The sequence below is a fragment of the Cryptomeria japonica genome, chromosome 5, assembly GCF_030272615.1.
Source record: "Cryptomeria japonica chromosome 5, Sugi_1.0, whole genome shotgun sequence".
NCBI classification, from domain to species: domain Eukaryota; kingdom Viridiplantae; phylum Streptophyta; class Pinopsida; order Cupressales; family Cupressaceae; genus Cryptomeria; species Cryptomeria japonica.
The window spans coordinates 179,705,073-179,777,161 of NC_081409.1; positions in this window are offsets into that span (position 1 = coordinate 179,705,073).

Sequence of the window (72,089 nt, forward strand, 5' to 3'; positions counted from 1 at the left end):
TTAGCTCTTGGAGTAATGGAAAAGTGATGCATGATTAATTGCGGATTAGTCCCGAGCATATCTGCATATGACCAAGCAAAGTTGATTTGATTTTCTTTAAAATTTTTTTATAAATTTTGATCTTTCTTCCTTTGTCACAGATTCTGCCAAGTGTATGTTTTTGGCTGCTTCTATAGTACCAATGTTTATTGATTGAGTGGGCTCAATCAATATGGGTGATCGCTCATGATAATGCTCAAGAAGAGTGTCAATTCTCCCATCTTTAGGTTCCTTAAAAAGGTTTTCACCCTCAGATGTGTCCTTTATTTTTACTTTTTTGTGATCCATTTCTGCCATTGACTGGTTTTCAGCAATAGATCCTTTATTTGGTTCATTTTTGCGACTGAGAGACTTGGCACTCCTTGGATTGTAGATGTCATTACTTTTTTTACTGGTAGAGTCTATTTCCAGGTTAACGGTACACAAGTAATGGATAATGGATTTGTCATTTGGGAAAATTGGTATATAATGTATTTCAGGTTCGTCCCAGTCTATGAGGTCAAGAAAGACAAGTGGTAAGGAGTCGTTTGGCGGATCAAGTTCTATTGTTGTAAGTGTCAGGATGGAGGTATCTTCAGGATTGGACTGGGTGTTAAAGAACTTAAGGATTTCGTCGAGGTCTTCAATGGTATCATCTTCCATATAGACTTGTTCATAATGACGTTGCTCATTTTCCTTAGCATCATAGATATTTTGTGGACCAAATTCAAGTGGTCTAGATTTTGTGTTGTGTGCTTCTTGAGAGATGGATGTATGACTGTCCTTTGCACAAATATCTTCAGTAGTATTAGATCAACTGCCCCATTCATATTCATTGGAATCAGTCTTAGAGGTAGTATCCTAGATTCTATCAATGTTGTGAACTGGTATGTTGTATGGTGAGAATAGGTCTTTGATGATTGATACAAGTTTGATAATTGTCTCTGACTCTATGTTAGATCCTGCTTCTACTTTTTGTATTTGTTCATATATTGTCCCTCCTTGGGGAGGAATGATGTTATAAGGAGGTGATTCTACTTTGTTGGATATTGGTTCTTGAACATGATCTACTTTTGTAGATGTTGTCTTCTTTTGAATGATGGGCTTCCCTTGATGTTGCTTCCTTTCTTGATGTTCACGTTCCTTACGAATTGTCTCTGTTGACTCAAATAGTGCCTCCTACCAGGATTCTTCTTTGTACTTCTTCTTTGCTTTCTACTGAGGTTTTTGATATTTGTGTGGTGTCCTTCTTGGTAGTAGAGTGAGTTCAAAGCCCAATCCTATTTTGTCTCTACTAAACTATGAATGAGGGTCTATGGGTTCTGTGACGCCTTCCTTACACTTTCCGATAGGTCCTTTGCCATTATATTCTATTTTTTGCATGATTAAGTAGCCTTTTCCATACAGGTGTGTTGGTATAACTACTTCCATAGCAGCTACTCTGTTATCTTCTTCTTCATCCTTGTATAACCAGCTAAGGATGTCCTTTTCCTTGGATTCATGTGCTAGAGTGTCGAGTTGGATGAATGTGCCATCAAACTTGGTGATGGGCTGAGTTACTTGATGTGTTGATGCGGTAGGTAATCCATGAGATCTAGGTGATGTTGGTAAGTTGGCCAAACATATGGGTTCCAAAGAGTATTCCCCCATGCCTTGTTCTTTGATTTTCATTTTCTGCTTGAAATCTCTAGGTAATGATTTAGACTTTTCTTGTGGAAGATTTGGTGCTGAGGAATTTTGTTTCTCTCTATTATGTGGAACCAAGTTGTCCTAGGCTGCCCCCATTGCATTACAATGTTGAAATGGATTGTGATCAGCTGATATAGAAACCTCCTACCCATTATAGGGGAATTTGACACACTAGTGATATGTAGAAGGTACTGCTTGCATTTCATGTATCCAGGGTCGACCTAATAAGATATTATATGTGAGGTCTATGTCTAAGACTTGGCACATAGTATCCTTTTGTATCGGTCCTACCTGAATCGACAACACCACTATTCCTTTCGAGGATCTTTCCTCATCATCATATGCCTTTATAGTAATCTTTTTGCATGGATCAATAGACTCCTCCGAGAAGCCTAATGCACAGATAAGTTTTAAGGTACATATATTAAGTCCAGCTCCTCCATCTATTAATACTCATTTAACTCGGTGTTTATAGACTATGACTTCAATATGGAGAGGAGTATTATGTGGATGGGCCAATGAGATATTATCATGCTCAGAAAAAGTGAGAGATTATGAGGCCTTGTCATATGAGCGACCATGCCTTGGAATTTGTCAGCATCCAGATCTTGAGGTACATTTGTTTCTAATAACGCTTGTTCCAATATGTCTTTGTGTTTTGGTGAAAGTTTCAGTAACTCCAGTATAGATATTTGAGCAGGAGTTTTGTGCAGTTGACTGACTAAATCATATTGAATTTTGGGTACGGTGTTTGTCATTGACGTATGTCCCTTCAAGATATATTTTTGAGCTCTGGTTGTTATGTTGACAGATTCATGATCATGTTGATCTCGAATTGTGATGACGCTTACTTGATTGTCTACAACTGATATATGATTGATGGTGTTATTGTAGATGTGATTGATATGAGCCCCACATGTATCATTTGAGGTTGAAGCTCCATCTTTGTTGTAGTTTGGAAGAGGATTATTAAAGGCTCCATGGTCACCATTTGTCTTGAGACCATCAACTATTAAATCACCTCTATCAATCATGTCCTGAACAATGTTTTTCAGTCTCATGCAATCATTTGTTTGATGACCTTTGTTGCGATGAAAATCACAAAAGTGCGAGTCATTCCACCAAGGTGGTTTGATTTGTGGTTCAAAGTTGCTGATTGCTCGTAAAGAGATAATTTTGTTTGACAGGAGTTCTCTGAATGCTGACTCCAGTGATTGTCCCAATGGTGTGTAGACACATTTTTGAAAATTGTTGGTGTTACCTCGTGAATTGTTATTAGGTTCTCGATTTGTGTGATTTCTTTGAGCATTGTTGGTGTTGTTGATGTTGGGTTGACCTTGATTGGTATTCGGTGCGTAAGTGTTAGTGTCTAGGTTAACACCTTTGGGATTCTTTGTAGCTTGGGTATTACCTGATAATGCGAGCATGGGCTACTTAGATTTTGGATCATTTGATTCATTGCCTCCTTCATTTCCATTGTTTTTGTTTCTGGTCCAGAATCTGGATTTGTCCAAATTGTTGTTGTTTTGATTATTGTAGTTTGATGAACTTGTTCCTTCTTTGAAGAATTTTAGCGTTCCTTTCTTGACACATGATTCTTCTACTTGAATGCCATTTTCAATTAATTTAGCAAAGATGGTATGCATTGGAGTTTGAGCCTGTAACTCATCTCACCGTTTAAGTTGTCGATGAAAATTTCCATTTTCTCCTTTTCAGGGATATCTCGAGGATATCTTGAAACCTTACACCGCCAACGTTGAAGGAATACCATGAACGTTTCATTGTTTTTCTATTTGGTGTTACAAATGTCCAGCATGGTGATAGCATGTTGAATGTTATAGGAATATTGAGTTATGAATTTGTTGACTAGTTCATCGAATGATCTGACAGGAGGTGTGATTTTGGATAACCATTCCATTGTTTGTCCTCCCAAGCTTCTTGGGAATATCCTCATCAAATAGGTATCATCATGAGCAAATTCAAGACTCATTGTGTAGAATTCTCGAACATGATCATGGGGATCGCTTTTCTCATCGTACTTGTCAAATTTGGGAACGTCTGAGTTTGGAGGAAAAGGCACCATGTTCAATCTTCTGTCAAATGGATAAGGACAAATTTCATTTAATGAATACCGTACTATTGTCCCTTGTTGCATGTCTTGCATTTGTCTTTGTAACATTTGCATTTGTTGAGTAAGGGCAATCAAAGGCGCATTATTTTGCCGAGGGAAGAATTCTTCCCTTGCATTAATTCTAGGTTGAAATGGTGTATGGAACGATATGTTTTGCTCGGGGATGTTTTGTTCTGGGATGTTTTGTTCTGGTGGATTTTGTTTAGGAATATCTTGCTCAGGGTCGCATGCTTTTTCTTCCCTTTGTCATTCTTGATATTCGTAATGTTGAGATCTTGTTCGAAAAATATCCATATCAAAGTCCTCCAGAAGTTTAAATCCTTTGCTTGTGAGCATGAGTAGGTATTTTTCTTTGTCATTTTCCATGAGCCTTTCCACAAGCCTTTGAAATGAAGCTCTTTCTTGACATTCTTGAAGAAGTTCTTCAGAAATTTCAGTGTCCTCTAGATGCCGACCTTCGAAATGATTAGATAACCTTTGATTCATGCTGGACTCAGTTTGTGCTTCGCTTTGTTTTTTTTGTTGCGAGCGAGTGACAATAGGCATTTTAGAAATATTTGGGGGTTGGTGGTGGTAACCTTGGGAAGTTATAAGTGATGCACTCGTCGAGAAAGAATGCTGCATTGATCTTTCCTCCACGATTTATTAGTTGACTGAACGCGGATTTTTGACAGAATGCTCTACTCTTCAAAGGTTCCTTGTCAAATTCGTTTGATTTTTTCTGAATATATAATCGTACATGATGAAGGAATGTTCGATGAGATTTGAAGAGTTGACGATTGATGTATAAAATTTATTTCTTTTGGCAAGTTTCAAAGAACTTGGTTGTTGTTTCTTCAACTTAGTGTTATGATAAATATTCTTTCTTCTCAGAATATGAGGATTAGTCATGCACAAGCGATCAATGGTTTCCTTTGAGTTGTTTTAGATTCAGTTTATCTTGTTTTGGAAACTCAAGTTTTACTTTATCAAAGTGAAGGTTTAGATGCCCCCTCACGACAAAGTGTGTCAAATGATATGGAATACAAGCTTTCCCGATATGGAAACTTGATTTGACAACTTGGAGTTTTAAACAAGTGTGTTTTGGGATAAAATTCGTGTGATTTAAAAGGACCTATTTGCCACTTGTGATGATGTTTCCTGATTTTGATAGGATAGATATGTTTATCGTGTGACTAGTTTCAGATTTTGGACAACTTTTATTTGATGAGAAACTTGCTTTGGAAATAGCTTTTGATACTATGTTTTTGGTATTCTGATTTGACGAAGTTCAAGCTAATGAAAGGAGGTTTCCAAAAATGTTTTCAAAATTCTCCAATTTGACCCCTATTTTGCCCCCTATTTTTTCGGTTTTGACCACGTGTTGAAACAGAGACGCTATGCGCTACAGAATGTTCTCAAAGCACTAAGGAAAAGACCCCACGTGCTATGTTGCCCCCTTCTACGTGCTAACTAGTTTGTACTAGTTAAACTTGTTTCAGCTTGGTTTCAAAAGATCATGCGCTAATATGAGCTATTGACATGCTATTGATTATACTCTACGCACTAAAGGTTGACTTCCATGCACTAAGTTGATGCTTCAATGCGCTAAACTGTTTTCAGAATGCGCTAACTGTTACTATTGATTTTAGATTTTGATGAAGCACCATTGTTAAGACTTTACATGCTAAAGATAAGGTTTGATGCACTAAAATATGGTTGCCACACTCTAAGACATTTCTCTTATGCGCTAAACTACCCTGACTTGATTGTTTTCTGCAATTTTGGAGTTTTGCCTTGAGTTTTTAATGCCGATAGATGATTTTCTGAAGTAACCAATGAAAGCATGGCACCAAAGAGAAAACCATTTTGCCTAATCTAAACAATAAGTGTATGTTCTACGAGGATGTGTTCAAATCCCCAATGTTTCAACAGGTTTATATACAATGTGCATTTCAAACAGACTCTTTATTCAAAGGTCATAAGCAATATCATAGCCCACTAGCCCATTTTTTTGCCTTTTGCCAGAAATTAACTCAAAGTGAATTGCTTCACAATTGAGTAGTTATCTTGGGAGATATATGGTGAGAGATCTTGGTGGCGGATTCTTCCCCACCCTTGCACTATGATATTACAAATGTCTGGTCACTGACTCGGCTCAAAGTTTCTATGCTAAGGTTCATAATCAAGCTTCTTGTTCGACCGTCATTGATAAACTCCCTCAGGAGGCTTCCCAACCTTTAGAACAAAGACTTTACATATCTCAAGGATACTGGGGGAAGGCTAATTGTTGCACACAACCGTTGAAAAGGACTTTCGTCACTTTCCACTTTTGATTATAGTGGGTTGGAACACTTGGCTTCAAAGTTGTTTCCCACTCAGGTCGTTCCCTTCACACCGGCCAAAAATGGCTTTAAGAGTTTTTCAACCCCTCGGGAAGGCAGGCCTGCTAAAGGATTTAAATGCAATAAACACTAAAAGTGTAATAGTGGTCTGGATTTTTGATCACCCAATTAAGGGGAGAGCATATTCCTTCCACTTTCATAGCAAAGCAAACAAGTGTTCTGGTGCAGGAGCACCTAGCTTCATTTCATCACAAGTTTGATAGCAAGTTTTATTTTTATTAGTTTTGAGTTGGAAAGTTTGTCTAAGATGTTTTTGAGTTGTTCTAGGTTGCTTGGATGAGTTTTAAACTCATTGTGTGGTCTTGGTTTCCTGTTTTCATCTTTTTGCTCAAAGTTGCCAGTTTGGAGTTACCTGGCAAAATGATGGAAAAAGTGAGTTCTCAATGTGTTTTTGTTTTGAAAGTTTTTAGACATGCTTTGTGCTTGGTTTTTAGGTGTGAGTAGTGTTCTTAGGTGATTGGGAGTCTTTGAGATCAACCTTGCATCATCTAGGCATTAAAAGTTGTCATTTTAGACATGAAAATGTCAAATTTGAGTGCTCTTGGACATGTAACTATTTGTACAGGAGGATAACTGACTTGGAGAGGTATTTATTCTCCTGATTGAACCATTGTAAGGGTTGATCATTCGGAGATATCAAGCATTTTGCAAGTTTGCACTAATTTTACCTTGTTTTTTCTATGTTTTGACTCCATGTGAGTAGCAGTTCGTACACCTGTTGTACGTGGTCATACTATTTTTCCATTTTCTAGTTCTCTTATGCTTCCTGAATCTTTTCCCTTTGGTGGCATTGAATTTCATTAAGTTTTGAGTTCTAGGCAAAATTATTTAGTTTTGACAGTTTCACTGCCTTGTCTAGGAAATTGGCAAGGATGCTTGACCAACTTGGCTTCTTGAGGCCCTAAATGTTCATGGCTTCCCAAGAACCAATTGGTCAACTTGTAAGATATGTAAATACATGTTTTGATTTCAAAAATGCAGGTGCAAGAAGTTTTGTGGCCATGGAGCCCTAGGCAAGTGTGCCATTTGGCTAGGGTCTTTGAAGAAGTTTGATGCTTTGCTCTTCTATAGAAAATGCATTCATCAGATGGACATACTTGTTTTGATGTTTAAGGTTGTATGTAAAGGCAAAGAGGATTTCTAAGCCGTGATAAGGAGGATTGCATTTTCAGTTTGTGAAAATGGTGTAAAAAAAATAGTGTGTCACTGTTTTGATGTTGGTTTCCATATAGTTGCTTACTCTCCACCATATATTGGAGGTTGTAAAGCCTTGTACCTCCTTCTATTTGTTTGAAAACAAGAACAAGGAGTGTTTTTTGACCCTACCCATGGGTTTTGAGATTGCCAAGATCAATTAATGATCCTTTAGGCAAAGTTGTAATGTCCAGTTGGCTGTCACAGTCAATTATGACTGATTTTTGCATTTTTGGTTGATTTGTTTTTGCAATATTCCTCTTCCAAATGGCAGGTATGAAGGAAAAAAAGCATCCAAAAATAGATCATTTATAAAGAACACAAATCAGACCTTTGGAAAAGAGTTTTGATAGTAGAAAGTGCAGGTCTAAAGTGAAAAAAATAGTGAAAAGGGCAAAGTGCAGTGACAATTAGTTTGACAGTGAATGACTCATTGTTTTGTAATTGCCTAATGCCTTTTTGTGTAGGGATAATGTGGTTCTTTCTTGTCACTAATGATAGACATGTTTACATGCTTTAGAATGTAATTGGTTCTCATGCAAATGATATGTTTGTAGAAAGCAAGAATGGAAAAGTTGTCAATGTTGCACACTCCCTATGAGCATCTTTTGTAAAATCTTGTTCTCTAACCCTTTGAAGGTGTAAAACTACTTCATTTTGGTCTAAATAGTATGTTACATGGTAGAACTAAGGTTTCATGGTTCCCTTTGAAGATTTCTAGCTTGCAAGTTGATTCTTGCCTCCAAAACCCTTGCAAACCCTTCCTTTTGCACCCATTTTTGGGATAGTCATGGAGGAGGCCTAGTGGACCCTAAAACTTAGAAAATCCTCAAGAACTTCCAAAAGGGTATCCAAATATCAAGTTCTTTTTTTCTGGAAGTCCATCGTTGGAGCAGGGTGAGCACAAAACCCCAAAAGGAGGGCTAATTCCTTGTAGCCCGTTTTAGGCCTAAAAATTGATTTTTTGTCAAATTGGGTACACAAGGGAAGGTTGTAAAGCCTAAAACCCATCAAATCCAGTTGAAAAAATTTGAACTTTCTTGCATCTAACACATTTGGTGAGATAGACTCCATAATTCAGTTTGTAGCACTTGAGAAGGATTACTACACTCCAAAACGTAGAAGACCAAAGACACCCATGGGGGTAAAACTTGACACAAACTTGTAATTCAACAAAAGGAGACCTTGTGTAGTCAGAGAATAGATCAAGGATAGAGGGAATGAATTCCAATTGAGAGAGTAAGGTGTTAGATTACCAAGCCAAAAACTATGGAGTTGAAGCCCTTGAGCAACCAAGAAGTGTTTGACTTAGGGAGGTGGATCAAGGAGAGTTGCTAGGTTGTCTATAAACCTTTTGCACTCTGATTTTGGTGACTACACCTTGAAACTAGCAAGGACCTATTACTTAGTGAACATACAAGCCTATTGGGCAACCCCCTTGCCCATCCTCCCTATCATGTTCTTTTTAACTCTTCATTGCAATGATTTGTTAAAATCTATATGGAGATGTTGCTCCACAAAAAAATCGTGTTTATTTTATCCCTTCAAAGCAATGATTTTCTAATCTAGGAAAAGAACCTGGTCAACAAAGCAGAACTTCGATCTTGGTGGTCAACAAAAGAAATCGATAAAAGGGGAAAGACTTCCCTCTTTAACTTGAAAACAAAAATTTGACAAATGTGGTTTCTTTTACTTTGCAAAAATTTGAATTTGATCCTTTTAAACACCAAAGGATGGTGAGGTTTTTTTTTAAAGCTTTTTGCAAAATGAAAGATTGTCTTGTTCTTTTTAATAACCCAAAAAGGAAAGTTTTTCTCCTATGAAAGCAAGAAAGATTTTGATTGTGGTTCTTTTTAGGTACCCAAACGAAATGTGAGTTCAGTTTTAAGAAAAATTAAAAGAGGTTAAAATTTTAACTAACTTAACTAAGTTAGTAAAAACTCTAAACTATCTTAATGGTCCTAAAAATGGAGCTCCTATCTGCAAGAAAATTGTTAGAACCCTACGAAATAACAAGCAAAATCGTTTGACAAATGTGGACTTCAACAAGTCTAATTTTGCACTGGGTTACAACTTTTAGTTTTTGCCTTTGTCTGTGATGTGCTACAGAACAAACTGTACGCGCTATAATATAATCTAGATGCGCTATCGGATAGGCCCAACGCGCTAAACTGTGTTTCAGATGCGCTACTCTATTTTTCTTCCGCACTGAGACCTACAGGAAAAGATTAGTGGGAATGATGCGCTAAGGTAAGGACTTCACGCGCTAGAGGATAAACCCCACGCGCTAAACAGTGTACTGGATGCGCTGAAGGATCCACCAAATGCGCTAAGGGATGTTCCCTACGTGCTAATTCCTATTTCCTGTGTACCTACAAAAGTGTTTATTTTTTAAAACTGATTTGATTAATGGGGTAGTGCCCCATGGTAGGCGCCAGAAATGTATGCGGGAAAAGCGGGTCAATGAAACTTAAAATGTGAAAAGTGAAGCTCAAAGAGACTTGTCCACACACCCATAGGACTTCTTGGTGCAAGTTATGGAGTCATGGAGGATGACTCAACTTCCCAAGGTTGGTTCCATGGTTCTCTATCTCACAAGGTCCCTCAAACCAATGCCTTTGCTCTCAGATCACTGAGCAAAGTGGTTTAGGGATGACAAATGCAAGAACGAGAGATGCTTTTGATTGATTTTAACATGACAATGCATCCTATCTATGCATGATTCTACAAATGCAATAAACTAGATTATAAGATGACAAGATTAGTAGTAATACTATCGTAACATGATATACTAGTTATATGATTTGAGCTAATGATAAAGGAAATAGTCTAAAATGTTTATTACATTAATTCCTATTACAAAGAGAGACTAGATGTGCTAAAATTGAGCATAAATGAGATACTAAAATCTTGCATGGATCTTAAAATGGAGGAAGGAGAGCTCTATTTATAGCAAAAATAGGGTAATGGATGGCCATGATTGAAAGAGTTAATCAAGGGTCCAATTTGAAAGTTGTCAATCCATGTTTACAATTTTCACCAATGAAATGGTGACAATTGTCAACATAAGGTTGGTTGAGAGGAGATGTAAGAAGCATTAAATGCTTGAGAAGACCTCATGGTTACCTTAGGAGGTAAGGGTTAAGGTTAGGTTAAGATTATCCAATGGATAAAGCTTTTACCCAAGAGGTAAACTCTTGTGCAAAGGATAAAGGAATAACTATGGTCAAACCAATAAATGCTTGATGAGACCCTTGGGTTAGATGGAGGTTAAGTTAGTCAAAAAGTCTCTAACCATGCCACTAAGGGTTAGTTAACCATTAATGGTTTAAAGACTTTGGGGACAAATTTGTAAGAGTCCTTCCAAATTTGGGGGGATTCAACAAGTTGGCTTGTTGAATGGATAAAGGATTTAATGCCTTTTGAAGACTTTACTCTAAATTTGAGAAGTGACCTTCTCAATTTTAGGGAAAATGGACAATGAATGGGTTTAGGGTTAATTGATTAGGATTAGATGGATTCTAGAAGAAATTAGGAATAGGGTTTAGTATGCAAGTGGGAGATGTAGGATTTTGCAAGTGGATGAGGGAAAATAGAATTGATTAAAATAAATTACTTTATTTCAATTTGGTTGTAATTGGGAAATTGAATAAATTAGATTTATTCAATTTGGGGTGAACTATTTAATTAAATGTAAATTTAATTAAAAGTGGAGAGAAGGGATTTAATTGAATAAAATGATTTATCCAATTAAATGATGAAAGGGGTTCTAGTGAATTTAACTAAATAAATTGAATAATTTACTTAATTAAATAGAGGAATGAACATAAAATATTCATTTAGGAATATGGTCATTTTTATATGCCTACACTTGTTAATAATTAAATTTTATTCCCCATATATAGATAGAGTGCCTAACTTTATCCTATTCAACAAGTAATCAGGGTGAGAATTAGGAGCACCATGTAGAGAATCAAAGAGGAGGTTAGGCCATTGGACTTGGGGTCCTTAGGTTATTGACCTCCTTCAAGATAATAGCCCAATTAGGGCCTCAACAATAGGCATCCTATGAGGAAGAGTCTTTCCCTTTTGATCACGGTAATCAAGATGGTAGTGTAGAATGAGAGTATTCTTAGAGCTCTATTCATTCAAGAGTGGACCATGGGAGAGCTTGAAAGTCTCCTCATAGGTGACCAGTGGTGGATTAGGACAACATTCTTACAAGGCAAATAAGAGACCTTCTTAGAACCCATCCACCCACTTTTCAAGGATCATTTGGATGTACTAAGGTAGAGACCTGGTTGATTGATTTGGATAGGTTATTTTCTATGCATCCATAGGGTAGTAATAGTAGGCTCGTTGCACTATAATGCATCTTAGGGGCTTTACTTCCACTTGGTGGTGTATGGAGGAGAAAATAATCCATCTTGACATTGCTTCAATATCTTGGGAGATATTCTTAGAGAGCTTCCAAGCATAATTTCTCTTTGATCACTATAGAGAGAGACATGTAGATGAGTTCCATGACCTGCATCAATTGGGCTTGATAGTGGATTAAAATGGACACCACTTCTTTGAGATCAAACAGTTCATGAGCTTTGGTAATGATGAGGTTGTTAATAGTTTTTTGGGGGCCTAAATGTTCAAATTAGTGGTGGTTTCTAGATTTTTGATCCCAATACCTTGGAGGTCGTCATAAAGAAGGGGAGATTGATTGAGGAGAACTTGCCCGGGGTATGGATATCAGACAAGATTTTAGATTGGGAGTGGATTTTTACAAGGATCATGTTCTCGAGGCTCTTAGTCTCAAGCCATAGGATCTTCTAGTGAACCTTCAACACCTTCTAGGTTAGGTCAACAATAACAACAATAGAGACATAAGTCTTTGTAGGCCCCTTCTATTGAAAAAGGTTTAGGTGGTCACCATTTGTGATGACATGGTGGGCAATGTCCTAGAGACATACCTTATAGGTAGGTAGCATAGAGTGGTCAACATAGTTTGACTAGAGATTGTTATCAATGTGAGTTTAGTGTTGTAATTGATGTCAACCTGATATGTGTGTTGTTGTTATTACTCCTAGATTAGATTGTGTGTGTTTGTTGCAAACACACACACACACACACACAATCTAATCTAGAAACAATAACATGAACTAATATAGATTATGAAAAATTGGTCTTTAACTGATATGTGTGGTTTGTTGTCTGATATGTAAACATCTAGAAATGAGTGTTGAAATTTTGTTATGATGTTTGGTGGTGATATTGACTATGTGGTGTTTCTAGAAGGTGATAATATTGGACATTGAAAAATGTTGAAAAGAGTATTTAATATCTTTATGGGAGAATTCTCCACATTCCTCCTCTTTTGAAGATAATGACTTGTGGTTCTAGATTTAATGTTTACATTGTGTGCATGTTGAACTATCATGTTTTCAAATCCTCAATAATTCAAGTGTTGAAGTTAGTTGTTGCAATTTGTTGACAGGGAGGTTGTTTGTTAGGACTAGTTTGGAGAATACTCTACATTGCTCCGCAATTTTTTTTAATGTGTTGCATCTTGGAGGATATGTTCATATTCTTCATGTAGTGTTCCAAATTAGCATACATGTGCTGGTTTGTAAGGAAGTTAAGTAGTGGAACAACTTCCTAAACGAACCCTGAGAGGAGGGTAATGCAAAAACTTTTACAAATCGTTACAACATCTATAGAAAATTAACAGAAATAGATATAATAGCATGCATACCACAACATAGTGATTTACATGGGGAAAACCCTTTCGGGAGAAAAAACCTACACTCCAAAAGCCGCCCAATATATTATTCAAAAATCAATAACATATTACAATATACTTGCAGAGCAAGCTCTTCATAGGAGTAACACCAACTAGAGATTTAGAGGCAATTCAATAGCTATAAGATTCTTACACACAACCTCTATCTCACGAACCTCTTATATAGGAGATACAATACATGAAACCATTAAACGGTAGTATTACAAAACCATGGGCTAAAACCACCCAACAAAGTCAAACCAACCTTATCTCCAATCTAGATGCCTTATGATGTGTCAAAACACACATCAACACATGTCTCTCCCTTTAACAACTCATTTATGTGTCCGATGCATTTTATATTTCCTATTTTAGGAGACCAAACTTCCAGAGGCCATAACTTGCGAACCGTGTGCTCGACTAATGAACCGTTTGAAGTGTCGAAAAGATTATGAAGTGCTCATACACCTTGTAACCCACTATGCTGGTTACGCCCACTTTTCAAGGCATTTTGGAGCCTCTGAAGTCCTCAAAATTAATTTAAACCTTTAATCACACCCTTCAAAAATGAAAACTTTAATATCTTCAAAACTAATTTATATGATCTTGTGATGAAAATTTAGTGGCATGCTTATCTAGCCAATCCGAAGCTTTGGGGAAAATTTTGCACCATTTGATGCTAAAAAAAACTTACTATAAATAGTAACCTCATGTGAATGCAAGGTTGAGACACCATTTTCCCAACATTCTCCCACTTGTTGAACACCTTGCAAGAGCAAAGGGAGTATCTATACAATAAATTAATTGCTAGGGGCCATGAGGCCCATGTACTTAGAACACAATCTATTGGATATTGTTGGTCATTGTTTCTGCTAGGATATATTTTTCACATTGATTTCAACATATTCCTGTGATTTGCTTCAGTGATTGCAGATTGGGAAGATTTTCTGATTCGGTTTGTAGTGTTGGTTTGTTGATCACTGTTTTGTAGAGTTCAGTATATTTCGATGTGATCAGATCTGGTGCTGAGATTTTACGATATTGCTTGGGATGGCCTTGTGTATCTTTGTTTTAGTTGGATTTTGATTTGGTGCTCTGTGAGTTATCTTTCTTCGTAACAGTTGCTAATTGGTTGTTTTCTTGAGCTTTCAGACATTGACAGATGAAGATTTGAAAAGTGGTGTTGGTGCAGCTGTTTTGGATGATTCTAAGGTTCTTGTTGTTGTTTCTTAGTCATGTCCTATTTGTTTTGGTGATCCCCATTGATCATTGTGCAATTTTTTAGTGGTTTCTATCAACCGGTAATGATTTGCGTGTTATGCGGTATTTCTGGTGATGTAGCGTGTTGCAGTTGATCTTGGCGTGATTTTCGATGGAGTTGTGCATTTGGGAATTTGATTTAGGATAATGTTATACTATGTAAACCATTATATTGGTCTGGTGGTCGATCTTTCTATCATGTGATGTAATTTTGTAATTGAGGGTTTAGCCGACCTTGTTATCAAGGTTGATGAATTGTATATATAGGTGATATAGTCATGTAATTTGGGTGTTGATGTTGTGTCTGCATTATTAGAGAGAGGTTTGTGTGTGATCAGGTGATTTATCTTTCAATGTTGAGTTTGTGGTGATATTGGTGTTGCAGGGCAGACATTTGTGCTTAACCAAAACTATAATCAGACATTTGGAGATGTTATTATTTCAGTTCAATTCTTCCGAATTGTATCTGAATCTTATTGTAAGTCAGTGAGACTTCTTTGAGGGTTGTAGCCTTCTGGACCATTTTATTTGAGCAGTGAGCTCCAGGCAGTGTGCTTGAATGCATGTGCATTCCCCATTGTAACATTTTCACATACTACTATAGATTATCATATTATTGTGGATAGGTTCCCACCGTGGTTTTTCCCTTAACCAGGTTTTCCATGTCAAAATCTTGGTTTTGTGTATTGTGATGTTATTTACTTATCTATCTTATTGCTTCAGTTTATCAGATTTGTATTTTGTGGTTCAGTTTGTTATTCCGGTGAAGACTGATTCACCCCCCCCTCCCAGTCTCTGCTAACACCAGCTAAAATTATATGTGCTCACAACCTTAGTTAAAGAATATGCAACATTCATCAAAGTTTCTACCTTAATGAGCTTCACCCTACCATCTTCGATGATATCTTTGAAAAAATGATATTGAACATCAATTGATTGGTTCGGGCATGAAATGTCGAGTTCTTAGCTAGGCAAATCACACTCCAACTATCACAATAAACTATCATTGCACCTTATTTTATTCCAATATCTGAACATAGTCTCTTAAGACAAATGGATTCTTTACAAGCATGAGTAACTGCCATATACTCTACTTCTATAGTGGACAAAGCAACCAGAACATGTTGCTTATTATCCAACTAATTGCACCACCAAACAAAGTAAACATATAAGCATTGGTGGATCTTCTACTATCAATATCACCTGCCATGTTTGAATCTACATAACCATGCATATCAAGGAAAATCACGTCTCCTACCAAATAACCATGATAACACAAATAATACTCTAAGGTACCCTTCAAATATTTGAAGACTCTTTTGATTGCATCCCAATTAGCTCTACCAGGATTAGACATATATATAGAAAGAACTCCCACTTATTGTGCAATGTTTTGTCTTGTACAAACCATAGCATACATCAATTCCAACTGCACTCTGGTAAGTCACTCTTCTCATGTCTCTCATCTTTGATGGAGATGTAGGACAATCTGAAATAGACAATTATCTTCCAATTGTAAAGGGAACGCATAATGTTGTACAATCTTGCATGTTGAACCTTCGTAAAACTAAATTATCATACTTAATTCGGCCTAGCAATATCTTTTTGTTCACTTTATCTCTTATAATTTCCATGCCAAGAATGTGTTTCACTGCACCAAGATCTTTCATTTCAAATTTAGCAACAACCTGAGACTTTAGTTCTGAAATTGTACCTTTCCCTTTACTAATGAATAGCATATCATCAATATATAATTGTAATGTACAATAAATGGTCACCATTAGATATATAATAAACACAATGATTTGATTTAGAACGTTCAAATCTCAAACTCAACACATATTTATCAAAATTCTAGTACCACATCCTAAGACTTTGTTTGAGAACATACAAAGATTTCTTTAATTTATAGACCAAATTACTTTTACCATAAAGTGCTCTGGTTGTGTCATATAAATATCCTCCTCCAAATTACCATGAAGGAAAGTAGTTTTCACATCCATTTTCTCAACCTCTAAATCATAAGCAACAACAATAGAAAACAAAAATCTAATGGATATCATTTTTGCAACAAGAGAAAATATCTCACCATAATCAGCATCCTCAACTTGAGGGTAGCCTTTCATAACTAACCTTTCTTTGTAATTCTCAATACCTCCATTTGAAGCAATATTTTTCTTGAACACCCATTTACAACCAATAGGTTTCCGTCCTTTAGGCAATGGTACAAGATCCCATGTATCATTCTTTTAAAAAGCTGTCATTTCTTCTTCCATAGAAATCTTCTAGGATTTTGCATCATTTACACTTAATGTCTCTTCTACAAATATAGCTTCATACACATTAGTGTTCAAAGCAAAAATACATCTCCAATCATTAGATGAATACCTTTCAGGTGGTTGTCTATGTCTTTGATGCAGGAGCATCCCCGATTCACAACAATCTTGCATCAACCAAAAACATTTTCCTGTCTGTTTTGTTTTCTGTTTGCAGTTTCAGTTTTCTTTTTTGTGTATCCCAGTTTTGGCCCACCAGATCCTATGAAGTTGGATTATAATTGAATACTTTATCATCTTTCTTTCTTTCAAACCGCATCGCATTTAGACCACTTTCCGGCAAGATATCGCTACCGGTTTCCATGACAGTTTCTTGTTACCAGTTGCCTGAGACCTATTCTAGTGATCTATCAGAACCCATTCCAAAGCTTGTGGATCCCTAGGAATTGATTTTGATTTTCCTTTCCATGTGTTCAACCTTCTATGTTTCATCCTTTGGACTTTCTGGAGGAATCTCTTGGTGGAGGCCGACCTTGTTATTTTCATGTTAGGTCTTGTTCTTCGGGTTTTGATCTCTTTTGGGCCAACTAGATCCTTTGGATAGATATATATTTGTAATTATGATTTAGAATGAAAAAAAGAGAGAATCAAGTAGCTAGACTGTGCATAGAAGATAGATCTTTCGATTCAATGTCCCAATTGTGACCTATTCTACTAGGCCTGTGAGCCAGTATGTTATAACCCGTTTGTTACCGGTTGGATGTAATAAAATGTAATGCAATAAAATAACCTATTCTACATTGCCTTTATCATATCTTTGTGTTTCCATTGTGTTTACTCTTGCTGACTGGTACAGATTGATCTCTTTGAGGTCCCTCCTCACTAGTGACTTCTCCAGTCTTGTAGACCTTTGAACAAGATGAGTTGGGGATTCTTCCTCCTCTTCTGAGGATATAGAGCTAGATGAGCTCTCCTCAACTTCTTTCCTATCAACTAATCTCGATTCAACTCTTTCAGGCATAGAAGGGAATTGAATCACGTCTTCTTGTTTAGTCTGTTATGGCTGCAATGTAACATAAAGAAACTTAATTTATCTAAAAGTAACACTTCTACTATGTATTACCTTTTGTGCAACAGGGTCACAAATCTTGTATCCTTTCACACCATAATTGTACCCGATGAAGATACATTTCACATCCTTGTTCTCCAATTTTGTTTGCTTCTCCTTTAGTACATGTGCATAGGCCTCGCAACCAAAAATTCTAAGATGTCTCAATGAAGGCTTGTGACTTGACCATACTTCAATAGGTGTTTTATCTACAAGAATTAATGTAGGAGACCTTTTAATTGGGTAGCAAGCAGTGGAAACAACTTCAACCCAAAAATTTTGTTCTAGACAAACACCACTCAACATACTCCTAGCCTTCTCCATCACTATCCTGTTCATTCTTTCTGCAACTCCATTATGTTGTGGAGAATACAGAGTTGTCTTCTATCTATTAATGCCACATTCTTTACAAAATCTATCAAAATTATTAGAGCAAAATTCACTGCCATTATCAGTCCTCAAAAATTTATTTTTCTTTCCAGACTGCAACTCAACCATTGCTTTAAATTCATTAAATTGATTGGAAACTTCAGATTTACTCTTTAAAAAATATACACATGTCCTACTAAAATCATCAATAAATGAAACATAATATGTGGATTTTCCAATGGAAGGAACATCTATAGGATGAAACACATTAGAATGATTAAGATCCAAAACACCACAATATTTATGGGAGCTCAAGTAAAATTGAATGCACTTTTGTTTTCCATAAATGCAATGCTCACAGAAATCAAAGTCATTATTACAATTATTCAAACCCTCAATAGGGTTTTTATTCTCCAAGGTCATTTGACCCTTTTCTCCAATGTGGTCAAGTCTTTGGTGCCATAACATAGTCTTCTCTATAGGTAACTTTGCTTCAGAAGAAAGAGAACCCTTAGGTACCCAAAACCCATGTCCATCCACTGAAGGTGAAGCCCTCAAATCTTCTGAAAAAATATCCACAGATTTACTTTTTTTAAAAGTTCTATTACACTCAACAACATGCGCCTCTAGCTTATACAAAGTGCCAAATCTGACACCTTTCGCAATCACCATAGAACCCTTAACCATTTTACATCCTACATTAGAAAAAAATACCTGCACACCCACATCTATCAGTTTTCTCACAGATAATAAATTTCGTTTTAATCCAAGGATATGCAACACACCGCTAATCCTTTTTATTCTACCATTACGAAACTTGATTCTAAATTTACCACTAGCAACAATATCTAAATATGAATAATCACCCAAGTACAACTTACCTCCATTAAATTCTTCAAACCAATCTTTATTGGAAGTCATATGAAAAGATGCACTTGAGTCAATTAACCATGCATCATTACCTGCATGAGTAGCCAAAGCTGCAATGAATGCATCACCATCTTCCTTCTTGGACTTAGAATCAAAATCAAACTTCCTCTTTTTATTCTTCTTTTCTTCTTTGCAATCCTTGTGGATGTGTCCTGATTTACCGCAATTCCAACAAATGCCTTTGGACTTTCCATAAGATTTCGATCTCCCCTTGGACTTGGATTTATTATGCTTCTCATTCTTCTTCCCTTTTTCCTTAGGTCTTCCATGGATAGTTAGGGCTTCCTTTGAACTAATGGATACCTTCCTCCACATCTCTTCACCAAGCAAAATACCCACCACATCCGATAGCCATATAAAGAGAATCCCACAAATCAGGCAAAGAACAAAGCAAGATCTAACATTTCTCCTCCTCATCCATCTTAACACCAACAAATACCAATTGATCCACCAACATATTAAATGTTTCTAAGTGGTCTATTATTCATCCACCTTCTTGTATTCTCAAGAAATATAACTTCTTCCTCAAGAAAATATGATTCAATAAAGATTTGGCTTGATACATCTCACCAAGCTTGGTCCATAACTTTTTTGTAGAGGTCTCTTCATGGACATTGATTAGAATAGAGATTGCCTAGTACAATCTGATTAGACCCTTGGCTTTACAGTCCATAACATCATATTGAGAAGCCACAATAGGATCTAAGGGTATTGAGACATTTGCATCAACAACATCCCACATATCTTGATCTACTAGCAAATCCTCCATCTACAGCTTTCACATCTCAAAATTACTTCAAGAAAATTTCTCCACCTCTATTCTCCTTGACAAACTTGTCATCTGAATATTCCTGCAAAAAGATCAAAAAGTATCTTCTACACAAGCTCCCACTCAAATCTAGATTATTTCATGATGCAGGAGCATCCCCGATTCTTGACAATCTTGCATCAATCAAAAATATTTCCTTTTTGTTTTACTTTATGTTTTGAAGTTTTAGCATTTCATTTTGCATTTTTTGGAATTGGCTCACTGGATCTTGAGGAGTTGGATTTTTCTTGAGGACTTTATCATCTACCTTATTCCTAAACCACGGAGCATTTGGATCATTTTATGGCAAGTTATCGCTACCGGTTTCTGAGACAGTTTTTCTAGTACCGGTTGCCTAGACCTATTTATATTTGTAGTCTACCGGGATCTACCAGATCCCTTCCGTAGCTTATGGATCCCTAAACATTGATTCCTATGTTTCTTGGCATGTGTCCGACCTTCCCTTTGATCTACACTTCATCCTTTGTATTTTTCAGAGGAATTTCTTTGGCAGAGGCCGACCTGGTTGTTTTTACACGTTAGGTCTTGTTCTTCGGCATTTGATCTCGTTTTTGGGCCAAACGAATCCCCTTAGATCGTATAAATCATTGTAATTAAGCATTAGAATATATATAAGTAGAGATAATTCAAGATATAGAACATACAAGATAGATCTTACCATTTGAGGTCTTGGTTGTGACCTGTTCTATAATGAAGCATGTTTTAGCAGGCTAGTGAGTCGATTTCTGTAACCTGGTTGCTACCAGTTGAGTGTAAACAGTTTTCATAATATAATTCATTCAGTTATGCATTGCCTCCATCATATCCTTGTGTTTTTTTTGTGTTTACTCTTGGTGACCAATCCAGATTGATCTCTTTGAGGTCCCTCCCAACTAGTGATTGTATCAATTCAAAAAACCTGACAACCCATAACTAAAACCAAAGGTGATCAAGCTCTGAGACCACTTGTAAGGAAGTTAAGTAGTGAAACAACTTCCTACATTAATCTTGAGAGGGTGGTAATGCAAAAAAAATTTACAGATCATTACAATAGTTACAAAAACTTAACAAAAATAGACATAATAGTATGCATACCACAACATAATGATTTATGTGGGGAAAACCCTTTCAAAAGAAAAACCACACACTCCAAAAGCCGCCCAATATATTATTCACAAATCAATAACAGATTACAATATACTTGCAGAGAAAACTCTTCACAGAAGTACCACCAACCAGAGATTCAGAGGTAACTCAATAGCTATAAGACTCTTACACAAAACCTCTATCTCACACACCTCTTATATAGGAGATACAATACATGAAACCATCCAACGGAATTACAAAACCATGGGCTAAAACCACCCAATAAAGTGGAACCAACCTTATCTCCAATATAGATGTCTTATGATATGTCAAAAAACACATCAACACGTGTCCCTCCCTTTTACAGCTCATTTATGTGTCTGATGCATTTTATATTTCCTATTTCAAGAGATCAAACTTCTGGAGGTTGTAACTTATCAACTGTGTGTCCGATTGACAAAATGTTTGAAGCACCAAAAAGATCATGAAGTACTCTATCACCTCATAAATAGATATACTAGCTATACCCACTTTTCAAGGCATTTCAGAGCCTCTAAATTCCTCAAAATTAAATTTAAACCTTTCATTGCACCCTTCAAAAATGGAAACTTTAATATCTTCAAATCTGGTTATGATCTTGCGACAAAAATTTACCGGCATGCTTATCTAGCCAATCTGAAGATTTGGGGAAAATTTTACACCATTTTGTGCTCAAACGAAAAGTTACTATAAATACTAACCTCTTGTAAATGCAAGGTTGAGACACCATTTTCCCACTAGGTTTGATCTACAATGGAAGCTATGTTGGTCGGCATTATCATTTGTGTTGGTATTTGGCCAACTTAGTTGGTCCATCTTATTTGGATCATACTCTTTTGGTCCATATATGCATTGGAGTTGAGTTAAGGTGTTATTGTGGGTGTTACAGGGGTGTGTGAAGATTTGCATTAATTAATTTTCATTTGATAATATTATTGGGCTGACTAGTTAACGTTTTTTATCGTTTATCTACAGATTTCATTTGATGACGACTTTAGAGGATGTGTTTTTGTGTGTGGTTTGTTGGACTTGACTTAGGAAGACATGTTGTGATATATTTGGGTCCCCTTTATCTCTTGAGTGGACCACATTTAGGGCAGTTGCTCATGGTGGATGACTTGGTGCAATTTATGTTTATTTTGTTTGTGGCCAAACTAGTTGAGAGTGAATAAGCTACTATAAAAATATGTGTGGATGTGTGAATTTATGTGTGGATTGATTGAAAGTGTACATGGGAAGCAGAAGTGTGAATATCAATTTGTGGTGAGCTTTGATGATCATATCCTTTAGTATGACAAATTTTTGAGGCAATGAATGTATGTGTTGTGTTTTCCATGATATTGGTTGCTTGAATCGAAGGTTCAAATACAATTTCATGATTAGGAGATCTTATTCATGTCAATTCATCATTTCTCTATGCCTCATGCAAGATAGTGAGTCCCTTTGGCAGCTTGTGCAAATTTATATCTTTCCTTGGGATTGTGCATCTTAGTCTGCAAGTCCATTGTATCTTGCCCTAAGGTTGTGTTCCTTAGCGTGCAAGTCCAAATTAGGAGCAATGAGGTTCCTTGGACTTGTGTTTAAAACATTGTATTCACTTATTCATATAGTGAGTGTGATTCTCATTATGGGTTTTCCCATATTAGGTTTTCTATGTAAAAATATGGAGTTCATGTGTTTGATGCTTGTTGCTTCATATTTCATTGGTGTTTAGTTGGTTAAAGATAATTGATAAATATTTATGATTGAAATATTTCTAAGGATTTTCTCGACATTGGTTCACCCCCCCTCTCAATCTTGTGGTGTGTTCAACAATTTGTATAAGAGCAAGGTTCCTTTAGGAAAAACTTAACCGCTTGAGGAAGGTCAAGCATGGCACAGGATGGTGGTCACAAAGTACCAAAGTTTGATGGATCAAATTAATCCGTTTGAAAGGAGCATATGGAATCTTATTTGGACTCTATGTCATTTGGAATATGGTATGATGTTAAGAATGGCTATTCTCTTTCAACTAGTGGTCCTTCTACTCCAGATGAGATCAAGCTACATAAAAATAATGCCAAGGAAAGAAACACACTTAGTGGTTTGAGTGATTTAGTGCTCTTGGAGGTCATGTCTTGCAAGCCTACAATGGAAGTTTGGGAGAAGATGAGCAACATTTATGAAGGATATTAGAAGATCAAGCAAGTCAAGATGCAAAATCTGAAGTATAAATTTGAGACTTTGAGGATGTCTAAGGATGAGAACATTGATAGTTACCTACATCATGTGAATGAGGTAGCAAGTGCAATCAAAGGTATTGGTGGAATTCTAGAAGAAAATGAGGTTGTAAGAAAATTAATGAGGACAATGCCTAGATCATATAGACCTAAGTTGTATGCCATTGAGGAAATTCATATATGGATACATATACCTTTGATCAGCTCTATGGATCGATCTTTTCCTTTGAGATATAAGAATTTGGAAATCAACACAGTGTTAAGAAGGAATTCGCATTCAAAACTACCAAGAAGATTAAAGATGTACCTAAAAAATGCAATGATCCAGATGATGAGCAAAAAAACATTGTGAGAAGACTAAATAAAGAAAGGGTCTGCAAAATACAAAGGAAATTTTCCCTTTAAATGTTTTAGTTGTGGAAGAATTGGTCATTATGCTACTAGATGTACTTTCAAGGAAGATAAATATAAGAGACTTGATGATGATAATAAGAGTAAGGATAATTATAGAAGGGATGACCAAAATAAAAGAATAGATGACATAAACAAGCCAAAGAAGCATATTTATTCAATGGAGATCCATTCATTTGAAGATGAAGATTATGATGACTCAAATGATGAATTATTATTTTTAGCCATAAAAGAAAAGGATAATGAAAGGTTTGGTACTCCACATGATGAAGAAAATAGTGAAGGATCAATTATTGTAAGGACCACAGTACATGCAAAAGAAGAACCTAAAGCTTGGATAATTGATTCCAGATGCTTGAATCATATGACAGGTGATATAAAGAAGTTCCTTATCTTTGAAAAGTATGATGGTGGATCGATGAAGTTTTCTAGTGAAGAGGTTGCAACTATCTATTGTAAAGGAACCATATACATTGATGGTAAGCATAAGAAAAATGATGCAATATTTTGAGTGTGATTTTGATGTGCATTAAATGCTACAAGCTCATATTTCATGGGTCCAAATGAGATCAGAAAAGGAGATTCAAGAAGGTTAGTTGCAAAAGGTATAAGAACAAATGGCAATATCTATTACATAAAAGAAAATATAGGAAGTAATTGTCAGTTGGTGTAAAGTAGTGAATGTTGGTTGTGGCAAAAAAGGATGGGACACATTAATTTTGATGGCATAGTAAAGATAAGTTCTACTCAAGCAGTGAGAGGTTTGCCAAATATTCTCAAAGCTACCAATACAGTGTGCAAGAAATATTAGATGAGAAATCAAATAAGGAAAAAATTAAAGAACAAGGAGTATTCTACTATAGAGCCTTTGGAGTTGATTCATACAAACTTTTGTAGACCTACAAGGAAAATAGGACTAGATGGTGAAAGGTATTTTATGTTGCTCATTGATGATTATTCTAGAATGACATGGGTTACTTTATTAAAAGAAAAATAAAAAGACCTAAACAGATTTAAAGTGTTTGAATCCTTGGTTGAAAATCAAGTAAAAGCTAAGATCAAATGTCTAAGGTCTAATAAGGTCAGATAATTTACATCAAATGAATTTGATAGATTTTGCGAAGAGCATGGTATTAGAAGACAATTGTCTACACCTAGGAATCCACAAGAAAATGGAGTTGTTGAAAGGAATAATATAACTACTATTGAAATGGATAGAACTATGTTAAAATATGCTAACCTATCTAATGTGTATTGGAAAGAAGCTATACATATTAATTTTTATATTATTAATAGGGTACAAGTGAGAGTGGATCGTACAAGGACACCTTATGAGTATGGTATGGAAGATCACCTACGGTCAAATATTTTGAAATATTTGGATACAAGTGCTATATTAGAAGAGACGAGGAAGATTTGGGAAAGTTTGATGCAAGATTTGATGAAGAAATATATCTAGTATACTCTACAAAGAGATAGGCATATTGATGCTACAACATGAGGCTAAAGAGTATTGTGGAAAGTACAAATGTCAGAGTAAGTGAAGAATAGAATTAGGTTGTTTTGTAACTTGAGATTGAGATAGAAGATACCCCTATTATCATGGAAGAGAAAGAAGTTTTGAAATATAAAGAATAATTAGATGCAGAAGAGAAAGAACTTGAGCAACCACCTAAAACACCTGCAAAGTATGTGTAGAAGAATCATTTAGAAGATTAGATCATTTGTGATAAAGATAACGGATTTCAACCTAGAAGAAGACTGGCCAAGGCTAATGAACACGCAATTTTTTGTTTCTTATCCAAGGTGGGGCCAAAGACCTTTGTAGAGGCCTACAAAGATGATGGATGGATGAAGGCAATGGAAGAAGAGTTGAATCAAATAGAAAAGAATAAAAAATGGTAATTGGTGCCTAGACTGGTGGACAAAAATGTGATAGGAGGGAAATTGGTGTTCTGGAACATGTTGAATGAAGATGGAGAAGTCACAAGAAACAAGGCAAGCCTAGTTTGTAAAGGTTACTCACAAGTTGAAGGTACAAACTTTAAGGAAAAAAATTCTTTGGTAGCTAGGATGGAAGTTATAAGGATGTTTATTGCATTTGCTGGCTGCAAAAACCTTATGGTATATCAGATGGATGTTAAGTCAACATTGTTGAATGGGGAACTTTAAGAAGAAATTTACATTGAACAATAATATGGGTTTAAATTGTCAAAAGATTTGGATATGGTCTATAGACTTAAGAAAGCATTTTATGGACTCGAGCAAGCTCCTAGAACTTGGTATGCAAGGTTGGACAGATATTTGTTGTAGCAAAACTTCAAGAAAGGTATCACAGATCTAGTAATCTTTATTTCAAGGTTGAAGGTGGAAAACTATCGATAGTACTTGTTTATGTTGATGACATCATTTTTGGTAGATATGATGATGTTTATAAGAGGTTTGCAAAATAAATGTAGGACTTTGAAATATCAATGATTAGTGAGTTGTCATTATTTTTTGGTCTTCAAGTAACATAGTTAGAAGATGGTATTTCAATTTCTTAGGGCAATTATATCAAGGAGATGTTGAAGAAGTTTGGTATGGAGAATTGTAAGCCAGTTACAACCCCCATTGTTAATGGATGTCATTTGAGAAAAGATGAAGAATCTTCAAAAGTGGATCATAAACTTTATAGATCTATGATTGGTGGATTGTTGTATTTGACTGCTTCAAGACCAAATACTATGCATGCAATTTTTTTGGTTGCTAGATATCAAGATAATCTAAAGTAGTCTCATGATAAAGAAATCAAAAGGCTACTCAAATATTTCAAAGGGGCTCCAAATTTTGGTTTGTGGTATGAGAAGGATGATGGTTTCTCTTTGAAAGATTATATAGATGCTAATTGGGCTAGATGTGCAAACAACAGAAGAAGTACAAGTGATAGTGAATTTTTCTTAAGAGAGAAGGTTGTAAAGAAGGAAGTTAGATTGGAATATGTTCCTACAAAGGATCAGATTGTAAATATTTTCACCAAGGCATTGTCAAAAGATACTTTTGAGTAAATCTAGTAGAAGTTAGTGGTTATTTCCCCTCCTAATTCAAACTAGATGCATATAAGTGGTGCATCTGTCTAGGGGGAGATTCAAAGTCAATCTTTTGTCTCTTATATTGATGTGATGGCTTCTCTTAGGGGGAGAAGTGAAGAATGTGGTTTCTTGATTGCCTGAAAATGTTGCAAAAGAGAGATATCCCTCAGCAGGGAAGTGTCCCAAAAGGTAGAGAATTGTTTGGAGGGTTGTTTAGAGTTTTGAAGTGTTGTACCCTTTGTCTTTGATGTAAAAGGGGGAGAGAGTGAGTTGTTGATTGGTGGTACAAGTGTTGCCATAAATGACAAAGGGGGAGATTGTTGGCAGTTTGCATTGTTTTGTCATTGATGTCACACTTGTGTGTATTGATGACAAAGGAGAAGAATACGGGGAAGTTGTAAGTTGTGTTTGTTGTTGGTGTTGCCATCAATGACAAAGGGGGATATTGTTAGCAATGTGACTTTAGTGTTGTCAATTATGTCAACCTTATATGTGTTAAATATTTAGGCAATTAAGAAGGGGGTGAATCAGTTGACAACTTAAATCCTTTTTTTTTAATTCTTTTACATATCCAGAATAACCAACTGAATTAATTAATGCAGATATAACATGAAAAAATAAACACAAAATAGATCACACAATGAAAACCAGATGTAGCATCGTAAATTGTACACCCTTAATTAAGGTTGTACAATTTCACGCTTAGATTAGCACCCGCCTTAGTGTGTTGTATTTTGAATTTTAAATATTCCTTTAAGCATTTTAATTATTAATTTAATTAAATCTAAAGTCCTCTCTTATCACTCTACATATGATAAAATTGGACCCTTAACCTTAAGTGTGACCTTGTTTATTATATCCTTTTAATTAATTCATTCATTAAAATCTTAATTAGGTCCTATTTTGACTTTCAAGGCCCGATTTCGCATATCTAAACACCTTGAATTGTCACACCAAGTTGGAATTTACTTTGTAATCATGATACCTTGCATCCCTAAAACTTTGCAAAAAATTCGGTTAGACTATGGTGATTCACCATGGTCCTGACTTTTTCTTCCCGAATTTCGGGATCATGTTTTGGTGGTATTACAATGTTTAAATCTGAATTTGTGTGAAATTATATCAATTCTAGGTCAACCTATGATAAAATACAAATTTAGGGTTTCATACATATAACCTTTCCTTTCCTCATTTAAAAGATCCAACTACTATCAATTGAAGGATACCTCTTATGAAGTGAAAGCAAAGGTTTATGTGGAGTCTACAATGAAGAATTCATCAAGAATTTATCAAGTCTTCATCAACCCTCTTCATCATCAATTGAAGCTTAGGAGATATTGAAGAATAATAAGGAGATCACCAACTATCGATTGGCATGTACCTCTCCCTTAGGGTTTGGTATGGTTTCATGTTATTTTCATATCTCTATGTGAGTTTCACATCACTCATTTTTCAGATTTACATTATTGATTTAGATCCATATTGCATTTTTTATTTGAAGCATTCTAATTATGTTCATTTAGGGTTTTTACTCCAAACAAAGGGTAGGACTCTAGTTTGCATTTTAGCTCATTGGGATCTTACAAACACATGAGATTATAGGGAACATGCTCTTTCAATACATTATTGAATAGCTATTTGTGGAGGTAGAAATCACCAAAACAAGGGGTTTGACTAAGGCAAAACCCTATATAGCCATTCAAACACCATTTTTCAAGTTGAGGTGCAAGTACAAAGATCCAACGAAGCCGCGAACTTCCAAAAATCCATAATTTGCAAGTAAGGCCCTGATCCAGAGGAAAGTCTTACTTTTCTAAGACTAGGGCACCCAATGCTCAGTCCAAGACCAAGGTGCCTAACGCCCTGGTCCTATGCATTTTTGGGCATTTCTTGGCAATTTTCAGCCTCATGGGAATTCAGTCTATAGATTTCATATTCCCAGCTCAGTACAATTAAAAGGAACCAAGGTGCCCAGCACCCTATTCCAAAATGGTCGGGCTCAAATTTTGATACCAAGTGCACATCAAAATTTCCCCTTCAGATCTGTACTTTGTGTCTCAATTTCAATTCTGTATTTCTCTATTATTGCAGTTTACATATTCATTTTCTTTCATCTTTCTATCTTAGTTTGTCATTATTGCACATTTAACTCATTTCCCTTTCATAGCAGCAAAAGAATAGGAACCCTAACAGTATTCCTTGACTCTCTTTTACAAGAAGTAGTCAAAGTGAATCACTTCCTTAGGCTCTTTCGTATTCTAATGTATTGAGGAAATTAGGATTGGGCCCTAAACTACCCAATCCCATTTATCACAATCACAATAGATATGATGTAGAAAACCCAAGAAGGGAAAAACAAACTTCACATATCAACATCAATCGGATTTTTTCAGTGTCGCATATCTTCCATATCTCAACACAATCAGATCATCTTCTTATATAAATTGTCTCCGGGAAACATAATATTCTAAGTCGACCAAAACAGAGATTTGAAATAGGTCATCACTAAACATTATGATGGCGGGAAGGAATAAGAAGTAGACCATACTACAATGCAATGCATTGGTCAAATAAACATGTTACATCTATTACAAATATCAGACCCAAATCATGATGCATACGCTACACAAATGTCTTTGCTCATCCTCCGATTTTGGATCGAACTAGACCCAAAATAGCACTACCAATCTTAGCAAAAATAAGAATGAAACCAAGGCACTCATGATGACAATTGATCAATACCATATCTAGTAAAAAGAGAAATCTAGATCACCATCATCACAAACAATCAACATTGAATATCAGTTCTAGCACATCTTCTAAAGCACCAAAGATTCTGGGAAGACATCTTCCAAAACATCAACTCCCAAAACAATATTTTGACATCAATGACAACCATTAATGACAACCATCAACCTCATATTTTCAACAATCTCCCCCTTTATCTTTGATGGAAACATGTATCAACAATAAACACACAACTTACTTAGCATCATCAAATCAATGTCTCTACACATCACATATGTACATATCATCACATCTCTCCCCCTTTGACATCAAGGAGAAAGGTGGGAAAAACTCCCCCCTACAAAAATCACTCTACTCCCCCTAAGAGGAAGCACCCAAACGTTAGTCCAAATAAAAATATTCCAGTAGTTCACTAGACCAATGCACATCTAAATGTACATTAGTTCAAATTAGTAAGTGCCCAACTTTTGTCAGAGATACTCAAAAGTATGTTTACACAACACCTTAGTGAAGATATCTACAATCTTCTCTTTTGTAGGTATATACTCAAGCTTTACTTTGTTGTCCAACACCTTTTACCTCAAAAAGTGATACCGAATAGATATATGTTTTTTTCTAGAATGTTGTACCAGATTTTAAAAAATATTTATTTCACTAGTGTTATCACACATGATTGAAATGGGTTCATTGAAAAATACATTGATATCCCTCAAGGTTTACTTCATACATAATATATGTGTGTAACATGAAGATGTTGCTTTATATTATGGTTAAATTATAAATAAAGACATAGAATCATGCTCCTTACTTGACCAAGCAGCCAACCGGGAGCCAAGAAATAATGCTCCACCACTTGTACTTTTCCTATCATCAACACTTCCGACCCAATCTACATCTATATAAGTTGTCAAAGTGAAATATAAATTTTTGGAATACCACAAACCAAACTCTTTCGTCCCTTTTAAATATCTGAAGTAAAAAAATTCACTGCCACAACATGTGATTCTTTCAGTTCTTGTTGAAATCTAGTGGCCAAACAAACTACATACATTATATCGAGTTTGGTAGCAATAAAATATAATAGTACTCCAATAATTGATCCGTACTAACTTGCATCAGCTTTAGGAGATTTATCATCTTTTGTTAACTTGCATCTAGTGGTCATAGGTGTACACACTAGTTTGGAATTCTCCAACCCAAACTTCTTCAACAACTCCTTAATGTACTTAGACTAAGACATGAAAATTCCTTTGCCATTCCGATTCACTTGCAAACCAAGAAATAAATTTAACTCACTGATCATGGACATCTCAAATTCCTTATGAATTTCATTACCAAACTTCATGCACATACCATCATTTCCTCTAAATCTTATGTCATCAACATGCACTACAACAATCAAGATTTTACTTGAGCAATTTTTGAAATAAAGATTACTATCAATAGATCCCTTTTGAAAACCTTGATCAATCAAATACTTATCTAGCCTTACATACCAAGCTCTAGGAGCTCGTTTCAATCCATATAGAGCCTTTTTCAATCTTTAAACAATGTTTAGATCATTTGTCAACTTAATGTTGGCATTATATTGTCATTGATGTCAATCGGTATGCAAGATGTTGTTACCAACATTGGAGATTGTTGGAATGTTGAGTCAACTAATATGGGATGTCAACTAGTAAGCAAGAAAACCCGATAAGTGCAGTCTGAGATAGCATGTTCTAACCAGGAGAATAGAGAAGTGCATGATATGAGGGTTAACTGGTAGCATGTTCGGTCGATGACCAAAGTTGAAGCGACACAATCAAGTGAGTTGGATGCTGACATAGATGTCACGTGGACTCGAAGTGGAGAACTTGCAGCGGTAGGTGAATGGTGCATTGGTGAGATAGTTACCGACTAAGTCCATATTAAATGTCGACTGCGAAAATCATAGATCAGTTGCAGAGGATTGCGGCTCAAAGCAGATCAAAGGGTAGAGATTTTATTCCTTGACATCATGATCCAACTAGGATATTTGATCATCTTGTTGATTTGGAGAAAGAAACTACTAGATCATTTATTGTGATTGACAAAATCAAGACTGATGAATAGAGTCTGGTTTGCTAAAAATAGTAAACATTCATAGAAAGAATAAAAGAGGACAAAGCTTTTTGTTGTACTATTGTAGGTTGTTGATTCAAGAAAGATGAGATCCAATTTGATATGGATCGAAGTTCGTGAAGAAAACCCTAAGCGTGTGAAGTTTGAGTTTTTAATTTTGGTGGGAAAGCATATATATAAATATGCAGATAAAAAAATTAAGTATGTTGATAATGTGATGCTTGATGAGACATTTATGATAAAGTAATCTCTGCGAGGAAAGAGTTGATAAGTCTAAGTGTGATAGAAAATATTGAGGCAAATGAGTGTTCAAGAAGAAATGGTAAGGAAGCTTTAACTAGCAAGGGTTAAGGTAACTGGTAAACTGTTACATAGGTTAACAGTGTTAAACCGGCAGTGTCTGAACCAGTAAGAGAGCAGTAGAGAGTGAAGGAGAGCATAGTGAGTTTTAGAGAAAATATGGCAAGGTTGAAACTAAGTTGTAGAGGATTCAGACAGTAAGAACAAAGGACTAGTAGAAAAGAGAAGCATTGTAACAGAAAACAGTTCAATCGACATAGTGAATAATTTCCAGATGTTACAAAACTCATTTTTAACTAGGTGTTTATCATTGTATTGATTTATATCTCATTTTATTTTACTGAGTGGGTTCTTAGTGCAGGTTTGGTTCTCCTTGAGTTGGTGCTCAGAATAGAATAGGGGTTGGTGCTCCTTTGGGTAGGTGCCCATAAATTGCTAGGGGTTAGTTCTCCTTGGGTTGGTGCCCTAAACATTGTAAAACTGTTATTTCATTATGAGGCTAGATTGGAGCAGTAGATCTCCAGCAACTTTTCTCACCGAGGTTTTTCCCACATTGGGGTTTCCTCGTATATCTGGTGTTATGTGATGTGCTCTTGTATGTGGTTTGTTTTTAGTGCTTTCATTATCCTACCGGTTGCACACATTCTTCAAAATTATTTATAATCATTGATTCACCCCCCCCCCCCCCCTCTCTGTGATATCTTGTGTTCTACAATTGGTATCAGAGCCTTAGGTTCCCTTTTTGTCAAATATTTCTCTAGCTTGGGTAGATTCTAGTTTAAGATCACAATGGCAAGGAATGAATACTCCTCCTCCAAAGTTCCCATGTTTGATGGTACCAACTATGCCTTCTGGAGTGGAAGAATGGAAGCCTATCTATCCTCCCTAGGTTTTGATGTTTGGATGTCTGTGAACAATGGGTATACTATCCCTAATAATCCTACTATAGATCCAGATGCTAATGAGTATGAAAACAATGCCAAGGCCAAGCATGTTATTCTCAGTGGTGTGTCTGATAATGAGTTTGTTAAGGTCATGCACTGCTCATCTACCAAGGAAACTTGGGATAAGTTGAAAAGATTGTTTGAAGGAGATGTCAAGGTCAAGGAGACTAAACTGCAAACATTAAGAGGTCAGCTTGAAGGCTTGAACATGAAAGATGAAGAGAAGATTGTTGATTATCTTCACAGAGTTGATGAAACGTTGAACTCTATTAGAGAACTTGGAGAGGATATAGTTGATGAAGTTATTGTCAAAAAGGTACTTAGATCACTCACATCTAAGTATGACACAAAGGTCTCTGTAATAGAAGAAGACAAGGATCTAAAAACCTTTTCAATGGATGAGTTATTTGGGTCCCTAACTGCTTATGAGATGAGAACAATTGGTGAAGGAACTTCAAAGAAAGAGGTTGCTTTCAACTCCATCAAAAAGGGTGAGGAAGAAATTGATAGTTCTGATACTTAATATAAGTACAGATCCAATAGCCAAAAAGATGAGAGGGGGGGGGTTAATCATACAAACTTAATCTTCCATAAAAACATCAGATTCAACCTCGGTAACATATATATCAGTAATATAACCAAAACTGTCAAACATGCAAACTCAAAAGCATATAAACATCATAAACCTCATTACACCAGATTTAACGTGGAAACCCAAATAGGGAAAAACCACTGTGGGATTTTGGACCCACTAAGAAATATACTCTTCTAGAGTATGCTCGATTAAAAGCAAATCCTGTTAAAGATTACAAACACATTGCTAGATGTGACCCGGTTAAGGGATTTCCCTCGAATCTGTTAGGATCTTCACCTTGTTAGAAGTGACCTTGTTAAAGGATTTCAAACACTCAATCAGAATGTCACCTTGCTAGAGGGTTTTACAAATAAGACCGTTAAGTCCACTCGGTTAAGAGATTTTTTGTCACTTTCACAAAATAACAGTAATAAAACTCTATCTACAACTTCACATCTAAAATGCTAAAGCAAATTCCTATTTGTTCAATAAAATCTAGACATCGAACTAATCTTGTCTATCTAGTGGACTTCTATACTCTGTTATTCAAATAGGTCTTCAAGCTTCTGTGCTCGGTAATCACTATGTAGCATCCCTGTGCATACACTTTCTCGCATACATTGTTTATCAACAGTTTCCTATTTATAAACAATTAGGTAACTGCTTAATCTCCTTGATCACATTTCCCATGATCAATCATAGCCATCAGATCTTTAATCTTGTCTAGGTTCAATGCATCTTCCGATCTGAAAATGTTTTACCCTGCCTTGGAACTTGCATACATTTCTTGGAACTTGTGCCAGGGTATTGCGGTTCAATCTACGATGTAGATCTTCATGTTGACTTTTCATTGCCTTAGATTCATTAACAAACTTCATCCATGACTCACCAATCATTTAATCAGTTCTAGCTCATTAGCTTCCTTCATTAAATAACACATGCAAACATTTAATGCATTATGTTATAGCTCGGTTACAACTCGGTAGCAACTCAGTTATAACTTTGTGAATACTAAACTTCACTCGGTAGACATTTTTCCTTCATTAACTGATAGCGATAACCTTAGGGTTTACCGACTAGGTTCTTTGCTTGGTAACATAGTATAGTATTAACCTTCACAATTTACAACATATGTATGATGTTAAAACAATCTAAACATCATGATCTCATCATTGTCTGACTCAGTAGTAGTTGCCCATTGAATACCTTATTCATCCACTTATTCATCATATTCTTTCTTGTGTCTTTTACCGACATCTTTATACTCTTTTAAATCATACTTCTCAAGATATGGCAACATCATATTGAATTGGAAAATCAATTTCTTGACATCAATGACAAAATAATAATATCAAGACAGTAAACATCTTTAATCAGTTATATCCATAATCATCAACAACCTTCTCAATATCCTTATTGAAATGCCAACAATCTTTCATTGTCTGTTATAATGCTATATTGCCAACAGAAATTACTCATGGAGAATCTAGTGAAGACTCAGACATAGTGGTAGAAAAATTTGTAAGGAAGCTTAAAAGAGGATCTGGTAAGTACAAAGGAAAATTACCTCTCAAATGTTTTAACTATGGTAAAATAGGACACTTTGCTTCAAAATTTCCCTATGGTGAGAATGTTGGAGAGGAACAACAAAGTACCAATAAACCTTCAGGTAAGGATAAAAAGAATAATGCTTACCGACAAGATACAAGAAGCTACTAGAAGAAGAACAACCTGTATACTATTAAAGATGATGCCATAGATGAAGAAAGTGCCTCAGAAAATGATTGTTGTGAGGATGAAAGAGAAACCAATCTCTTTATGGCACTAGATGAATCGGTTGATGAAGATAATGAAGATGAAGACATTGCAGTTGAAGTGGACTTGGAAGGTGAGCTCATAAGTGCTCCTGAGGAGTTAAGTAAAACAAGAAGAGATCTCAAGAAGGTTAAGTGTTTTGTTGTTGAAGAACAAGATCGTTTGAGGCAATCCCTGGATGAGTCCAAGAAAAAAAATTCTCATTTGAAAGTCTAGATGGAAGAGGCCAAGAGGATATGTGCAGTTACATCCTCTGATTTGATAAAGAAAGAGAAGGAGCATCAGAATCTGGAAGAAGAAATTGTAAGGCTTAGAAAGGAGCTTGAAAAGAACAAAGATGAATTGAAGATGAGAAGCAAGTATGAGGGCAGCACCGAAACCTTGGACAAGATGTTGAGTAATCAGAAGGACTCAAAAGATACTGGAGGTTTAGGTTTTGAAGAAGGATAGAATTCAAATAGAAAAGGCACATCTAACAAGGAAATATAGTTTACCTCTTCAAGTGAGACTAAAGAAAAACAAACCTTTACTGTAAAAAAAGCTACCAAGAAGAAGACCTATGCTGAAGCTACAAGAAATTTGTCTATGAACCGGAATACTCAGATTTTGGAAGGCTCACTCTCTGTATCAGAATGCAAACCATAAAGGAAAGTTCAAGATTGATGAAGAGGGTTTCACTAAAGTCAATAGAATGAGAGGAAAATATCCGATGAGACAAAGGTTTTCCGATCCAATGCAACAAGATTGGTATGTACCCAAATTCCATGGTTACTGTTACCGGTGTAATAAGTTTGGTCATAGAATTGTCAATTGTAGTTTGTTGTGTAATCCCCCTACTAGTTTTGAAAGTAGAAATTCACTTGTTGCATTCTGGGAGATGAATGCCTCTTGTTATCAATGTAATAGTTTTGGTCATAAGAGTTATGAATGTAGGAGAAGTTTTCCGGTATCCTACAATAGTTTTTCAAATCCATCATTCAATGTTAATGTGAAATGATATCATTGTTAAAATGTTGGCCATATTGCAAAGCATTGCAAAGTCGGGACTTCTAAGAAAAATAAGTCACTACCGGATTAGAAACTGAAAGCAAAATCTGAGCAGAAAATTGGAATTGACAAGAAGAAGGAAGCCAACCTGGTTTGGGTTGAGAAGGATAATAATAAAGCAGAATGAAATCTGATTGTGCAGACTGCCTTGCATGCAGAAAGAAGAAATTTATGAGTTGTAGACAGTGGATGTTCCAATCACATGACCAGAGACAAAAATAGTTCATCAAGTTTGATGATTGGAATGGAGGTTTGGTGAGGTTCAGAGACAACTCTTCCATCAAGATAAAAGGAAAAGGTACTCTGAACAAAGATGGCAAATTAAAAGCACATGATGTATACAATGTGGAAGGACTAAAACATAATTTTCTAAGTGTGAGTCAAATGTGTGATAAACGATACAAATTCACATTTAACTCTACCGGTTGGTAGATAAGGAAGGATAGTACCAGACATATTGTTGCAGAAGGTAAAAGGACATATGGAAATGTGTACAATTTGAAGGAATGCTTTGAGTCCCAATGCATGATGGAACAAGTAGATGAGAGTTGGTCATGGAACAGAAGATTAGGCCATATAAACTTTGATAATCTGGTTAAGGTGAGCAATAAATTTTATGTGAGACATATACCACCAATTATCAAACCGGCAAGTACTTTTTGTGATGAATGTCTAAGAGGCAAGCAGACTATGGTAACCTTCAAGACTAAAGAACATAATACCTCAAGGCCTTTAGAACTTGTGCATACAGATCTGTGTGGTCCAGCCAGAACAAGAGCTTTAGCCGATGAGAGATACTTCATGTTGTTCATTGATGATTTCTAAAGAATGACATGGGTCACTTTCCTACATGACAAATCACAAGAATATGAGAGGCTCAAAATATTTCAGAAGATGGTTGAGAAGGAAAGTGGATGCCACCTGAAGTGTCTTAGATCAGACCGGTGTGGTGAGTTCACATCAAATGAGTTTGTAGACTACTGTGAGAGGCATGGAATCAAAAAACAGTATTCATTCCCAAGAACACCACAACAAAATGGTGTTGTAGAAAGGAAAAACTGGACTGTTAAGGAGATGGCTAGAACTATGTTGAATGAGACAAACAGACCGGATATGTACTGGAAGGAAGCAGTATGTACTACTATATATATATATATATATATATTGAACCGGGTTTAGCTGAGAACAAATAGAAGAATGACACCTTATGAACTCTGGTATGACCGGAAGCCATCAGTTAAATATTTCAAAGTGTTTGGAAGTAAATGCTCCATCAAGAGAGATGAAGATAGTTTAGGTCGTTTTGATTCTAAGAGTGATGAAGGAATCTTCTTGGGTTACTCTACTCACAACAAAGCCTACAAATGGTACATTAAAAGACCGAGAAGAGTCATTGAAAGTGTGCATGTAAGAGTTGATGAAGATTTGCGTCAAGGAAAACAAGCACATGTAAACCGGTATGATGATTCATGTGATGAAGATGAAGTTCAATCAGATAATGAACCGAGAGAAGAACCTAGCAAGAACCCTGTTGGTGTTAATAATTATTCATCATGGATATTATTACACTTTACTTAAATTAACTTAGGATAATGCATCACATCGTAGTTTGGATATGAGACACTTAGGGAAGTGTGCACATAGGGATATAGCTTGTAGGAGAAATTCCACCTTTTGTGGTCTTATCTTGTTGTTATACTCCACATTCGGTGGGTCATCCACCTCTTGTGGAATATTATATTATTTCTCCTACCTACCCCTACTTTTTCTTACCTACCCTTGTTTTTCATTGAGTCACATGTCATGATTGTGTGCTCACATATCCATATGGCCTTGCCTATATAAGTAGGCCCATATTCATTGTATTGATTAATCCAGTTGATCATTTACATATTGATGAGAATACAGTTTTGTTCTTGTCATACAACTGTCTCTCTTTTGTGCTTTTCATTGTGCCCTTGATCTGGGCAAAATCTCACATGATATCAGAGCCATTAGGGCTTCATTGATTGGTTTTGGGAGACATTTTTGGAAGGCTTCTATTTTTGGATCTGAGGTACTATGCATTTTGGAGGCATCCTAGAGCATTTTCAACCTCACCATTGCGTTCAGGAGGCCGTTTCCATAAAATTGAGTATAAACTCGACCTATTTTGGTGAAAGTCAGATTTTGGGTGTGGAAAAAAATTTTGCCCAATTCAGGCGGTACGGTACAGAATTTTGGGATTTTTTTTTTTAAAAAAAAAGGAAAGCAATTTTTTGGGGGTCCGAAGACCCCCCCCCGGGAACCGTACTTTGATAGGTTGCAGTTACTTCGGTCCTCGCGCAAACCTCTGCCACTGCCACTAATAGCCTCCGCCACCGACAACCTCTGACCCCTCCCCCAGCCCCTCTGACCCCGGCGGCTGCCTCCCACCGGCAACCAGGCCCTCCCACCACCAACCACTGGATTCCGACCATCGGTCAGCCTAAACCGGTGTACCACATACACCACATGGCAGGTGGCCACTAGCTCATGGCAAACCTTCTATGCCTAGTAAGTCGCCACATCAGCGCCCAATCAGCCTTGTCCAGGGGGTGCAATGAACATTTTGATGATCAAATGGTCATCAATTTTAAAATAGTGTTTTGCTGACGTCAACCTGCATCAACATTTTTTTGAAAATTTTAGACCCCTCTCCGTTGAGTAGTTTGGTTTTTTGGGTCAACTTTGGAGGCTCATAACTTGCTCAATTTTGCTCCTTTTTTGGTGCAATTTTTTTTTATTTGGGCTAATGTTTTGTGCTCTCCATAGTGGTGTGGTTATTTTCTGATTTTGGTGCACAAGGTTTTCAAAAAAATTAGATTCTCTCAGCTGTACCTGTCCAATCCTCAATTTTGCAACTTCAAAGGCTCCGTTTGAGCTCTTACGACCTCCTTTTCAGTTGCCGTTTTTTTTTAAAGTGAATTTTTTTTTGTCGACTTTCATAATCTATGATCAATTTTCAAAAAAATTGAATGGCTATTTTACTTTCATATATTGGTCTTTTTTGGCCTACTTGGTACTTGTAATTTGCTTGGATATTAGTTTAGATCTCTTGCATTATCAACTCGAGTCTCCTTTGGCCTCATTGAGGTAGTTGTAAAGTTGAAATCAGAAGTCCACTTTGCCATTTTTTGCAAGTGGCGCATTGTACATGCACTAAGTATAAAGTGCCAAATCATCATTTTGTGGGGGGAGTTCTTTGATTGAGTGAATTTGGGGGGGTATCTTGTGTGATTGTGCCTCTCTTGTGCTCTTTCATTTTTAGTTGCTATGAGTCCTCATAAATTTCCACCTTTAACTCCACATAATTATGCATCTTGGAAAATTAAAACATGGAGCAAATTAATGGAAAAAGGACTCACGCATTACATAGATGGAACAATACCAGCACCACTTGATCCTAATGCTCAGTTAGAATGGCTCACTAAAAATTGCATGGCTCTTGGAAATTTGCATAAGTATGTATCAGATGACCTTATTTTTCACATTGAGAAGTGTTCTACAATCAAAGAGGCTTGGGAAATGTTTCAGAAATTGTATGGTCAAGTTGATGAAATCAGAGGTTACAAGATTGACAATGAGCTCACCAACTTGGATCCCAAGAGTTTTGATACAATCCAAGATTATGTCACCAAAGCAAATGAGCTAAGAGCTAAGCTTAAGGATTGTGGAATTGACAAAAAGGATGCTCAATTGATATTCAACTTGTTGGCCAAGCTTGCACCTGAATATGCAGCATTTGTCTCTAGCTTCCAAACTCATTGTTTGACAGTGGGGAGTTCCTACACTATGCCTTCATTTGATGGCTTAACAAAAATATTGATATTGGAACAATCTAAGTTGTTGAACATGGGGCTTCTCAAGTCTTCAAAGTCCAAGGCTTTGGTGGCTAATCAAGGGAGTTAAGGGAATCAAGGCAAAGATTCCAACAAGAAGAAGAAGCAATCTAAGTCAAAGCCACAGCAAGAAAAAGGACAATCATCCTCTCCATCATAAGGAGATTTTTCATGCTCTTCCAAGAAGGGAACTCCACCTAAGAATGATAAACCAACTTGTGCTTATTTCAAGAAGTATGGTAATGATGAGCATCGATGCCACGCCAAGCAAGTTGATGAGTTGACAAATCTTCTTAAGGAAAACAACATCAACTTTCCATCTGCCTACAACAAGAAGGATTCAACTCCTTCCTCTTCCTCACAGTCTAAGGGAAAAGGGAAAGCATTTGTGGCTACATCAAGTTCTTCACAACAGTGGATACTTGACTTGGGTGCCTCTTATCACATGGGTTCTGCAAAGGAGTAGTTTTCTTCATTGGAGCCATCAAAGGTACCTCACATTTACATAGGTGATGATACACAAGTTGAGTTTGAAGGGAAAGGTTCAGTTGACATGGATGATGGAACATTTGAGAATGTTCTCTATGTTCCTAACTTGTCTACCAATCTTCTCTCTATCTACCAAATCACTCACTATGGGAATGGGAAAAAGGTTGAGTTTACACTTGATTTAGTTGTGGTGAAGGAACTTGATAATTATGCCTTGGTAGCAATGGGACAAGTCAATGGCAACTCAAGGCTTTATTCATTCTCCCACTTTGTGCCTAGATCTCCTTCTAGGGCCTTGCTTACTCATTCAAATTCAGAAAGTAAGCTATGGCACGAGTAGTTTGGTCACCTCAACTACCGCTATCTTCAGTAGCTCAGCACTAAAGACATGGTCACAGGTCTACCTCGAATTAGTTTTTCAGAGGGTGTATGTTCAGGATGTTCCATTGGAAAGCATCCCGAGGAGAAGTTTGATAAGGGGAAAGCTTGGAGAGCTTTGGAAGTTCTTCAACTTGTTCACAGCGATGTCGTAGGTCCATTTCCAGCACCTTCATTTAGTAAGGCCCGCTATGTCCTCACCTTCATTGATGACTACTCTCGCTTCACTTGGGTCTACTTTCTTATTCATAAGAGTGAAGTGTTTGACAGATTTCAAGACTTCAAGGCTCGTGTGGAGAAGCAATCAGGAAAAGTGGTCAAGATTCTTCGCACAGATAATGGAAGGGAATATGTGAACAAAAGACTTGAGGATTTTTGTACATTTGAGGGGATTGATCTTCAGCATTCTGTTGCTTACACTCCATAGCAGAACGGAGTTGCAGAGCACAAGAAAAGAACTCTCAAAGAAATGGCTAGTTGTATGATACATGCACGTTCTCTTGATCCCGCCTTTTGGGAAGAGGATATCATTTGTGCCACACACATCCAAAATTGGGTTCCTCACAAAGATTTGATAGGTATTACTCCTTTTGAGGCTTGGGCTGGTAGGAAACCGATTGTGAGACATTTCAAAGTCTTTGGGTGAATAGCACGGGCTCGCATTCCTCCGCAAAAACATAAGGCATTGGAACCTCAGAGTAGGTCTTGTCTTTTTGTTGGATATCTTGAGGGTGTTAAGGCATATCGAAAGATGGATCCTGAGACACATGAGGTGTTCATTGAGATAGGTGTTCATTTTGAGGAAAGATCTCCTAGCTTAGCCTCTCTACCTCCTCCACCTTCCTGCATTGTGGATAGTGATGCCAGTGATTCAGATGATGAGACTCCTTCAACTCCAACTTGCAGGGTTACACCTCTATAGGGTCCACTTGCAGTTGAGGAGCCTTGTTCTCCACCTCCACCTAGTCCTCATTGGACTTGACAGACACTTGAGTCAGTAGGTTCTCTTATTGGGGATCCTTCATATGCATAGAGGACTCGATCACAACATTAGGAATTTCCACATGCATTCATTATTACCGCTTCTGAGCCACAAACACTTCAGAAAGCATCGGGGGTTCCTGAGTGGGACCAAGCTATGTAGGGAGAGTATAATTCCTTGATGAGGAACAACACATGGGAGTTAGTCCCTCTCCCTAAGGGAAGAGAGATGGTTCGATGTAAGTGGATCTATCAGCCCAATTTTGTAGCGGATGGTAGTTTGGATAAGTATAAGACTCGGCTTGTTGCGAAAGGTTTCTTTCAGGTTCCAGGTGTTGACTATACTAAGACCTTTGCACCCATAGAAAAGATGAACTCCATTCGCTTGACACTTTCTATTAACGCAACTCATGGTTGGTTTATCCATCAGATGGATGTGAAGAGTGCTTTTCTTCATGGGGATCTTGATGAGGAGATTTATATGGAGCAGCCACAGGGTTTCATCCAGGATTCTTCCTTGGTTTGCAAACTAAGGAAATCTCTCTATGGACTTAAGCATGCCCCCAGGGCTTGGTACACCAAGATGGATTCCTTTCTTCTCTCAGCAAGGTTCACCAAGTCTCATTCCAATCCGAATATCTACATTTTGTGACAGGATGACTCTCACTTGATACTTGTGCTCTATGTTGATGATTTGATCATTACAGGGAGCACCACATCCATAATTAGCAGGGTCAAATCTGCTTTGCATGACAGATTTTCTATGACTCACTTGGGTCTTTTGTACTACTTTCTCGAGATAGACATTTCACAGTCACCTTCTGGGATTACACTATCACAGCCCAAGTATGCTCTTGATCTACTTGCATGCTTTCATATGGTTGATTGTAAGCTTGCACTGACTCCCTTTCTTTCAGGAGTCAAGCTTGAGGCTCAATTCTCTTCTCCACCAGTTGATGCCACATTGTATCATCAGCTTGTGGGTAGTCTTTTCTACTTGACTCACACATGCCTTGATATTTCATTTGCAGTGGGCATGGTTTCTTGCTTCATGCAGGAACCACATGATCTTCATTGTAAAGCTGCCAAAAGCATCCTTCATTACATCTAGGGTACACATCATTATGGGATTCACTATGCAGCTGGCACAAGACTTCACTTGGTTGGTTACACACACTCCAATTGGGTTGGCAATCTTGATGATAGTAAGTCTACTTCAGGTTACAGCTTTCACCTTGGTTTGGGCACCATTTATTGGCAGAGAAAGAAACAACATGCTATTGCTCTCTCTTCAACCGAGGCTGAGTATCGAGGGGCTATTAACATTGTGACTGAGACCATTTGGCTTCAACGGATCCTCACAGAGTTTGGGTTCACCACTCCACAGCCGACAGTCCTACATTGTGACAATCAGAGTGCTATTGCAATCTTGAAGAACCCTATCCAGCATCAATGGACCAAACACATCAAGATTCATATGCACTACACCTGGAAGAGAAGATTATAGGAAATATAAGTGATAGTGTACAAACAAGAAGAAGACTTACCCGAAACAATGAACAAGTGAATTTCTGCCTCATGACTAAAATGGAACCCAAAACATTCAATGAGGCCAGCAAAAGTGACAAATGGATGGATGCTATGGAAGAAGAGCTGCAGCAGATTGAAAAGAAGAAGACTTGGGAATTAGTTCCTAGACTAGTAGATAAGAATGTCATAGGTACTAAATGGGTCTACCGGAAAAAGATGAATGAAGAAGGTAAGATTGTCAGGCATAAAGAAAGGTTAGTGTGCAAAGGGTTTTCTGAAGTAAAGGAATTGATTTTGAAGAAACATTTGCACCAGTTACAAGACTTGAGGCTATAAGAATGTTCTTAGAATTCTCTACCTTCAAAGGATACAAGGTATACCAAATGGATGTTAAGTCTACTTTTTTGAATGGCAATTTGGAAGAAGAAGTTTACATAGAACAACCGGAAGGTTTTCTGTTGCATGATGATGAAACTTTTGTATGCCAATTGAAGAAAGCATTGTATGATTTAAAGTAGGCTCCAAGAGCATGGTATTCAAGGTTGGATAAGTATCTCAAAGAGAAAGGTTTCAGAAAGGGAAGTATAGATAGTAATTTGTATATAAAAGTAGATGGAAATCACTTGGTTATTGTTGTTGTATATGTGGATGATATAATATCTAGAGGCAACAAGGATATCTTGTGTAAAGAGTTTGTTGATCAGATGCAATTAGTGTTTGAGATATCAATGCTTGGAGAGCTGTCATATTTTCTTGGTTTATGAATTTCACAACAAGATAAAGGAATATTTATCTCTCAAACCAAGTATGTCAGAGATATGTTGAAGAAGTTTCAAATGGAAGACAACAAACTGGTAAGTACCCCCATGGTGACCAGATGCAAGTTGAGCAAGGTTGATGAGTCACCGTAAGTGGATCAGACCCTGTATAGATCTATGATTGGTAGTTTATTATACCTTACTGCCTAAAGACTGGATATAGTGCAGGCAATGTGTATGGTGGCAATATTTCAAGGTGCACCTAAACAGTCATGTGAGAATGCAGTTAGAAGAATCTCCAAGTACCTACAAGGAAACTTAATTATGGCTTATGGTATCCAAAGCAAGGATATTTCACTTTACAGGCCTACACTTATGTTGATTGGGCAGGCTACATTGATGAATGAAAAAGCACAAGCGGTGGTGCATTATTTTTAGGTGATTGGTTAGTTTCATGGCACAACAAGAAGCAAGATTCAGTCTCCTTATCTACTAGTGAGGTAGAATATATTGTTGTTGCTACATGTTGTACTCAGGTATTATGGATGAAGCAGATCCTTAAGGAAATTCAGATAGAAATATCTGACCCTATTTCAATCCGATGTGATAACTCAAGTGAAATCAATATTTCAAAGAATCCGGTTATGCACTCAGGGACAAAGCACATTTCTATCAAACACCACTTTCTAAGAGAAAATGTTGTATACCAAGAAGTGAAGGTAGAATATGTTCCTAAAAGTGAACAAGTTGTTGATATCTTCACAATACCTCTACCGGTAAACACATTTGAATATCTAAGACACAAGTTAGGAGTTTTCTCACCATCTTTATGAACTTAAATGTGTATGGAGCTCTATGGTTCAGGGGGAGCTCATAGCCATACATTTTTTGACTCTTGGACCATATGTTGGACACAGAGGGAGATCAGACATCTGTATGGCAGTATCAGCTGGTTTGAAGCTTTGGGAAGCTGTCTATTTAGTTTGTCTATCTATCAAAGTCACAATCCACTTGACCGAAAGAGTAACTTCACCGGGGGAGAATGTGCACATCAATCCATGTTTGTGGTTATTTTCAATGTCTACTCAATTTATACTTAATAAAAATCATAAATTGGACCACAAGGTGAAAGGGAAAAGTAGTTTGGCCTCCCAGGAGACAAAGTATAGTAGTTCATGAATTACCTCAGAAATTTGTCCTGGCCCTTTGTTATTTTTGTTAAAGGGGGAGAAAGTTCGCAGTTGGAGATAGTGCATATTGTGAACACAAGTTGTGGAGGTTAACTTGATAATATGGGTGTTGACATCAATGCCAAAGGGGGACATTGTTGGCATTATATTGTCATTGATGTCAACCGATAAGTTTGACAATCGTTAAGCAAGAAAACCTAGTAAGTGTGGTCTGAGATAGAATGTTCTAACCGATAGAATAGAGAAGTGCATGATATGATGGTTAACTGGTTGGTGTATACCGATAGCATGTTCGATCGGTGACCAAAGTTGAACTGACACAATCAAGTGAGTTGGATGTTGATGTACATGTCACATGGACTCCAAGTGGTGAATGTGCAGTGGTAGGTGAATGGTGTACTAGTGAGATAGTTGTCGACTAAGTTCGTATTAAATGTCAACTGCGAAAAATCATAGATCAGTTGCTGAGGATTGCGGCTCAAAGCAGATCGAACGGTAGAGATTTTATTCTTTGACATCATGATCAAAGCGGTATATTTGATCGTCTTGATTTTGTTGATCATTTATTGTCATCAACAAAATCAAGACTGATGAACATAGTCCAGTTTGCTAAATATAGTAAACGTTCATAGGAAGAATAAAAAGAGGATAGATCTTTTTGTTGTACTATTGCAGGTTGTCGATTCAAGAAAGATGAGATTCGATTTGATATGGATTGATGTCGGTGAAGAAAATCCTAAGCATATGAAGTTTGAGTTTTTGTTTTGCCGAGAAAGAATATATATAAATATGCAGATCAAAAACTTAAGTATGTTGATAATGTGATGCTTGATGAGAGATTTATGATAAAGTGAATCTCTGCAAGGCAAGAGTTGATAAGTTTGAGTGTGATAGAAAATATTGAAGTGACTGAGTGTTCAAGAATAAATGGTAAGGAAGTTTTAACCGGCAAGGGTTAAGGTAACCGATAAACTATTACAAAGGTTAACAGTCTATTAAACTGGCAGTATCTGAACCGGTAAGAGAGCAGTAGAGAGTGAAGGAGAGTAGAATGAGTTTTAGAGAAAATCCGGCAAGACTGAAACTAAGTTGTAGAGGATTTAGACTGTAAGAAAAGAGGACTGGTAGAAAAGAGAAGCAGTGTAACAGAAAAGAGTTCAATCGGCAAAGTGAATAATTTCCAGATGTTACAAAACCTATTTTTAACCAAGTGTTTATCATTGTATTGATTTATATCTCATTTTATTTCACTAAGTGGGTTCTCAATGTAGGGGTTGGTGTTCCTTGAGTTGGTGCTCAGAATATAATAGGGGTCAGTTCTCCTTTGGGTAGGTGCCCATAAATTGCTAGGGGTTAGTGCTCCTTGGGTTGGTGCCCTAAACATTGTAAAACTGATATTTCACTGTGAGGCTAGATTGGAGCAGATGTAGATCTCCAACAAATTTTCTGACTGAGGTTTTTCCTCATACATGCAATGTTATGTGATGTGCTCTTATATGTGGTTGCTTGTTAGTGCTTTCATTATCCTACCGGTTGCAAACATTGTTTGAAATTATTTATAATCACTAATTCACACCCCCCTCTCAATGATATCTTGTGTTCTACACTTAAATCCTTCTGGTTGTTCAATGTAAACTTCTTCTTTCAACTCTCCATTCAATAATGTTGACTTTACATCCATCTGATAAACCTTGAAATCCCTAAATGCCACAAAAGCCAAAAACATCTAGATAGACTCCATCTGGGCAACAGAACAATATGTTTCCTCAAAGTCAATGCCTTCAAATTGTTTGTAACCTTTTCAAACCAATCTTTCTTTATTTCTCACAACTTTTCCATCCCCATCCAACTTGTTTCTGAATACCCATTTTGTTCCAATTACATTCTTGTCTTCCCATCTATGAACTAGTTTCTATGTTTGATTTTTCTCAATCTAATTGAGCTCTTCTCTCATTGCTTTTATCCAACTATGATCATTGCAAGCTTCTTCGACTATTTTCTATTCAGTCTTAGATAGTAAACATAATAGAACTTGTCCTTGAGCTGCTTTGCTTCTTATGATAATTCCTCTATTCTTATCTGTAATAATCTGATCTACTGAACGATTTTTTTGTACATACATTGAGGTTTTAGATGAATATGTCAAAGCATCTTGAGTTTCCTTGTTTCTCTCTTCTTCTCTAGTTTTCTCTTCCCTTTTATGTCAGTAGGTTCATCAGATTCCTACCCTATCAATTTGTCAAATTCTTTAGAAATGTCTTCATCAACCTTCATATTTACACTTTCAACAACCTTGTTCAGTCTTTTGTTGTAACACCCATATGCCTTTCTATTTATAGAATAGCCTAGGAATATGCCTTCATCTGCTTTGCTATCAGATTTTCCAAGATTGTCCTCATCTCTTCGAATATAACATTTGCTTCCAAATACCTTGAAGTACTTTACTGCCGGAGTTCTATCATGTCATAGCTCATATAATGCCTTTCCATGTCTCTTCCAATAAATAATTATGTTAAGAGTGTAAACTATTGTGTGAATTGCTTTTGTCTGGTAGACTTCCAGTAGTTATGCTCCTTTGATCATTGTTCTAGCTGCCTCTTCTATAGTTTGATTCATCATTTCCACTACACCATTGTGGTGTGGTGTCTTAGGGGCAAACAATTCTCTTCTAATACCATGTTCCTTAGAGAAATTGTTAAACTTATCAAAAATAAATTATCCTCCTCTGTTAGACCTTAAACACTTAATCTTTCTATCAACTTATTTTTCAACTCTTGCCTTGAATATCTTGAATTTTTCTAATTCTTTTGACTTCTCTCTCAAAAATGCAACCCATGACATTCTAGAATAATCATCAATCAACAACATGAAATACCTCTCACCTTGTATAGTCCTTTTGGTAGGACCACATAAGTCTGTGTGCAATAAGTCCAACAATTTGGTGGTTTTCTGCTTTCCTTCTTGACATTCTTTGCAAATATTGTTATCCAATTTGGTCAGCCTTGGCAAATCTCTCACTGCACTTAAAGAACTAATCTTTACCAAATTATCAAAGTTGATATGACACATCCTCAAATGCCAGAGCTAGCTATCATTGGTCTGAGATAACAAACAGTATCTTGTAGCTCCTTCTAGCTGATACATCTTTCCACTAGTCTTTTTCCCTACTGCAATAACAATTTTGGATCCCTTCTGGATCTCACAACCATGATTTAGTCCCAACAATGTTTTTTTTCTTTTATTAGTACCAAATTCTTCATCTTACTAAAAATGAGAAATTACATTCATTTACTGTAAATAAATTAACTAACAACTGAAGATTAAAATCTCTATGCATTTATCAAGTCAAGATCTTAATGAAAATGAAACAACTGTGGCTTGACACTTTATTCTAACTAAGACAAATTAATAAAGATTTTGAATAATGTGAAATAAATTCAAATGAATGAAATCAAACATAAAAGAGAAACAACACAAGGATCACCTCCCTTCGGTTGTGTGAGCCCTGCTCTCCCTCTAGTGATATCCTTAATACACAAATTTTTAGATCAACTTGCCAATTTTCATTGAAATTTACTTCCAACAGGAAGTGGAAATAGACTTGTTGGTTACAATGTGAAGCTTTACTACTAAATAACTTATTGATTGATTTCCCTATTACCTACTACAGGACTCGACAAGATATTTATAGATATCCACTTATTCAAATTCAAATCGTGTTACCCGCTTAAAATAGAGTAACAACTACAATAGAACTGAAAGAAAACTTAACCATCGAACAAATAAACTTCAAAATGAAATTAATTCTTCAAAGGCAACTGATGGAATAAACACAAGGAAGATCAAGAGGATCTTCAATCTGGAGCATCCCAAAATCCATCATTAAATAGGTGGTCGTTGAACTGGAGGTAATTGATTTAGCTTGCTTGTCCCACAAAATATATTCAAAAATAAATTTGACAAAAAAACATAACAAAGCAACATATTTATGATTAACACGACATTCATATTTGTAATTTTAATCAAAAAGTGAAGTATTTAACCATAAGATACTATTTCTAATATTACTTCTAATATGCAAAGTATAATAGAAAAAATGGATAAACATGCAAGTAATAAGGACGTCGCTAGGCATATTAGTTCATAGTTAATTAAAAGTTTTAAAACATAAAGTATGGTTTAGAATGTCATGATGAACCCTCATCATTTTCTCCCCCTCCTAATTCCAACCATGTCCTCATGGTTGATCTGGGAGATCCATGTTCTTCCTTTCAATCCAAATTGTCAGATCCAGCTTATTGAAGTTATACTCATGATATCTTCTAGGGGCTACATATCCATTCCACTATTCAACTTCATTTGTCCAACCCCTTAATGTTGATCCTGCAAAGTTTGTTGGTGCATCCAACCGTGGTATTGGCATAAGGATTAGGGGAGGCCTGAATTTCATTCCAACCCATTCTATCTCTTGTTCTTCTATTATTCTTATGACTGATCTTTTTATGTTAAGGCTCTAGGAGATGTTTGTAGGGGAAATGGGTTGTCTTCTTCTCAGTGGTAATGGAATGGTGTCATACTTGGCCCTAACTGCTTGCAATGCTCTGTACAAAAGTTGGTTTTGGGCATCTTTGAATTCCCTTATACTATTGTCCGAATTGTGGGACTATGAAGGTTGAACTTGTTGTAGTTTGGAAATTGAAACAAACTTAGACCGAAAGGTTGAAGAACTAGGAATTTCATCTCTTATAGGAAGGCCCAGAATGTTTTGTTCCTCTCTGTACTGACTTAACTAATTTTCCCAGTCTACTTGATTTTGCAATAATACCATAAAATATATGACCTGAATGTCTCCAACATAAATGTTGAGGAAGGACTGATAATAATGACCCATCAGAAACCCATGCAAGAAAAATTCATATGTCTGGTTTTGGTAAGTGGGATGACTGTTGTAAAAATCCACAAGGAATTCATGATCATCATTATAATCCATCTTTCTATCCAGATCCAATTGATTTATCTTCCATTTCAGGAATTTCTCACGTAGAAACAAAGAATAAAGACCAAAAGGCTTTCTCATTGATACTAGAGCAAATGAAAGTTCCATAATCTGCTCTACCCTTTGGACTACTTTACCTTTTTATTCTTTTTCTTCTTCTAGTTGCTTTTTAAGCTCAGAATTATCTTGCTGCAATTTCTCAATAACCAAGGAAGATCCCATGTGAGTGGAAAAGAAAATTGTTCCTTGAGTTGATGTTGATGGTCTTTGATTTCTTAGTTCAAGCTCTTTCATTGCCAATTCCTCTTTCAACTTTCTCATTTCTTCATTGTTTTACAACAATTGTGTGGTGGTTTGATTTAAAGCTTGTTCAATTTGTTCTACAATTTTCCTCTTTTTCAAGATTAGCTCTTTGCATTGTTTCAATGTTTTGGGTTGCTTTTCTAATTTCTTCTTCTTTTTGTCTCAATATTTCTTCCATGAATTAAGCCAGGATATTTAATTTGACCATCTTTCCCTTTTACCCTAGCTACCATGGAAGAGATTTTTGAAAACAGAAAAGATGGAAGATTTACCCGAGTTTCAAGCCTTGTGTTTGCATACCTTAATTAAATTAGCAGTTGCATTCCCAGGCCCAACATTATACCATATTGTCCTTCATAGGTGAAAAACTTCATGAGCTAGAGGACTGTAGTCTTCCATAGTTCATCTAAATTGCTTATATTTATTCCTTTTGTGTTGCCCTTATGCACTTGTAAAGCATGTTTCCTTTCATTACCCTGATGGAATGAATTAATTACTTCATCAAAGTTGATGTGCCCTTTGGTTATGAGCTCCCCTTCCGTAGGAATTCCTGAAAATTTTCACTTATAACCTACAGAGTAACTTCAATTACCTCACCTCCTACTCTGGTAACATTAACATGAAATTTATTCACAAACTCTTCTACAATTTTAAGTGAATGTCCTTCATACATTTGAATTAATTTTAGCCATCCCACTTCCTGCAATAGTCTTTTTGTTTCTGGGTCAAGGCTAAAATCATCTGGTTCTGCAATTCTCTTATTCCCCATTTTCTCAGAACTCTGCACTTCTTAACTTTTGTCATTGAATTTTAGCTTTTGCAAATAAGAAATGAAATGAAGTAATTTCTATATCTCGCATAGAAATTATTCCATAATTATCATTAATTGCATACACATGTGCTTCATAAATTTCATAATAAATCGGACGATCCACCTGCCATCATCTTATACTTTGATTTCAGATTTGTTGAGTTGGCGGTAGTCAAATATGTGTGGCTATCACTATAATCATTACTTTTTAGATTTTGAAATGACACCTGAAGTCAATTCAATCTTTTTAAATCATTTCATCTCTTAAACCTTTACTTTTAATAATTATCGTTATTAATAAGCTAGCGGAAAACTTAATACAAACAAAATTTATCATTCCTACATTATATCCACAAAATCAGAAAATAATACTTCAAAAATAATACTTAGGATAAAAATTTACCTTTTAATCACTCAATGTATATTGGTCAGGAGTCATTATGCATAACCGATCATCTTGCTACTTATAAGAAGCAATATTTTTTACTAGGAGATAAGAGAGCAAAGATTAACATGTGAAGAAAACAAGTCAATCAAGAGTTTTTAGAGCTTCTTCTACATGAACCAATAAAACAATAAATAAAATTATTCTTGAAACCATCGGCAACTATCAGGAGCAAGAGTGGAACTGTTGTATCAAGGACCTATTCAAGAACTTGAAATTCATCAAGAGGTGTCAGGAGCCATCAGGAGCAAATTGGAGTTGATCAAGAAAAAGCTGCCATTTCTGGTTTTCAACTTTTTCCATAGGTATGAATCACCATATATATAGAAGATAAAATGCCTTTTCAGGTTTTCAATTTATCTTCTTTATTCTTCTCTTGATGTTGGTTTGTGATACAATTTGAGATGATGACCATTAAACATCGTCATCTTCTTCTCTCCATCAATAGGTATTAATTATACTACACCATTATCATAAACTTGACTAATTTCATAAGGTCCCAACCATCTTGTATGGAATTTTCCTTTAAACTCTTGGAACCTGGAATCAAATAATAGTGCCTAGTCTCCCTGTTTAAAATGTCTAGATGCAATATACTTATCATGTCATAATTTGCTATGATTCTGAATCAATTATGTATGTTGTAGTGCTTCTATCCTCATCTCATCTAGTTTGTTCAGCTACAAAATTCTGGTCTTCTCCACTTTTGAAATATTAATCCCAACTTCCCATGTTGTTCTTAATGTTTTTAATTCAAACTCAATCGGCATGAAAGGTGTTTTTCCATATACTAATTCATATGGAGAAAATCTTGTTATTGTTTTCCAGGTTGTGTTGTAAGCCTAAACTGCTTCATCCAACCTATCTGACCAATCTGTTTTTCTCAAAGAAATTGTTTGTGTAATTATATTTTCTAATTCTCGATTGGTAACCTCCACCAGACCATTAGCTTGAGGATGACAAGGTGAATATTTTCGGTGTGTCATCTTATATCTGTGCATAAAATATTTTATCATAGCAGACATGAACTGTGGTCCTTGATCAAATACCATTTCTCTTGGAGCTCCATACCTTTGAATAATTTGTTTGTATATAAAATTAGCAACCTTCTCTTCTCTAGCTACCGACAATGCTTTCACTTCAGTCCATTTTGTAACATAATCTGTACAGACCAAAATATAATGATACCCTTTTGAAGGAGGATCTATGGGTCCTATAAAATCAATTCCCCACTTCTCAAAAGGGTCAATAACTATTTATGATTGAAGTTCCATCTCCATTGTTGTTGTTGGTCTCCCCATGCATTGGCATTCATCACAATGCTTCACATAAAATGAAACATCTTTAGTCATGGAAGGCCAAAAGTATCCTGCTCCTAAGATTTTATGAACTGTTCTGATTGTTGAATAATATCCACCCTCTGGTTCATTATGGCATGCATGAATAATGTCATAAACATCAATCTCTTGTATACACCTGCGAAGAACATGGGCAAGACACATTTTAAATAACAATCCATCAATCCATTGGAATCTAGAACTCTCACAAATTAATCATTTCTTTTGCTTAGAGTTAAAATAATTTGGGCACTTCCCTATTACAAGGTAATTGGCAATGTCTGCAAACCATGGTGCTTGTACTGAGATAGAAAACAAATGTTCATCCAGAAAGGTATCATTAGCTGGTTCATTATTACCCTGCAAAATCATTCTAGAGAGAAAATCAACTAAAACATTATCTTTCCCTAGCTTATTTACAATAGTTATATCAAAATTTTGTAGAAGCAACAACCATATGATTATATGTCCACCAACCACAACTTTGTTCATTAAATAACGAATAGTTGAATGATCTATATGAATAAAAAATTTGTAGCTAGTGATATAATGTCTAAACTTGTTTATAGCATACGCAACAGCTAAGAATTCCTTCTTAGTTATTGTATAATTTCTCTCAGCTGGAATCAAATCTTTGTTGACATTGTAAATAGCATACATTGATCCATTTTCATCTTTTTATCCTAAGACTACTCCAATGGCAAAATTAGATGCATCGGTATGTATATGAAATGGTTCTCCACATATAGGTCCCTTGATTATTGGTGAGACAATCAAAGCATGTTTTATAGTTTCAAATGATTTCGGATAGTCATCTGTCCAGGAAAATTTTTAATCCTCCTTGAGTAAAGTGAACAATGGTTCAACAATTCTACTGAAACCTTCTATGAATCTTCTATAGTATCCAGCATGTCCAAGAAAACTTATAACATCTGTTTGAGTTCTAGGAACTTCAATTTGTTGGATAACCTTAACTTTCTTTGGATCTACTTTAATACCCTATTTAGATATATGGTGTCCTAACATAATTCCTTCTATCATCATGAGTGACAACCTATGGTCTTTCCGTATTTGTAATACTTTTTCTAGACGTTCTAATGCTTTTTTTTTTTTTTTTTTATGAACTAAAAAATCATCCATATAAACCTCTACACATGAAGTGGTTAAGTCAGCAAAAATGGCTAAAATAGCTCTTTGAAAAGTGGCAAGTATATTACAAAGTCCAAATGGTAAGAATCTATATGCAAAAGTTCCCCAAGGACATGTAAATGTTATCATATCTTGATCTTCAGGGGCTACTTGTATTTGATTATAGCCACTAAATCCATCCAGAAAGGAAAAATAGCTACTACCAACTAAGTTATCAAGAACTTGATCAATGAAGGGCAGTGGAAAATAGTCCTTCTTGGTGGCTTTGTTCAGTTCCCTATAATCAACACAAACACACCACTTTCCATTATTTTTAGGTACAATAACCAAAGGTGACACCCACTGACTATTAGAGATTGGATAAATAAATCCCACTTTCAATAACTTCTCAATCTTAGATTTGACAAAATCTCTTAAAGCTGGATTAATACGTCTATGTCCTTGTCTCACAGGTTTGGCATCCTCTATATAAATATGATGTGTACAAATTGAAGGATGAATTCCTCTCATGTCCTTATATTCCCAAGCAAATGCCTTTGTAGGTTTTTCTAGAGTAAGTTTTAACTCCTTTTCTTGTTTTGTAGGCAAGGATGAATTAATGAAAAGAGGTTTATTTGCTGAGAGTAAAATCTCCTTTGTATGATTTTCCCCTTCAATTAGATCTTTGATAAGTGTATTTAAAGGAAAAGTATCTTGATCATGATGATTCAAAGTTTTTCTTCCATTCTTTCTTTTCTATTGAAAATAATTTTCCTCAATTTGTTCACAAGGTTTCTCAATGGTATCCAATATTTCTCCCTTATCCACATAGTCTTCATATCCCTCAACATGTTTAGTTAATGTGACCATGGCTAGTTCAACAATTCCATCTTCTTCCTAGTCCATATCCTCATCGACCCATTGCTGAGCATTAGAATGTATTGTTGGTTTCATTGGAGGATAAAGTGTTAATTCCTTTTGTTTATGACCATTAGAAATAGTAATACTGCCTGATCTGCAATCTATGAGTGTTGCAGCAGTTGCTAACCAAGGCCTTCCAAGAATAATTGGATATCCTGATACCTTTCTCCTAGCCTTAAGTACCAAGAAATCTACTGGATAATCTCATGTGTCTATAGTTATTGTGATCTTTTCCAAGATACCTTCAGGGTTAGTAGTAGACTGATCTGCCAACTGAAGTACGGTTGTTGTTGGTTGTACTTGAGTCATTTTTAACATGTCTATTGTATTTGTTGTAATAACATTTATGGTCACTCCTAAATCGATCAAAACATTTGGTATTTCAATTCCTCCTATGCTCAAGGTAATCACAGGACTCCCAAGGTCACTATATTTTTGAGGAAGTAATCTTCCTGACAAAACATCAATAAGTTTAGTCCCTAATTGTATTGTAGGTGGAAACTTTTGTTTTCTACCAGGTGTCTTAACATGTAGTGACTTAATAAGCAGATTTATTTATGGAATATCCTTGATAGCTTGAAGCAAAGAAATTTCAATATTAATCTTTTTCAATTCCCAAAGAAGTGGTGAATATATCAGATTGGCATGATCTGATCGGGAGGAGTCAAGAGCTTTCTTGGGTATATCCAACCGTTCTGGATATGGTGCTTTATCTGTTACTTCATTATCCTTGTTTTTGTCTGGTTCCTCTTCCCTTATTTCTTCTACATCTCCTTTTTCCTTGACATTATCCTTGAAAGGAACATTGTGATTCCTTAATTGAGTATCATTTACTTCAATTACATTTAAACCAAGAGGATTGGTATCAACATTGTATGCCTGTTAAGGATGGTTATTCTTGGGATTGGGAACTGGTTAGGTAGGAATCTGGGGTTGGTTAATCTATTCATTGGCAGGATTTGGACCAATGATAAGAGGTGGAGGTTGTCCCCAAGGACGCTTTGGCCCTTGATTTTTCCATGGTTGAAATTGAGGTTGATTTTGTTGCCATGGTTGCTGATTTTGTTGCCACTATGGGTTCCAATGTGGTTGATTCCATTGATTCCACTGTAGATTAACCCATTCAGGAGGTCTCCAAGATGTAGAAGGTCATTGCATTGGAGGAAGAGTCTATTGATTATAGTTCCAATTATTCCTAGGACCATAATGTCTCGTGTATGCGTTGAAACCAATATTCTATGATCTTTGTCCAACATAATTGATTTCTTCTTCAATTATAGGTGACTTCTTTAAATGATTCTTAATTTCTGGTAAAAGATTGCAAGAACTTGTAGCATGAATTTTCTCACAAATTTCATAGATTTCAACCTGGTTCATTGGACACTCCCTTAAAAGATCTTCCCCCCTACATTTTGAGAAATAGATGGCTAAAGGCTCAGTGTTCTTATCTACTTGAGTATTAAGATGGAGGAGTATATCAATTTTCAAATTTGTCAATTCCTCCATAACTTGAGATACATCAGGTCCCAAAGCTTTATTTCTTTTGGATCCTCTAGTTCCAACTCTTGTTCTAGAGTAATTTCTGCAAATATCAACAATTTCCTCTAAAAAAAGCTTATTAATATCTCCTTTCCTCATTAAGTTCAAAGCTTCCTTTGATTCATCATCAATTCCTCATAAGAAAATTGTTCGACTGATATCATCATTAAGTCCTTCAGCACACCTCTTATATACAAACATGAATCTATCAACATAATCCTCTAAGCTCGCATCTTCTAATTGTTTCATTCGAAACAATTCCTCTTTCCTATCTCTCACTCTATAATAATCTTGGTATTTATCCAAGAAAAATGTTTCCATTTTAGGACAAGTAGAGATTGAACCGGCTCGTAAACCCATAAACCATGTTAATATTGATTCTTTCAAATTAGAGGGAAATAACTTAAAAGGATATGAGAATGTCCTATTTGGCAGAGGATCTCCAGCTTGCACTCTTTCACCCATTTCGTTGATTTGTTCAAAATGTTCAACTTGTTCTTCAAATTTGTTTTGTTGTTCTTCCTGCAATTGATCAAGGTTATAATATCTTGGAAGAAATCTTCCAAATTGATCTCTATATCTTCTCATCAACTGCTCAAATTTTTCTTATCAACACTAAGATTCTAACTTCAGTAGTTAGATCTTTTTAAAGTTCCCCGGCAATGACACAAAAAATGATGGGCAAGGTCATTGATGTCACAACTTTCATTATTTCAATTCTTTTATTATCGACTTGGGGTGTGTCTAGAATTTGTCTGCGATAAGGATAGTCTCAATTGTGGGGGGTTGTGCACTGTAGGATAGTGACTGAGGTTGGATCATGCTCCGTTAGGAGCTATCAGGATCTATCTAGAGCTATTCCTGAGACTACGATTTGAGAACTTGAAGGCTTTCCAAGGATGAAACTACAAAAAATAATGGATCTAAAAAGAATTCAAGTCTCATACCAATGATCTGAACATCACAGAATTAAAGATCTTAACCATGGAATTTCCTAATCTTAAGCTTAAACAACTTTTATCTTTCTACAAAATCAAATATATCATTAAGTGCTAAAAAGAATCCTAATGTACGTTTGCTGAAAAGGAAATCTAATTTACGCCTGCAGAAAATAAATCTAAATTATAGTGAAGAATTGAAATCTAATTTAAACAACAAGAAAGCAACTAATTCCATGATTTATTCTCAACAATGTTTTTGTTCTTTTGTTAGTACCAAATTCTTCGTCTTACTAAAAATGATAAATTACATTCATTTCCTATAAAGAAACTAACTAACAACTGAAGATTAAAATATCTATGCATTTATCAAGTCAAGATCTTAATAAAAATGATACAACTACGACTTAACACTTTATTCTAACCGAGACAATTTAATAAAGATTATGAATAATGTGAAATAAATTCCAATGAATGAAATCAAACATAAAAGAGAAACAACACAAGGATCAACTCCCTTCGGTTGAGTGGGCCCTACTCTCCCTCTGTCGGTATCCTTAATACACAAATTCTTAGATCAACTTGCCAATTTTCATTGAAACTTACTTCCAATAGCAAGTGGAAATAGACTTGCTGGTTACAATGTGAAGCTTTACAATTGAATAACTTACTGATTAATTTTCCTACTACCTACTATAGGACTCAACATGATATTTATAGATATCCATTTATTCAAATTCAAATCATGTTACCCGCTTAAAAGAGAGTTGTTAGACAATTCAAATAACCGGAGGACAATTGAGAGGGGAGGTGAATCAGTTGTCACCAGATTATCGAAACATTAAGAATTTAAAACTTTATTACTAGAACACATAAGATCAATATCAGAATACATAAACTAATTACCGAAATAGCAGATATACCAATTAAGCACAAGAAAAAATTAGAGAATAGTTACCATCCACATGACACCAAGATTTGTACGTGGAAAACCTAGTAAAGGGAAAAACCATGGTGGGAAGCCTACCCACAGTTAGATATAACTTTTGTAGTAAGTATGTGATTACAAATTGAGGAGCCTACACTTGCAGGAAGGCCAACAGCCTAGAGCACACTACTCATTACAAAAGGAGTCTCACTGACTACATAATAAATCCAGACTACAATCTAGAAGGAAGAATGAATTGCAATAATAGCATCTCCTATGCCTGAATACAATTCCGGTTAAGCTCAATACCGGAGGTCTTAAACCTATTGCATCAACCCAACTCGATCACCTAAAATTGACCAAATCCTCTGCATGAATGATTATTACATTATTTGCTTGCATACCATGATCTACAATGAGATCATACACATATTTATACAAACCCTAGACCTTAAACAATTAGGTCGGTCACCCAGATAATAAAAACTATTACATAATTATAAAACATGTCGGCCTGAGGCCAAACAAATATCATCCAACCCATAAGTCATCCTGGAAACACATCAAGAAGTCCCAACAACACGTTACATTAAGCTAGTCCATAACCTAGATAGCACCGAACCCAATTTAGGTCCACACATGCTAAAGAAATGAACCCAATCAGTCAAGGCTCAAACACGATCACCATCAGCATTCTGAATCCCTACTAGAAGCCGCACCAACACCACTTATGCATAATATCAAAATATCTTCAACAAATCTTTGTTAGTGAAACCCTCACTGGATCAATAAACCAGGCTTACCAGCATATAAGATAGCATTCGATCACCAAATCAATACCAACTGACTAAACATATATCTGAGTAGCATGAATAGAAGATCTAAGCCAATTCCATAAGCCAAAGCATATCGGAGTATACCGAATCAACATGATCTAACCAACCAGAAACCAATCATCCTACAAGGACCAACATGATCTTAATCTTATCCCTTCAATTCCTACAATGTCTTCTATATAAGGATATGCTTCTTTCATTGTCAATCCTCCTAATCACTCTATTATCTCCTAAGCTCCCAAGCATTCTAGCATTCGAACTTTCATATGCGATCAAGCCTACTTGCAACCACATTTTTGTTCTTTGTTGAGCTCTTGTGCACACATAAAATTTGAGAGAAAATATATCAAGCAAGATCAATAGAGATAGGAAGAATGGAGATCCAAAGCCTTTTGGACATGTGATGGTATAATCTTTGTGATTTCATTGATTTGCATTGTCTTAGGTAATCTTCATATGTTATAGTGGATCTTTGTTGTTGTTAGGCTAGGTTTTTGTGGTTGAATTCATTTAGTCTTTCAATATTGTTATTTCCATTTCTACCATAAACACCTCCAAATTTCCAAAAATCTCCCCCTTTGGCATTGATGGCAACACAAGATCCGAAAAACATCCAAGTGCCAAGAAATGCCAAACAAATCTCCCACACAAGAATATAGCAATGAAGTTTTGATCCATACTCTCATTGTAGATGATATCACATTTAAGTTCTACATATTTCTCCCCCTAATGTATATAACTCCTTAAGTTTTTCACATGAATATCTCTCCCCCTTTGACATCAATGCCAAAGATTTGACATAAATATCAAAGAAAAATCATAAACTACAGAATCACAAGACTAACTACTCCCCTTGAGTAGTAGCATCACAAAATCAATGCGAAATGAATAATAGCTCTAATAATGCATACCGGACTGATGCCAAATAGCATCAATTATTTTTTTGTTAGAGGGGCAAAAACCCCTAATCTATCTCTGAGGTACTCAAATGATTCTTTAGGCAAAGGTTTACTGAAGATGTCTGCAATATGCTCTTTAGTGTTCACATAAACCAATCTAAATTCATTCCTCACAAATTTTCCAACTTCATTTAATTTACTCCTAAAAACCCATTTAGTTCCAATAACATTCTTATTTTTAGGTCAGGGAACTAAAATCCATGTGTTATTCTTTTCTATCATATATAATTCTTCTTCCATAGCTTTCATCCAACATTCATCTTTACATGCTTCAGTTACTGAGATCGATTCAACTTGAGAGATTAAACATACCTCATTAGCTGCCAATCTTCTTCTTTTCATCACTCCTTTGTTCTTATCCCCAATGATCTAATCTTATGAATGATTCAACCTTACATACCTAGGAGTCTTCTGACTCTTTGTTCCTCTTCCCTGATCTTCAATTACTGTAGAATTTTTTGATACTGTCGGAGTAACTAGTTCAGCATTTTGTTCCAGTAAAGGTGTTATCAGTTTAGCTATGATCATTTCCACTGTCGGTTCTTGCTCATAAATTTTGATTTGACTTTTATTTTGCTCATCCACCTTGACATCAGTGCTCTCCATAATTCTTTGCAATCTTTTGTTATAACATCTATATGCTTTTCTTTCATTAGAATAACCAAGAAATATTCCTTGATCACATCTAGGATCAAACTTTCTAATGAAATCATCTCTCTTGATATAACATTTACTACCAAAGATTCTGAAGTACTTAATTGTAGGTGTATTTCCAAACCATAGCTCATAAAGTGTCTTACCAGTTTCTCCTTTGATATGAACTTTGTTGAATGTATAAACTGTTGTACTCATGTCTTCTCTCCAGTAGATATGAGGTAGATTTCCATCATCATGGTTCTAGCAGCATCCAAGATAGTTTTGTTCTTTCTTTCCACAATTCCATTTTGTTGAGGTGTTTGGGGAGCACAAAAATATCTCCTTATGCCATGCTTCTCACAAAAGTTATTAAACTCGCCGGATGTGAATTCTCCACCATGATCTGACCTTAAGAACTTAATCTTAAATCATGTCTCGGTTTCAACCTTATCTTTAAAGATTTTAAACTTTTCAAAAGCCTCATATTTCTCCCTTAGAAAAGTAACCCACATCATTCTAGAATAATCATCAATGATTAGCATAAAATATCTATCACCTTGAAAACTTTTGATTCTAGCAAGACCAAACAAATCAGTAGGAATAAGATCAATAACATCATTAGATTTGTATTGTATACTCTTAAAAGAGGTTCTTACCTATTTTCCCATTTGACATTCCTTACATACTGGATTATAGGGCTTCACAATCTTAGGTATATCTCTAACTGCCTCAGTTGAACAGATCTTTACCATGCAATCAAAATTCACATGACATAGCCTTTTATGCCAAAGCCAACTCTCATCAATTTGTACAATCAAACATGTCTTCTCACTGGAATTCAAATAAAATATATTGCCTTTATTTTGAGTACCGATTGCAATCTCCAATCTAGATCTATTATTGATCTTGCATTTTCCATCCTTGAATTGTAATTGAAATCCCTTATCCACCAACTGTCCTACACTCAAAAGATTATGCCTTAAACCTTCAACATAGTAAAGATTATGCTTACCATCTAATGATATGGTTCCTCTTCCTTTGATCATTCATGCTTTGTCATCTCCAAATCTAACCAGACCACCATCAAATTCTTGCAAAGATAGAAAATTCCATTTATCTCTAGTCATATGATGAGAACATCCACTGTCTATTACCCAGTCATCCTTATCTTCAATTTTAGCAGCAAGGGCCTTTACTTTAGGTAGATTCTCTTCTAGTGTTGGATCATCTTCCTTCATCACTAGGAACACCCATTCCTTTCCATTGTCGAAACCACTAGCAGAGCCTTATGTCGGTTCATCATCAGAATCAATCACACCTTCCTCATCAACAAAGTAACATGATTTGTCTTTGTTTCTCCTATACTTGTGTTTGTTCTGATATTCAAGGTTAGGCTTAAAATATCTTCTATCTCTTTTTCCAAATCTTGAATTCCTTTCAGGACATCTAGATGCAAAATGACCTATCTTATTACATGCAAAACATTTAAAGGGTGATTTTCCTTCATACTTACTTCCTACCGGTCCTTTAGGTACTCTTCTAGAAAATAAGGGTTCAAGTTACTCAAATTCTTCATCTTCCCTCTTCATATATTCCAATTCCTTTGCATTCAAAGCTTTCCAATCTTGCTTTCCGGTTGATGATGTAAATGCATGAAAAGCAGGTTTAGACTTCACAACTCTAGAAGGTCCAGATTCTTCAAGCTCAAAAGCAGATAATTTCCCAACCAAGGTATCTCTATTAACAAAAGTATTAGCCATTATTCTCAATTCATTAATTGCGGTATCCTTCATCTTCTAAGCCAGTGGTAAATCTCTTAGAACTTTAAAAACTATTTCATCTTCACTCGGAGATCCACCACAACATTCAATTCTCATGACAATTTCATTTACCCTTTCCATAAATGTAGTAATCTTTTCATTTTCTATAATCTTCAATTTTTCATATCTCACCTAGTAACCATCAAGTTTAGCATTCTTAATAGTAGGTTCACCTTCATTTAGAGTCTCCAACTTGTCCCATATAGCTTTTTTCATTGATTTTTTAGTCAATCCCATTATTTGTTGATCAGAAAGTGCACATAAGAGGGCTTCTCTAGCTCTACATTCATTCTCGAGCTCCTTATCCAATTTTGTTGGAGGAGGATTGCCAGATGTTGGATTAAAAGGGGTTACACCATTCTCAGTGATCTCCCAGATTTCCTTACCAAGAAAACTCAGACGAGTCTCCATCTAAATCTTCCATACTCTGTAATTTGTTCCATCAACCCTAGGAATTTCTCTCTGAAAGACAGCTGCAAATGAACTAGATGAACTTGAACTGTTAGATGCCATAGGATCTTCCTCAAGTGGTTAAGCTTTTGTAGAGAGGACCAAAGCTTTGATACCAATTGTTAGACAGTTCAAATAACCATAGGACAATTGAGAGGGGGGTGAATCAGTTGTCACCAGATTACCGAAACATTAAGCATTTAAAACTTTATTACCGAAACACATAAGATCAATATCGGAATACATGAACCAATTACCGAAATAGCAAATATACCAATTAAGAACAATAAAAAATTAGAGAATAGTTACCATCCACATGACACCAAGATTTGTACATGGAAAACTCAGTAAAGGGAAAAACCACAGTGGGAAGCCTACCCACAGTCAGATAATACTTCAGTAGTAAGTATGTGATTACAAATTGAGGGGCTTGCACTTGCAGGAAGGCCAACACCCTAGAGCACACTGCTCATTACAAAAGGAGTCTCACTGACTACATAAGAAATCCAGACTACAATCTAGAAGGAAGAATGAACTGCAATAATAGCATCTCCTATGCCTAAATATAGTTCTAGTTAAGCTCAATACCAGAGTTCTTAAACCTCTTGCATAAACCCTACTCGATCACCTATGATCGACCAAATCCTCTGCATGAATGATTATTACATTATTCGCTTGCATACCATGATCTACAATGAGATCATACACATATACATACAAACCCTAGACCTTAAACAATTAGGTTGGTCACCTAGACAATAAAACCTATTACATAATTATAAAACATGTCGGTCTGAGGCCAAACAAATATCATCAACCCATAAGTCATCCCGAAAACACATCGAAAAGTCCCAACAACATGTTACATTATGTCAGTATATAACCTAGATAGTACCAGACCCAATTTAGGTCCACACACGCTAAATAAATAATCCCAATCATTCAAGGCTCGAACACGATCACCATCAGCATCCTAAATCCCTACCAGAAGTTGCACCAACACCACTTATGCATAATATCAAAAGATCTTCAACAAAGCTTTCTCGGTGAAACCCTCACTAGAACACTAAACCAGGCTTACCAACATATAAGATAGCATTCGATCACCAAATCAATACCAACTGACTGAACATATATCTAAGTAGCATGAATAGCATATCTAAGCCAATTCCATAAGCCAAAGCATACCATATCAACATGATCTAACCAACCAAAAACCAATCATCCTACCAGAACCAACCAGATATCGGTAAACAGCCAAAGCAGCCAATGTTGACATCAATGACAAAACATCAATGCAACACATAATCAATTCCTCCAAATTGCCAACAAGAGTAATGTAACTACAACAGAACTGAAAGAAAACTTAACCATTGAACAAATAAACTTCAGAATGACAGCTAATGGAATAAACACAAGGAGGATCAAGAGGATCTTCAATCTAGAGCATCCCAAAATCCATCATCAAACATGTGGTCGTTGAACTAGAGTTAACTGATTTAGCTTGCTTGTGCCACAAAATATATTCAAAAATACATATATGACAATAGAACATAACAAAGCAGCATATTTCTGATTAACACGGCATTCATATTTGCAATTTTAATAAAAAAGTGAAATATTTAACCATAAGATACTTTCTAATATTACTTCTAATATGAAGAGTATAATAACAAAAATGGATAAACATGTAAGTAAGAAGGACACCACCAAGCATATTAGTTCATAGAAAATTAAAAGTTTTAAAACATAGCATGATTTAGAATGTCATGCTGAACCCTCATCACTTATATTTTTATTTTTATTTTCCAAACTTCCTTATCTCAAATGTCAACAAGGTGCCATATATTCGTTCCCTAGTAAACTTCTTTGGATCATAGGTTTCTTCAATAGCAGAGATCTTATCACCATATCTTTTCGGTAGAGACATCAAAATCTTCTTAATTATGTCTTCATCTGTCAAGGTGCCACCAAGTTCTCTGATTTCATTTACTGAACTGTCAACCTTCTGAAAATAGCTTGTTATATCTTCTCCTCCTTCCATTTTCAAGTTCTCATGTCTGCACTTAGGTATCAACTTCTTTTATTATTTAACTATGTCATTTCCTTCATAGGTATCCTTCAACTTTTTCTAAACCTCATGAGCAGTATTCAATGAAATAACCTTGTTAATTCATTTTTTGATAGAGCACTAAAGATAGCATACCTTGCCTTTTCATTTTCTCCATAAGCTTGAATTTTATCCAGAGTGGTAGGACCATTTTTCAGTTGTACATACTTAGTTTCCACTACTTTCCAAGTGTTGTAGCCCAAAGAGATCGGGTAACCTCTCATCTTCACTTTCTAGAAGCCATAGTCAGATCCTTCAAAGATAGGAATGGTTAATTTATGTACCATCAGATTAGGATCTACCTCAAGTACTCAAGCTCTTATAGGATCCAGTATTGGGATGTTATGCAGTTGTTTGTGTTATTCAGTATTCTGGTTTGTGCTCTGTGTTGGTGTAATTATTTGTTCTTATAGGATATAATTACACTTTACTTAAGTTAACTTAGGATAATGCATCTCATCATAGTTTGGATATGAGACACCTAAGGAAGTGTGCACATAGGGATGATGCTTGTAGGAGAAATTCCACCTTTTGTGGTCTTATTGTTGTTACATTCCACATTCGATGGGTGATCCACCTCTTGTGGAATATTATATTGTTTCTCCTACCTACCCCTACTTTTTCTTACCTACCCTTGTTTCTCATTGAGCCACATGTCATGATTGTGTGCTCACATATCCATTTGGCCTTGCCTATATATGCAGGCCCATGTTCATTGTATTCGTTAATCCAGTTGATCATTTGCATATTGATGAGAATACAGTTTGTTCTTGTCAAACTATTGTCTCTCTTTTGTGTGCTTTTCATTGTGCCCTTGATCTTGGAAAAATCTCACATGGTATCAAAGCCATTGGGGCTTCATTGATTGGTTTTGAGAGACATCTTGGAAGGCTTCTAATTTCGGATCTAAGGTACTGCATGTTTTGGAGGCATCCTAGAGATTTTTTTACCTCACCATTGCGTCTGGGAGTCCATTTCCATAAAAATCGAGTATAAAGTCAACCTATTTTGGAGGATGTTGATTTTTGAGCTTGGAGGAAAAATTTCGCCTATTTGGGTATTGTATAGATTTTTTTAATTTTTTTTTAAATAAAATTTATTTTCTGCAAAAAAAAATTATTCATTTAGCAGAAATTTTTAAAAATGTTTCAAAAAATATATATTTGTTTTAGGGGGGTACCTCTGCCCCCCTAAATCTCATACTGCAACTTTATTTCTATAGGGGTCGTACCATGTGTAGCACGTAGAGTCGTACCACCTGTTGATGCCGCCCTTCCTTTGGCAGTGCCCTCCAGCCGCATCCCCTGTTAGACCCCGTTGTGATGCCAATAGCCACCAATGATACACTGTCATCAGCGATCTCCTGACCCGGCTCCTGAACACCATCGTCGATGACTTCCCGTCGACCTACCACATGTCACGTCAACTCTTTTCGGCGAGACCCACATCTACCACATGGAAGGTGGCAATTGTCCCGTGGGTAAGACTATTTGAAACATCACCTTCTTAGTTGGCCGCCATGTCAGTAGTATAGTCATCTACCACGTCAGCGCCACGTCGACATATCTATACAGCCAGGGAGAAGGGTGTGATGAGAATTTTGACAGTCATATGACTATCAAATTTAACATAGTAAGTCGCCACGTCACCACCCAACCAACCTTGTCCAGGGGGTGCGACAACCATTTTGACGGTCAGACAATCGTCAATTTTAACACTATTTTGCTGACATTAGCTTACATCAGCATTTTTTTGAAAATTTTAGACCCCTCTCCGTTGAGCAGTTTGATTTTTTGGGTCAACTTTGGAGGCCCATAACTTGCTCAATTTTGCTCCTTTTTGGGTGCAATTTTTTTCTATTTGGGCTAATTTTTTGTGCTCTCTATAGTGGTGTGGTTATTTTTTTATTTTGGTGCATAGGTTTTTCATAATTTTTAGATTCTCTCAACTGTACCTATCCAATTCTCAATTTTGCAACTTCAAAGGATTCGTTTGGGCTCATATGACCTCCTTTTCAGGTGACATTTTTTTGAAAGTGCATATTTTTTTGTCTACTTTCATAATTTGTCATCAGTTTATAAAGATTTTGAGTGGATATTCTACTATCAAAAATTAGTTTTTTTTGGCTTACTTGGTACTTATAATTTGCTTGGATCTTAGTTTAAATCTCTTGCATTATCAAGTTGAGTCTCCTTTGGCCTCTTTGAGGCAGTTGTAAAGTTGAAATCAGAAGTCCACTTTGCCATTTTTTGCAAGTGGCCCATTGTACACAAGTATAAAGTGCCAAATCATCATTTTTTGGGGGGTTCTTTGATTGAGTGAATTTGGGGGGTGTCTTGTGTGATTGTGCCTCTCTTTCCTTGTGCTCTTTCATTTTTGTTGCTATGAGTCCTCATAAATGTCCGCCTTTAACTCTTCATAACTATGCATCTTGGAAAATTAAAACATGGAGCAAACTAATGGAAAAAGGACTCACGCAATACATAGATGGAACAATAGCAGCACCAGCTGATCCTAATGCTCAATTAGAATGGTTCACTAAAAATTGCATGGATCTTGGAACTTTGCACAAGTATGTATCAGATAACCTCATTTTCACATTGAGAAGTGTTCTACAATCAAAGAGGCTTGGGATATCTTTCAAAAATTGTATAGTCAAGTTGATGAAATCAAAGGCTACAAGATTGACAATGAGCTCACCAACTTCGATCCCAAGAGTTTTGATACAATCCAATATTATGTCACCAAATCATATAAGCTAAGAGAAAAGCTTAAGCATTGTGGAATTGACAAAAAAGATGCTTGATTGATATTCAACTTGTTGGAAAATCTCTCACCTAAATATGCATCATTTGTTTCTAGCTTCCAAACCCATCTCTTGAAAGTGGGGAGTTCCTACACTATTCCTACATTTGATGCTTTCACAGAAATGTTGATGTTGGAACAATCTAAGTTGTTGAACATTGGGATTCTCAAGTCTTCAAAGTCCAAGGAATTAGTTGTGAATCAAGGGAGTCAAGGGAATCAAGGCAAAGATTCCAATAAGAAGAAGAAGCAATCTAAGTCAAAGCCACAGCAAGAAAAAGGACAATCATCCTCTCCATCACAAGGTGATTTTAATCCTCTTCCAAGAAGGGGAATCCACCTAAGAAGGAAAACCAACTTGTGCTTTTTGCAAGAAGTATGGTCATGATGAGCATTGATGCCACACCAAGCAAGTTGATGAGTTGACAAATCTCCTTAAGAAGAACAACATCAATTTGCCATCTACCTACAACAAGAAGGAATCATCTCCTTCCACTTCCTCAAAGTCTAAGGGAAAAGGGCAAGCATTTATGGCTAAAACGGGTTCTTCACAACAATGGATACTTGACTCAGGTGCCTCTTATCACATGGGTTCTACAAAGGAGCAGTTTTCTTCATTGGAGCCATCAAAGGTACCTCACATTTACATAGGTGATGATACACAAGTTGAGGTTGAAGGGAAAGGTTTAGTTGCCATGGATGATGGAACATTTGAGAATGTTATTTATGTTCCTAACTTGTCTACCAATCTTCTCTCTATCTACCAAATCACTCACTATGGGAATGGGAAAAAGGTTGATTTTACACCTGATTCAGTTGTGATAAAAGAACTTGATAATGATGCCCTGGTAGTAGTGGGACAAGTCAATGACAACTCAAGGCTTTATTCATTCTCCCACTTTGTGCCAAGTTCTCCTTCTAGGTCCTTTCTTACTCATTCAAAATCAGAAAGTAAGCTATGGCATGAGCGGTTTGGTCACCTCAACTACCAGTATCCTCAGCAACTCAGCACTAAAGACATGGTCATGAGTCTACCTCGAATCAATTTTTCACATGGTGTATGTTCAGGTTATTCCATGGGCAAGCATCCCAAAGAGAAGTTTGATAAGGTGAAAGATTGGAGAGCTTTGGAAGCTCTTCAACTTGTTCACATCGATGTAGTAGGTCCATTTTCATCACCTTTATTTAGTAGGGCCTGCTATGTCCTTACCTTCATTTATGACTACTCCCGCTTTACTTGGGTCTATTTTTTTGTTCATAAGAGTGAAGTGTTTGATAGATTTCTAGACTTCAAGGCTCATGTGGAGAAGCAATCAGGTAAAGTGGTCAAGATCCTTTGTACAGATAATGGAAGGGAATATGTGAACAAAAGACTTGAGGATTTTTGTACATTTGAGGGGATTGATATTCAGCATTCAGTTGCCTACACTCCACAGCAGAATGGACTTATAGAATGCAAGAATAGAGCTCTCAAGGAAATGGCTAGTTGTATGATACATGCACATTCTCTTGATCCCGCCTTTTGGGAAGAGGTTATCAATTGTTCTACACACATCCAAAATCAGGTTCCTCACAAAGTTTTGATGAGTATTACTCCTTTTGAGGCTTGGGCTGGTAGGAAACTGATTGTGAGACATTTCAAAGTCTTTGGGTGTCCAGCATGGGCTCGCTTTCCTCCACATAAATGCAAGGCATTGGAACCTCAGAGTTGGCCTTGTATTTTTGTTGGATATCCTGAGGGTGTTAAGGCATATCGATTGATGGATCTAGAGACACATGAGGTGCTTATTGAGAGGAGTGTTCATTTTGAGGAAAGCTCTCCTAGCCTAGCCTCACTTCATCCTCTACCTTCCTCCATTGTGGATAGTGATGAGAGTGATTCAAATGATGAGACTCCTTCAACTTCAACTCACAGGGTTACACCTCTACAGGGTCCACTAGCAGTTGATGAGCCTCATTCTCCACCTCCACCTAGACCTCATTAGGCTCGACAGACACTTGAGTCAATAGGATCTCTTGTTGGAGATCCTTCAGATACACAGAGGACTCGATCACAGCATCAGGACCTTCCACATGGATACATTGCTATCACTTCCGATCCATAGACATTTCAGGAAGCATCAGGGGTTCCTGAGTGGGACCAAGCTATGGAGGAAGAGTATAGTTCCTCGATGAGGATTAAAACTTGGGAGTTAGTTTCTCTCCCTAAGGGGAGAAAGATGGTTTGATGTAAGTGGACCTATTAGACCAAGTTTGCAGTGGATGGTAGTGTGCATAAGTATAAGGCTCGACTTATTGCGAAAGGTTTCTCTCAGGTTCCAGGTGTTGACTATACTGATACCTTTGCGCCCGTAGCCAAGATGAACTCCATTTGCTTGACACTTGCTATTGTCATAGCTTATGGTTGGGTTGTCCATCAGATGGATGTGAAGAGTGTCTTTCTTCATGGGGATCTTGATGAGGAGATATATATAGGGCAGCCACAGGGTTTCATCCAGGATTCTTCATTAGTTCGCAGACTGAGGAAATCTCTCGATGGCCTTAAGCAGGCCCCTAGGGCTTGGTACGCCAAGATGGATTCCTTCCTTCTCTTAGCAGGGTTCACCAGGTGTCATTCTGATCCAAATGTGTACATTTTACGATAGGATTATTCACACTTGATACTTGTGCTCTATGTTGATGATTTGATCATTACAAGGAGCACCACATCCATCATTAGCAGTGTCAAATTTTCTTTGCATGACAGATTTGCTATGACTGACTTTGGTCTTTTGTACTACTTTCTTAGGATAGAGATTTCACAGTCACCTTCCAAGATTACACTTTCGCAACCCAAGTATGCTCTTGATCTACTTGCATGCTTTCATATGGCTTATTTTAAGCCTGCATTGACTCCCTTTCTCTTAGGAGTCAAGCTTGAGGCTAAGTGCTCTTCTCCACCAATTGATGCCACATAGTATCGTCAGCTTGTGGGTAGTCTCATCTACTTGACTCACACACACCCTGACATATCATTTGCGGTTGGCATGGTTTCCCACTTCATGCATGAACCACATGAGATTCATTGGAAATCCACCAAGTGCATCCTACACTACATCCAGGGTACACATCATTATAGGATTCACTATGTAGCAGGAAAAGAACTTCCCTTGGTTGGAAACACAAATTCCGATTGGGATGGCGATCTTGATGATCGTAAGTCTACTTTAGGTTACAACTTCCACCTTGGTTTGGGCCCCATTTGTTGGCAGAGAAAGAAGCAGCATGCTATTTCTCTCTCTTTGACTGAGGCTAAGTATCAAGGGGTTGTTAACGCAGTGACTGAGACTATTTGGCTTCAACATATTCTCACAGAGTTTGGGTTCTCCACTCCACGGCTGACAGTTTTGCATTGTGACAATTAGAGTGCTATTGCATTCTCGAAGAAACTGGTTCAACATCCGTGGACCAAACACATCAAGATTCACATGCACTACATTCAAGAGTTGATTTAGGAGCAAGTCATTGATTTGCAGTATTGTCCTACAGTGGAGCAGGTTGCAGACATATTCACCAAACTCTTCATTGACAGTAAGTTCCAGTAGTTGCGAGCTCTCTTGGGGGTGCGGGATGTTTCATTAGGGGGGTCATCTGACTTCTCCTTC